Source organism: Cricetulus griseus, chromosome 2 (assembly GCF_003668045.3).
Source record: "Cricetulus griseus strain 17A/GY chromosome 2, alternate assembly CriGri-PICRH-1.0, whole genome shotgun sequence".
NCBI classification, from domain to species: Eukaryota; Metazoa; Chordata; class Mammalia; order Rodentia; family Cricetidae; genus Cricetulus; species Cricetulus griseus.
The window spans coordinates 455456379-455528467 of NC_048595.1; the positions used below are offsets into that span (position 1 = coordinate 455456379).

Below are 72089 nucleotides of genomic sequence, written 5' to 3' on the forward strand. Positions count from 1 at the left end.
AGGCTTATTCTGACTTATGAATGCCTGGCCTTAGCTTGGCTTGTTTCTAGCCAGCTTTCCTAACTTAAATTATCCCGTTTCTCTTTGCCTCTGGTCCTTTTACCTTTCTTTATTCTATATAATTTTCTTTCCTTCTTTACCCGTGACTTGCTGTGTGGCTGAGTGGCTGGCTCCTGGTGTCCTGCTCTGCTGATCCTTTTCTCATTCCTCACTCTTTTCTAGGTTTCTCCTCCTATTTATTCTCTCTACATGCCAGCTCCACCTTTCCTGCCTAGCTATTGGCCATTCAGCTCTTTTTAGACCAATCAGGTGTTTTAGGTAGTAGGCAAAGTAACACAGCTTTACATAGTTAAACAAAGGTAACATAAAAGAATGGGACACATCTTAGCACCATTAAACAAATATTCCACAGCATAAACGAATGTAACACATCTTAAGCTAATATTCCACAACAAGACAAGGCTTGCGTGTGAGCGTTTAACTACATTTTCAGCCAAAGGGAGAGATATTTATGTAGGATTCTGTTGCATGAGTGGTGCCAGCCACAGTTTGGTAGGAGGCAACTGTGTGTGCCATGCCAGCCAAGACAGTAGAACTTGATGAGTCTTGGGTGAGTTTATTGTATTGTTATTTTCAAAATTTTAAGTAAAAATACAAATAAAATAAGAAAAAGTTTGATTAAAAACAGTAAACAAACAAAAATACAGTTTTCTTTAAAATTTCAAAGACCATTAATACTGGAAAAGGTTTTGCTTAGTGAAGTAAATGACCAAGGTACCCTGAAATAAAAGAAAGTGAGGAGAATGTACTAGACAAATCATTTCACATAAGAAATGTAAAAGCTGGATAGGCGATTAGCAGTTAAGAGCACTTGCTGCTCTAAGGACCCAAGTTTGGTCTCTGGCACCCATGTGGCAGCACAGAATACTTATAACTCTAATTCTAGAGGATCAGATGCCCTCTTCTGGCCTCTGTGGGTAACTACACACACACACACACACACACACACACACACACACACACACGTACATGCCTTTAAAAATATTCTTATTACACAGTATATTTTGATCGTGTTTTTCCCATCCCCAAACTCCTCTCAGATCCTCCCTGACATGTATTGAGTGGGAATGGCTCCCACAGGCTCATGTATTTGAGTGCTTGGTCCCAGTGAATGGAACTATTTGGGAAGGATTAGGAGGTGTGGCCTTGGGGGAGGTGTGTCATTGGGCAAGGGGAAGTTTGAGTTTTCGAAAGACTTGTGTTATTCCTAGTTGACTCTCTCATTGTGGATCTGATGTGAGCACTCAGTGACTGTTCAGTGCCGTGCCTACCTGCTTGCTGCCATGTTTCCTGCCAAGTTCGTGATTGCACCAAGTTCACCCTCTGCACCTATAAGCAAACCTCCAATTAAATGCTTTCTTCTGTGGGTTTCCTTGGTTCTGGTGTTCCTTCACAGCCACAGAAAAGTAACACTCCCCCTTCATGACATACCCAACTTTATGTTCTCTCCCTCTTTGAAATAAACAACAAACCACAAAACGTAAACCTAAATAGGCAAGCAAAAGACCAATAAGACAAATAAATGTCCCCTCTTCCCACAACAATAAGTCCACAAAACCAAAAACCAAAAGCAAAAAACCAACACCACAGAGTTTAGAATGTATTAACCAATTATCCCTGTGCACGAGGCCTGCCGGGCAGTGTGATGGATAATGCTCACCGGAGAAAAGAGATTTTTACTTTTGCCAGTGGGTTGCAATTGCAGACAGCTTCTTTGTTAGAGGTGGGGCCTGGTGTCCCCTCTCCCCTCTCAGTGCTGGGACCCCGTTTGGTTTGAACCTGTGCAGATCTTACATGCATTGCCACAGGCTCTGTGAGTTTGTATGTGTGTCAGGCCCCTTGTGTTGTGTCTGGAAGACACTGTTTCCTCAGAGTCGCCCATCACTCCTGGTTCTTCCAGTCTATCTGCCTCCCCTGTGGAGCCCGAGGGGAGGGGTTTGATGAAGTCACTCCACTTACGATCCCATGCTCACTCTCTGTCACCGATCAGTGAATCTTACAAAGTCTTTAAAAAGGGAAACAGGAAGCACTCTTCAGAATGTTTTCTCAACGACAGCTGGCTTTTCCCAGTCTTCATCTTCCTTTTCTCTTCAGAGATAGGGTCTCACCATGTAGCCCTGGCTGTCCCAGAACTCACTCTGTAGACCAGGCTGGCCTCGAACTCACAGAGATCCACCTGCTTCTGCCTCTCAAGTGCTGGGATCAAAGGTGTGTGCCAATACACCCAACTAGTCTTCCTAATTCCGATGGCCAGACACCAGAACCCACTAGAATACTGTTCTGAGGGCAGGAAGCTGGGCCATCTGGATCTTTCCACAGTCCAGACCAAATCAGAGCCTTATCTTGAGAAAATTCTTTCTTTCTTCCTTTCTTCCTTTCTTTTTTTTTGTTTTTGTTTGTTTTTTGTTTGTTTTTTGTTTTTTGAGGCAGGGTTTCTCTGTGGCTTTGGAGGCTGTCCTGGAAGTAGCTCTTGTAGACCAGGCTGGTCTGCCTTACCCTCCCGATGCTGGGACTAAGAGTGTTTGCTTTTGCACTCAATTGGCATGTGTGATTTTCAGAGGACACTGGATGTAATTTTATCCATGCCACCTCCAACTGGGTACCATCTACTTCCCCAATCCATTAGGGATGTCTTAACTCTTACTTCAACATTCAAGTTCTCTAATGAGAAAATAATTCAGGATCTTCTTTGAAATTAAAAAATGGCAACTGAAATTATAGCCCTTCTCCACACACACACACACACACACACACACACACACACACACACACACGCACGCACGCACGCGCGCGTGTGTGTGTGTGTGTGTGTGTGTGTCTGTCTGTCTGTCTGTCTCTGTGTGTGTGTGCAAATGTATCTGTGTATATATGTATGTATGTGTGACCCTCGCCTAAATGGCTTCCCAGAGGTCCCTGCTGAGTTGGGCTTGTGGCCCACAGCAGGATCTGCTCACTAGGTGTCTTGCATTGCTTTCTCCCTTCCCTGGCTTGTTCACTTACATCTCAGGGTCTCCTTCTAAGCCCTTGTCTCCAAAGCCTTCCAGACCCCTGCTCTGTTCTTAGAGCTCTCACCAGACTGGCAAACTGGGTTTTCTGTTTCCCTTTCTGCCAAAAGGAGCAGGACGTGGATATTTAAAGCAGGGCAGCCCCAGCAGTCACACAGCACTAGCGTAGCTCCTGGCCCTCCACACACTGACAGAACCACCGTATCTATCCAGTGTCCAAGCTCTTGACTTGCATCCCACCTCCATTAAGATGCTTCAGTGAAGGAGGCTGGGACTTTGTGTCACTGAACGAGGAGGGAGGGTGTGTGTGTCAGTTACTTTTCTGTTGTGATAAAATGCCACGACCAGAAGCAGTTTGTGGAGGAAAGAGTTTATCTTGGCTTATGGCTCCAGAGGGATGAGAGTCCATTCTGGCGGGGAAGCATGTCAGTGAGTGGCAGGCAGGAGCGCAAAGCTGAGAGGTGACGTCTAATCCTGCAGGCATGAAACATAGAAAGCCAACTGGAAGCAGGAGAGGCTGTGAACGCTCAAAGTCTCCCCAGTGACATATTTCCTCTGGCACTTCCCAGAGGTTCCAAAACCTCTCCAAACAATGCCACAAGCTACAGGCCATGCCTTCAAATGCTTGAGCCTGTGGAAGGCATTTCTCGTCTCAATCACCGCAGAGAAGCCATGGGGACACACTCGCCGAGCACCTGTCTAGTGGCCTCCCACTTACGCTCCAGGTCTTGTGGCGTGCACTTTTGTATCATCCCCTTCGATTCTACAATGATGAGTGGATGGGACTCAGTGTCATCTAGTTTGCAGGGTGGACACAAAGCTCCAGAGAGGACAGACGAGCCGCCACTGCGAGGGTGTAGTCTCTGGTTATCTAACTGCAGTACTGTGCGTTCTTATCGGCTGAGCTATGATTGTGAAGCAGCAGAGCTGGCACTAAGCTGGTCTTGAAGCTCAGAGGACTCTCTTGGAGGGAATCAGTGTCTGCAGTGAACTGACAAATGAGCAGAAGTTATGCCTGGGAAAGTAGAGGGGAGCAGGCAAGATCATAGTGTGATCATCGGTTCAAGCCATACCAGAGAAATCCAGAGTTGGTCTCATCTGGAGTCACTTAGAGTGATGGAGACACAGGCTGGGGGTCAAGGTGAGAGGCGAAGACGTTCATGAACATCCCTTGAGAGGTCTAGAGAGCTGAGCTTTGTGCTAGGGCAACAGAGATTCTCCAGGGCTCCGGGGGCTTTTTGTCATTATGTTTTGGTCTGAAGGCACCTCTCTGCTGAGGATGGAGAATCGACAGGAAGGGGTGGGACTTGATAGAAGAATAACAGTGAAAAGAGGAACACGTGGATCCTGACAGGGGTCAGAGATGGGACTGGGCAAAGGTGAAAGGTGAGAGAATGATAGGAATTTTAGGAATTGGTAGGACGTGGGTAAAGGCAAGTTTTCCAGGTGTCTGCCTTGAGCAACTGGGGGCAAAGAGGCAGACTCATTACTCACGTAGGTGCCAAAGGACCGGTGTGCACTTGACAGTGAACAGAATCGAACATGAGATATGGTTATTAAGTGGTATTTATTAAGAGGGAATACTCACACGAGAAGCGCATAACCAGATTGTCATCCGAGAAGCCCAGTCTCAGACGCCTCCAACACCTGGCCTGAACCCGGAGAGAGAGCAAGAGCCTCTCCTCCTCACTCTTTATCCTACCCCTCTACGTACCTGTGACCACACCCAAATGTGCGTGGTCAGCGGTACAGGTAACCAGGGTCTCTCCCTACATGTGCCCAACTATCTGTCCAACAAGGTTTTTTTGGAGTGTGTGCTCCATGCCAGGCACTGTTACAGTTGAGGCAAGAGGAGGAAGTGATTCCAAACCTGGGGCTGTAGGCAGAATCATGTTTGATGACAAATACATGTTCCTGCTGAATAAATAGAATTTCACTTTATTTGAAAGACAGCACTGTGCCCATACCACAATATCAGAACCCTACCTGCCATGCACATCAAGGGAAAGACCTGTCTCCCAGACAGCTGCGATGGTTTCAATGGGTGTGCCACGAAGGCTAGTGTGTTAAAGGCTTCCTCTCCAGTTAGAGGTGCTATTCGGAGAAGATAGAACTGTGAGGAGGAGGAGCCTTGGTGAAGGGAGTTAGGTCATTGGGGGCGTGCAGAAACGGACATGGGAAAGCTGGGCATTGGTGGCACACGCCTTTAATCCCAGCACTCGAGAGGCAGAGGCAGGCGGATCTCTGTGAGTTCGAGACCAGCCTGGTCTACAAGAGTGAGTTCCAGGACAGCCTCCAAAGCCACAGAGAAACCCTGTCTCGAAAAATTAAAAAAAAAAAAAAAGGGACATTGTTATGATAAATCTTTCTGCCAAAAGCTGAGGAGCCCCACTGCCACATGTGCGCTTTATGCCAGCCTCCTGCCTGAGTTAGGGCCCAAATGAATACACAGAAACTTGTATTAGGTTCAAAGCTGCTTGGCCAATGACTAGGATTCTCATCTGTTAGCTCAGTCTTAACTATCATACATCTATATATTTTATAAGACTTATCTTATCGGATGCCTTATTGGCGTCCCTCCTTGCCGGTGGGTCACATTGTGCCGCTGGAGGAGCAAGGGGAAAAGAGACATGCTTCCTATGTCTCCTTCGCTTAAATATGAGTCTCCTTGCTACGTCACTTCCTGCCTGGATCACCACTTCTCTACTACATTTCCCAGAATCCTCTTTGACTCCTAGTCCCATCTACTTGCTGTCTCATTGGCCAAACAGTATTTTATTTAACAATCAATAAGATAAACATACACAGTACATTCCCCATCAGGACATGGGAGCCTTTCTGCTTCCCACCTGTCACGAGGTGGGCAGCTTCTATTCACTATGTATTCCCTCTGTGGTGCTCTGCCACGCCACAGGCCTAAGGGCAGTGGGGCCATGTGACCATGGACTGAACTCTTTGGAACTGTGAGCCCAGATGGACCTTGTTTCCTCACGGATTGGTTGTCTCGTCACAGTAACAGAATGCTAACACAACCTATAGCAGATGCACAAGAGAGATGAAAATAATACGCCGTGGCAACACCCCCGACTCCAGTTCTAGTGAACCCCAAATACTCAGTTTCAGAGTGTGCGGATGCTGCGTCCTGTAAACAAAGCCACACTTCCTGTTTTAAGACAAACTTCTGGGCTTTGGAAGGGGTGGCGGTGGACAGGGAATAACCGCACAATTACTGAAGGCCAGCAATTCCTCCTCGGTGATCTCCTGGACGCTCTGGAGAGACTCGCATCTCTCTTTCCCGACATCAGCCATCCACGAGCGCTCTTCTAGCACCACCACCTCGCAGTTGGACTTCTCAACCGGGATTTCAAATGTGGTTTCTGGCCACTCCCTGTATATGTCTACGGAAGCGTCCACGTCCTCCAGGAACGCTTCATCTTTGGCTACGAGGCATTGCTCCACGACGATATTTTCAATTCTCAGCTCCTCGGTTCCATGGAGAGGGTCTCTGGCCATGGAGCGGTCTGGGCTGAGCACTCTGATGTGGCATGGCAGTTTTGTGACCTGGCACAGCTCCCACAGGGTCCCCGGCCCGGCATCAGCAAACAGCTCCCGGAAGTCTCCTTCTGCGAACAAGGGCAGTTTGACTTGGGCCTTGGTGGCGATGTTCAGGCACTTGAGGACCTCCACCCTGTGCAGCTCGCCGTGCATCTCCGCAGACACCACGCTCTTCTTCAGAGCCAGGAAGCTCTCATTGGCCGTGAAAGACGCCAGGGGCTCCAGGCAGGAGCTGTAGTCCCTGCAGGACTGGAAGCAAAGCTGGCCTTGTTGCATGGCTGCAGCGACATCAGAGACAGCATAAAAATATCGACCCCTCCTAAGTACCAGGCCCTGGTAGGTGTATGGGATGAGAAAACGCCTGCCTTTCCTTCCTTGGGAAATCTCCGTGGCCACGAACTTTTTCACATCTTCCGCCCTGAGGATGGTTAAGCGCTGCCCACACTTGAGAGGCTTTGTGAGTGCCTTGTTCTCCGACAGGGTCACACTCATTACTTTAATTCTCACTGGGAATCTGTTTGGTTCCATGCTGTATATTTGTCTCATTGTCGTCAGCGTAAAGGGCTTATGATCCAAGCAGGCAATCTCGGTAATGTGGATGTCCAGGTCGGAGGGGATGCTGACCTGGATGGCACCTGGGGAAGTCAAAGGGAAACTGTGTGAGGCTTTGGAGAAGGAGTGGGTTTGGAAGGAAGCGTGGCTAATGGGGTCTAAGCTTTAAAACCCTCTCCCCTTGGCTGCAACGTGTCGCCTGATAGATTTGCGTGCAGTGTTCAAGTGACTCTAGTGGCCGGATGGCTCAAGCCTTCTTTTGCTGTGTGACCTGTCCGTGTATCTGGTGCTGTCGGAGTAGATGCAAGAGAGAAATTGCATTCATTATAAAGGACACGAGGGGTCCGTCTAGAAAGCACGAACACAGCTGAGTGTGTTGCAGCCCCGAGTGCTGCTCCCCCCACAATCCTCATCAAGAGCCCAGGCAGCAATGGAAGCTCTTTCTGTCTGTCCTTGTCTGTGGTTAAGACTTGTAGATCTGAAAGCTCTTGGAAGAATCAAGTGGCTTCCAAACTAGATTATTTGAGAAGAATTTAATGCAGGATTGAAAAAAAAAAAAAAAGTCTCTGGACAGAGCATGTGTGACAGCCCCAGAAAACAGTTAACCTCCCCTGTGCACTTACAGAGTCCAGCACAGTCTGGTTGGAGCCCTGGGCAGCAATGTAGTTGGGAGTCGTGTTCTTCCCTCACTTCCCTGAGTTCTCTGAGAACTTCTGTTTCTTGGCTGACTATCTTGGGAAGGAAGGTGGGTGTGTTGACTCCGCCTTCCCAGGCCAGCCCCAGCCTCTGGGCTGGATGAAGGGGGCACTGAAGGCTAGAGCAGAATGATGGTGTCTAGAGTGGGGAGGGGTATGGGGCTAGGTGCAGAAATACATATTTCTATATCACTGTATTTAAAAAAATATGAGCACAAGACCATCAGAGTGTGGCTGTGGCCTTGAATCCAGCATCCGTCCGCCTCAGGCTTCCTGAGATTTCTTTTGCTTAAATTAAAAAAATATTTCATTTTTATTTATGTGTAAGAGTGTTTGGTTGCATTTATGCATGTGCTCCATGTATGGAGGCCAGAAGAGGGCATGGAAACCCCCAGAATTAGAGTTACAAACAGTTGTACACCATTGTGTAGTGCTGGATCCTGAACCCAGGTCTTCTGCAAAAGCAACAAGTGCTCTTAACTGCTGAGCCATGTCTCCAGTTCCACAAAGAACATCCTTTCGAAGTAGAATCTTATGTTTCCCAGGCTATCCCCAAACTCCTGTGCTCAACTGACCCTGTTGTCTACGTCTCCCAAGCAGTCAGGATGACAGGGACACACCACTGCGCTGGGTATAGAGTCACACTTAAATTTTAAGGAGTTTCAATTTCTTCATCTCTTTGAAATCAGTACCATGTTACTTATTTTTATTTAAAAATTTAAACAAAATTTTATGTATATGGGTGTTTTGCCTACATGACTCACATGCATGCAGTGCCCACAGGAGCCAGAAGAGGGCGTAGGATCTCTTGGAACTGTGAGCTGCCAAGTATGCTGGGAATTGAACCCAGGCCCATTGGATGAGCACCCAGTGCTCTTACCTCAGAGCCATCTCTCTAAGCCCTCCCCACCCTTTCAGTACTAGGGACTGGACAGGGCTTCTCACCTGCTAAGCATACGATCTACTATTGAACCACAGCCTCAGCCCTACCTCGTATTTTATCAATAAACACTATTCATTCATCTTAGTAGAAGCCGTGCGCTATAAACCTCAGAAGCCAGAGTGAGGCAGAGGGAGGAAGGGCTCAGCAAGAATGGGCTAGGAAGAAGCCTGGATTTTAGGTGACTAAGAGAGCCGCTTCTGGAGTTGGCCACACAACTGCACACAGGTGTGAGAGAGACCTTACCCCCAGGTCCCCTTGGGACCCATAGACCAACCACTTCTGTCACACACAGGGCTGTTCTCGTCATTACCCAAAGACCAAGTAGACCGAGAATAAGAGACATGAGCTATGGAGACGTCATGGAGTGAGGGCTGGGGGAACACGCTGTAGTCAGTCTACACACAGCCAATAAACAAAGCTGTAGCATGAGAGACCAAGGCAAAGCATCTACTGGAAACTGGACAACGGAAGCCATGAATTCTCAGCGAGCCAAATTAGCCTTTTGCAAACACAGCCTACTTAAAGGAATCTTCCAGCAAGCAAAATTTTAAGGCTGTTGTAAATTCACACTTAATGTAACGCAGCATTTCTTTCCTGCAAAGGACAATAAAGTGTTGTGGCCTATGAGAAGATGGAGTCTGGCTTTGCCATGGACTATAAACAAAACCATAAAATTAATGGACGGTGAGGGACTAGCTTTTATGGTAACATGGAAAAAAATGCATCAATAATAAATTCGCTCAAAGGGAAGACTTCTTTTTTTATTATCTGCTCACAGCCCAACTGGCTGTCACCCCGGTATGGATATTTATGAAGGGAATCACACTGACGCATCTTAAGTCCCCTGCAGGAAATGTGTTTAGTAGATGTGAAGATGAGAATGCAATAATGGGTGTGGGATGAGTGGATGTGTGATAGGATAGCCCACCCCAAGGGGGAGTGTGTCTCCAGCATCCAATAGTTCCTCACAAATCAACACGTGAAGCCAGTGAGGGCAGATGTGACCACTTTCTGAAAATGGAATCTTCACATCTGTTTCTGGGGTTCCTCAACCCACCAATCTGCAAATCTTTGGCCTTGGCAAGTTGCCTGCCCAGCCAGCAGCTACTGCTGTTTATTCCATCCCACGTTCTTGAAGCAAACACTCTTCCACACCTGTAGGGGGCAGCATTCTTGCTTTTATTGCCTGTGGCATGGGTGTTTGCCCTGCGAGAGTTTCTGTTCTGGAAACCTGGTCCCTGGAGACATTAGACATGGTAGAATCAAGGTGATTAGTGCTCCTGAGTTGAACTCCTGGAATTCAGTTGTAGAGACGGAGGAGTGATGAGCAAAGGGGTCAAGACCATGCTGGGGAAACCCACAGAAACAGCTGACCTGAGCAAATGGGAGCTCACAGACTCCAGACTGACAGCTGGGAAACCAACACAAGACCAAACCAGGCCCCCCGAATGTGGAGGGGCTGGGCAGTCTATGGGGCCTCTGACCGTGGACCCAGTATTTATCCCTAGTGCACAAATGGACTTTGGGAGCCCATTGCCTATGGAGGGACACTCTCTTAGCCTAGATACATCAGGGGAGGTCTTGGTCCTGCCCCAAATGATGTGACAGACTTTGATGATCCCCCATGGAAGGCCTCATCCTCCCTGGGGAGTGGATGGGGGTGGGATTGGAGGGTCAGTGGGGGCATTGGAGGATGGGAGGTAGAGGGAACTGGGATTGATATGTAAAATAAGGTTGTTTCTGAATTAAATAAAAATATCAAAAAAAGATAATTAGTGCTCAAGAGAGGGGTATAGAACAATAATATTGCCTCCTCACTGCTGCTTCTTGTCTTGCAAAAACGCTGCCTGTTGGGCCCTTCCCCCATTGGGGTCTGCTGACCATATTGTGACTAGGAGCTTAATTCTTGTTTCCCTCCTTCTGATAAGGCCTGAATGCAAGAATAAAAAATATCCAGCCATCCTTATTGCTGGAGGGATCTGGGGACATGAACTTCTGACCTGGGTAGTTTTCCACCATGCCTGCTGTCTGGTATATAAGCCTTCTCTCCTTTGTAATAAATGGCATTCTCCTTGCAGGAATGGCTCACTGTCTTGTCTTTATTTGACTCCTCAGGTCCCTCGCCTGAATCAGTAAGAAGTGTGGTAGCGCTGGTGCTACAGCTGCCATGATGCCACCTGCCATGAAGTCCCTGCCAGAGCTGGTGCCATGCTATTTGGACTTTCAGTCTCCAAAGCCAGGAGTTATGAAACCTCATTTCTTTGTAGTTGTCCCAGCCTCAAGTTTTCTTGTTCTAGCAACAGAAAACAGACTAATGCATGCTCCCAACTATTTTGCCTCACTCACCTGGCAGATGTGCCACCACTGAGAAATGGGGGTGCAAAACTAGATGGCCATTAAAGCGCTCTGGAACCAGGGGGTTAAGAAGCCTCAGGCGATGTCCTGCCTCCATCCGAACTCTGCGTTGTCTCCCTGCGAGCAGCTTCCACCTCACGATGGTGTCAATGGAGTAGAGCTGGTGGTCCTGGCACTCCTGGAAGCGGCCCCTGCAGTCCATGGGCAGGAGCAGCCTCAGGGGAGGGTCCTTCCTCAGCACCTCACATTGAAGCAGCCTCCTCCCCTGACTCTCTGCAAAGCCCACTAAGGACAGCGTTTCTCCACTCCTGAGCTTCGTGGGCCCGTCATCCATGGAGATGGGGACTAAGTTCTGGAAGTGGGGAGGACATCTGTGGGTCATGGGACTTTGGGGAAGGCGGACAGACCTGACTAAGTCAGCCACAGTTTCAAAAGCCACGGGATCTGCAATCAGTTGGAAGTTCCCTGCAGAGAAGTCAACAGAAAAGCATGTTCAGGGTTTCATGCACAGGGATAGTGGAGCCTGCCTCCAACCCCACACCGTTTGGAGGCACAGTGTTGGCTTTTACCATTTTACCTCTCACCTGCTGGGTTCCAAGGACACAGAGGACAGCAGAATCGGCCCTTCTCGATCCTGCAGCCTCTGTCGCAAACCAGAAGAGAGCATCTCTGTCTTTGGAGAAGGCTGCTGTGCGTCTGTCTAGTCTCTCACCTTCCCAAAGACCACCACATCTCCAGCTGCCATTCTAGTGCTCAAGACCCCCAGGTATCTCTTGTCATCACTCAGACCACACCTGTCCCTAGCTCTTTGTTCCTTGCATCCTGTTTCCCTTCACGGTCTCAAATACAGACATACCTGGCAGTTACTCCCAAACACGCAAAATTCTCGGCAACACTCAGACCTTTCTGGACTTCGTACAGTTTATCTCAATTTTTGTTCTTACATCATTGAGATGATTAGAATTTCTGGGGTCACAGTTTTGGAACCTAGTACCCCTCTGTCCTTGCCCTGTCTGAAGACTGACTTTGCAGAGATGAGGAGAAAAGCCAACGCTTGCTGATTGTGTGGCCATCTGCCTCATGACGGATCCCACAGGCATTGCAGCCTGGATCAATTCCCCCCCACCTCTCTCTGAGTGAGTCTCATTGTGTAGCCCAGGCTGGCCTCAAACCTACAGAAATCTGCCTGCCTCTGCCACCCAAGTGACAGTTCACTACCATTTTTATATCTTGTTGCTTTCTGAAAGATTAGTCATGAGCACTCATTTTATTATTTTTGCATGCTATTCTTTTTTAATAAAATTGTATTTACTTAGAAGCATTCAGAATGTCAACAAAACAGCTGTATTTTTTTTTTTTTTGCAATTACAGAGTGGTATTCAGTTAACAGAACAATTATCTTCATATAAGCTGCATCAGAGACAACTAAAGATGTAAAAAAACCCCCAAACAAAAAAAAAAAAAACCATACTATCCCCATATATAACTAATTTGTGCTGTACACCAACAAGGACCTGCATTAAATTTCCATGCCAATTTACAGCCCCCAGACTGTACCAGGCAAGGTTAGTGGCTATTGAAAATACCACCAGGACAGGGTTATCTAAAGACACATTCGGTAGTGTGTTAACTATACAAAAAAAAGACACTGTACAGTTTAAAAATCTTACACAGCCTTACATTTCAATTTTTTTCTTTAAAAGGTGTGAGTTGTGTCGGGCGTTGGTGGCGCACGCCTTTAATCCCAGCACTTGGGAGGCAGAGGCAGGCGGATCTCTGTGAGTTCGAGGCCAGCCTGGTCTCCAGAGCGAGTGCCAGGATAGGCTCCAAAGCTACACAGAGAAAACCTGTCTCGAAAAAACAAAAACAAAAAAAGGAGTGAGCTGTGTACATGGGTTAAATGCTTAATAGAAAAAACTGCACTAGAACCAAATTATTCATCATCCTCTTCTTCGTCTTCCTCTTCTTCCTCCTCTTCCTCATCCTCTTCCTCCTCCTCCTCTTCCTTTTTCTTGCTCTTTTCTGCCTTGACCCCCCCCCCCTTCTTTTCACAGGGCTGCCTGTCCTCTGCAGCAGTGCTGCTCCACAGCTCTCCCAGTGTCTCTGCAACACCACCAATGGACAAGCCTGGGTGTCTCCTTTGATTTTTGGATGATACTCAGAACAGAACAAAAAGAAGGCTGAAGGAGGCCTCTGGGTGCATTGGGGTCCTTGAACTTCTTTTTGGTTTCCCCTTTTTGTGGGGGGGTGTAGGTTTTCATTTCTCTTTTATAACGAGCCTTGCCAGCCTTTGCCATGTCTTCAAATTTTCCCTTTTCTTTAGCAAACATGGTCTTCCACCTTTCTGAGCACTTCTTTGAGAATTCTGAGAAGCTGACAGACGTATCTGGGTGCTTCTTGTGTTCCTCCCGGCAGGTTTGCACAAAGGACGAATATTAGGTTGTTTTGCCTCTTTGCTTCTTAGGATCTCCTTTGCCTGTGTTTAGTTGATTTTCGTGTGTGAGGCACAGAGTCACCCAGTGTCCGCCTGGCTTGTGCTTGCCCCGGCGATGTCTTTATGGAGTCCCCTTTGCATGCTATTTTTGTCTTTCTGTGTGCACACACAAACCTTCTTCCCCCTATAAAGTTACCATCCCCCAATGTCAAAATCTTGTCATTGTTTTTTCTATTGGAAATTTCCATGGGTCAAAAAAATCTTTATAAGAGTATAATGTTTTCATTTATATTAAAAAAAATCCTTAACTAATGAGAAACATCCTAACAAACTTAACAGAGAATGATGTCACCAAAGGAAACCAGGCACATGTTCAGTCATGTGCTCACAGTGTTTAGGGCGTGTTCTGTGTGTATATGTGGATTCGTTGCACAGAAGCAATCCCCCAAGTTAATGACCCATCAGTTAAGAATGGTCCATTTTTCCCTGACCATGGAGACTTATTTAGAGATGGGCATGTGTTCCAAAAAGACCTTAACAGCATTCACCGGGACTTGGACAATATAGTAAGATAAGTTCTGTAACAACATCTCATGGCCCTCCCCCCACCATACCCGCGCCCCCCCCCAACACAAAGGAAGCTACACACAATACTCAGGAATGGGGCCAATAGGTAAAGGGAAGTCTAAACCAAAGCCAGGATACTTAGAGAATGAGAGACATCGAGAATTTTCACTGTCCACACTGTTATAAACTGGGCTGTTCATAAACACACAATACAAGACTCTATTTCTAGTGCCAAGGTCTGAGAAGTCTGAAATTGCCAACAGACATGCTGTCTAATGAGAGACTGCTTCCTGGCTCATGGGTGGTCATCTTCCCTGATAACATCACATGAAAGGTGAGGGTGGCTCTCTTTTATAAGGAAACAAATTACTATCATCAGGACTTGAGCTAAACACAGCCTGAAGGCACCGCCTCCCACCACGGTGAGGGCTGGGGTTCAGCATATAAAGTAGGGGTGGGGGATGAACATTCAGGTTGCAGTCCAGAGAGGAAAACAAGGAGGAAAGAAAAGACTCAAGTAATTGAGAGACAGTGGCTCTAGTTAAAGCCACCCTTCTTCGCCTCAGCATTTTGGTCGCATGAGCCAGTAATTTCCCTTTGCTATCTAAGCTGTTTTAAATTGCTTTTCTGTCACTTGGAACTGAAAAGACTTTTCTAATAAATATGCCTCTCAGCTCACTCAGGACACTGAGCTCTGGAACCAGCAAGTGCTTGAATCTCAGTCTTCACAAACACTCAGCAGTGGCAACAACGAACATTTAACCCTTACCAAGACATGTGATAGAAAGAACTGAGTATTTGGAGAAAGTAATTATAGAGAAACAATTACAGTTCTCATTGTGGCATCAGGTAATTCTGTTTTCTTCATTTTCATAAGTTGACTAATTTCCTTTGGTAATATTTATTTATTTGTTAGTTTGTGAGACAAAGTCTTCCTACATAGCCCTGTCTGTCCTGGAACTCACTACATAGACCAGGCTGGCCTCAAACTCAGATTTGCCTGCCTCTGCCTCCTAGGTGCTGGGACTAAAGATGAGGATCACCACACTGGGCATCTATGGTTTTTTTTTTTTTTTTTTTTTTTTTTTTTTTTTTTTAGTAAAAAAGCAGTGTTTCCCCACTAAATGCTAAGGCATCAGTGTCAAAAAAAGGACTAATAAATTGGACTTCAAAAATATTAAAATATTTTCTACATCAAAGAACTCTATCAAGAAACCAAGAGACAAGCTAGGTGTAGGGACACATGCTTTTAATCCCAGCACTCTGGAGGCAGAGCCAGGTAAATCTCTGTGAGTTCGAGGCTAGCCTGGTCTAAAGCATGAGTTCCAGGACAGCCAGGACTATGTAGAGAGATCCTGTCTCAAAAAAAAAGTGAAAATACAATCCATAGGATGGGTTGAAAATGCTGCCAAGTCATATAGAAAGAACACCCGTGACGCAACATCAGAGCAGCGATCTGATTAAAAAAGAGTTAAAAAGTTTGAATAGATAGTTTCCAGAGGGGACAGATGACCAATAAATGACATAAAAATGTGATCAAGTAGTTAGAGATGACCACTGCACACCAGCTAGACTGTGTCTGGAGAGATGGCACCGCGTTTAAGAGCATGTGCTGTTTCTTGCAGGGGGCCTGTGTTCTCTTCCCAGCATCTTTATTGGGTGGTTCACAACAGCCATAGCTCCAGTGCCAGGGGATCCAAAGCTGCCTTCTAGCCTCTGAGGGTACCTGTACTCACGCAGACCCTCTCTACACATAAACAACTAAAAATATAATAAATCCTAAAGACACACACACACACACACACACACACACACACACACACCACACACACGAAAACGTGCGCACACACGTGCAAACGCACACTCCCTGAGAAGCACGCAGAAGTCTCTGGTGCTGGTGAGGCAGGAAGGGAGTGATAGTCATGTTGCTGGTGGGAATGAAATGTAATATGGCCCCTGTGGAAGTTAAGACGGTGGTGACTCACCACACAATCCAGTGGCTCTCCTCCTAGGTGTAGAAAGGAGGGACTCAGGACGAGAGCTTACGGAGACATGGCTTCATCAGTCTCCATGCTGCATTTTTCATGGCAGCCAAGACAGGAGAAACCTGAGTATGTCTTTCCAGGAGGCGGGGTCAGCAAACTATGGTCATAAATACAGTGGGATGTGTTCCAGACAGAAAAAGGCTTTAAAAATCTTCCCTCCCAGGTAACAGTGTTTCTCAGAGGACATCCGTAGATTGGTGGTTGCTGGGGACAGGGGACAGGAGACAAACAGTTGAGGATCTCAGGCAGTTACCAAAAATGCCCTAAAACTGATTTATACCATGGGCAGTGGTGGCGCATGTCTTTAATCCCAGCACTCGGGAGGCAGAGGCAGGAGGACCTCTGTGAGTTCGAGGCCATCCTGGTCTCCAGAGCGAGTGCCAGGACAGCTAGGGCTACACAGAGAAACCCTGTCTTGAAAAACAAAAAACCAAAAATGAAGAAACAAACAACAACAACAAACCCTGACTTATACCAGTGCCCAGGCAGTTGAGTTCTACACAGGAAATGAGTGAACCGTATGATATGCAAAATATGCTCCTGTAAAACTGAAAACCAAAACAAACAACAGCTCTACTCAAGCAATGTCTCTGGGACTTCTTCTCAGAAGAAACCAGGCACGGAGGAGCATACCAATGGGAGGATGTGGCAAAGCTGCATAGCCTCCCCACCCCCAATGCCTTCCTTGCATTTAAAATGCCCCCTTTCCTCCTCTCCATGGCTGCTGGCTGTCTGCATCCTGCTGAACTCCCTTCAGCAAAGGCTGACTGAAGGCAAGTGGAAACCATAGTGGAAATCACTGTAACCGGCAGGAGGTTGCCGTCTGTCATTTGAACTGCTCCATCTGGGTCCTGGGAGCTGGAAGATGCTGCTGTTCTTGTTACCAGAAGGAGTTACTCACCTAGGCATGTGGGAATGCCTGCCTGCAGAAACGCAACAGCAGGTTCTGTCCACTGCATTAAACTCAGGAGTCTTAGCTGCTGCTCTGTCACCTGCCGGAGTCATCCTGACATGGCAAAGAAGGAACAGAAACACCGCAGCCCCAGGCACTGTCCGGCCTCATCACTCATTTCTCTTTTAGTGCCACAAAGGCTTTTATTATTAAGAAGGGACACTTGTGTCAAGAAAATCATAGTAAGATCTAAACTTTAGCATTCAAAGGATCTTGTAAAAGCTCACCAGGCAGTCAAGAGCATTTATTAAGTACCTACTGAATGCCAGTCACCACCCTAGTGTGGTCCTATGGTTTCTTTTAACCTCTGTCAGCCTGGTGGCTGGTGTTCGCCTCCCTGCTGCAGGTGGGGAATGTAAGGAGCCTCCAGGGTGAAACGGTGTGCTTGTCATCTCGGGTCACACAGACTGAGTTGATATCCAGTTTGGCCTTGGCATAGCGTGTGCTCTTTGCTTGACAGCACGTTGGCAGATTTGGTCGAGTATATGACAGGAAGTCAGAACTCTTGGAAAAGCAAGGTGCCAAAGTTTGTGTCCATAAAGCAAGTGTCAGGTGTAAATAATGCTACTCTTCACACGGTCCACTGCACAATAAGTCTGTGACTAGGGAGACATAGTCAAGGGGAAAGGTAGAGCCTGCAATTGGTGGTCTAAGAGCCAGGGCCACACCTGAACAAGGTGAGCTTGTGACTTAGGGTGGGGTAGCAGGGGAGCCTCAGGTCTGGTCGCAGAAGACTGAGAAGAAGGCCTGGCGGAGATAGTGAGGGCTCATGGCAGCCGCCCAGGCCGACAGCACCTCAGCCACTCTGGGGATGGTGGGCTTACCTCCTCCATCCCATTGGTCATTCCTGGACTCCCACAGTTATTTTGAGGCAGGGGTTGCTAACTGTTATGGTTCAAGTGACTTTGAATAGGTCAATTAATATGTCAAATGACTCCTCCTGTCTCGGCTGGTGGAGGTGGCTGGGGACTCAGTCACTGACTTATGCTTGTGGTTGTATCCCTAAGACACCCCCGGACCATGCTCACCCATGCTTACTCAGAACTACAGTGTCAGCAGCACAACATTCGAGTTGCTTTAGGCAAGTGAACAAAAGCACCCTTGAGGCTGGTGTCCTGGATTCCTATCATGGGAGCCTGGAAGGGACACTGCACAGAGATCCCAGCCTCAGAGCGGTGTGCACAGCTGCCTCCCGCCTCTGTCTGTGCGAAGCCTGGCCTCTGAACTCCTTGCAGGTTAAGGCATGATATGTGCATGAACCTTTTATTACACAGGTGTGGGCATAAGGACCATGTATGGAGATGTCACATTAATGTCCCTCCCATCCAGGCTTCTGCTTCTGTGCTGGCAGGTGCCCCTGTTCCAGGGCTGCTGGCCTTGAGTGAGGTCCAGTCACTCCTAGGTGGCTGTTCATGTCCTGTGGGTGAGGACACTTTTTCAGTCCCCTGCCTGTTCAAGTCCCACTTACCGGGCTTGGTAGATAATGTGATCGCTTCTGGGTATCCTCAGGGGACTGGCTCCAGGATGAGCACATCTGACTCCCATCAATTATTCACAATCACTTCTCCAAATCAAGGCCTTTTTGTTTGTTTGTTTGTTTTCGAGACAGGGTTTCTCTGTGTAGCTTTGGGGCCTATCCTGGCACTCGCTCTGGAGACCAGGCTGGCCTTGAACTCACAGAGATCCACCTGCCTCTACCTCCTGAGTGCTGGGATTAAAGGCGTGCGCCACCAACGCCCGGCTCAAGATCTTTCCTTAATCACATTTGCAAAACCACATTTACAGTTCCTAGGAATTCAGACCTGGGTATGTCAGGTCACTACTCTGCCTTCCTAAGCCACCAAGAAAACCTTTTTTTCCATACTCAGAATGCCTCTCAGGAGCTGGGACGCAGCGCAGTGCAGCAGAGAGCAAGCTTGGCATGCGTGAGGGCCTGGGTTCAGCCCCGACATCACCAAATGCAAGTCCTTACATGTGCTCACCTTTCAGAATTTCTGTCACACTTTCCTATTTATACCTCATTTCATTCTCACCCCTTAGTATTACCCCGGCAGTTCCCTATGTATACAAAGTTAATCAGTTTATCAGTTTCTGCCAAATAATAGATATGCGGTCTACTATCATTTTCCAAAGATTAATGTGTGTTAGAGGTTTCCTCCATGTCACCACACACAGATGCCTTGTTTGTAACAGTGCAGAAGTTTCCGCAGCACGGATGCTCTCACAGCACGGATGCTCTGAGTGCACTATACCTGTCTCTTACTGGCGGGTGTTTATGTTGCCTTTATAACATCATTTCTTCCTTCCTTAACACATCCCAACTCCGTTTCCATTAATTCCCTCTCCTCCTGGCTCCAGAAGAGGGTACCTGTGGACGGAAGTTCCTGTTCCGCCAGATCCCGCAGCCTTTTAGTCCCAAGGAAACACACTGAGGCTTATATTAATTATAAATTGTTTGGCCGATGGCTCAGGCTTTTTCCTGGGCAGCTCTCTCTTAATTATTAACCCATAACTATTAATCTGTGCATTTCCACATGGCCTTATCTTACCGGAGAATGCCCGGGTGTCCTACCTCCCCATGGTGTCTCCCTGGTGTCTCCTCTCTGCATCCCCTCCCCACCTATCCTTCCTGCCTGGTTACTGACCAGTCATTGTTTTATTCATCAACCAATAAGAGAAACATATATACAGAAGGACGTCCCCCATCAGGTACCAGTTAGCCTAAGCCCATCTAACTGGAGATGGTTGCTGATCTAGGAATGGATAGCGGGGTTGACTTAGACTGAAGGTTGGGGCTTAGGGTTCAGGTTTGGGGTGACTGTTAAACACTGCCTTCTATCCACTTCTCTCCACTGGGCAGACTCAAGCAACTGAGAGAGAGTTTAACTAATCCAGAAATGGCAGAGCTCACCAAGGAAAGCTCTGTGCCTCTGATGACATCTGCTAGTGTGCTATACCTCAGCTGGGCTCTTCAACTTTGGAATTGTAAGTGGATGGTTCTCCTACTTTTAAAAGCTGGCTGGAATTGCAGTCTCTGAATTTTCTGTATTTTAACAGGAGGAAGATTTAGTCAGTTTATATCACGAGGTGCTTAACATGGTGTTTATCAGAAACTAACCACGACATTAGCCTCTGTCGAGTTCCTACCTTTCTTCTGTTACACACAGCTCTGCCACACGCCTCTCACATGTACATCTTGGTAGACTTCCACAAGGATAAATATAGGCCATGGCAGAAGAGTTGCTGAGTCAAAGGGCATATATATGTGTTTTGAATAAGAATAGGCAATGACATGCTGTTCTCCCCAGAAGGCTCTGAACTTACCCATCCCTGGCACTGTGGTAGAGAATTTATTTATATTCATCATTATAAGCAATAAGTCACACTGGTTTTATACTTGGGTGGGTTTAAAATGATGTGTTATTGTTTCATGTCTGTGTTTCCTTCGACGTGAAGGAATGCAGATTTATATGTTGTTTATGTCAATTAAATTTAAAAGTCACCATTTAAAAAAAACCTAGCTTCAAATATTCAGAGCCAATTAATTTTCCATGGAGTTGAATCTGTAAGAATTAAAACATCTCATTGTTAAAAGCAGCCAAATTGCTCCCATTAAATACAAGGAGATAAAAGACCCTCTCCGAGCTAGGAGAAATATTTGTGACTTACACCAAAGTGGATGACATAAACAATTCTTGCAAATTGAAAAGTAGGAATACTCAATTTACAAAGGGGCAAAGGCAGCCTAGTGTGGTGACATGCCTCTGCCATCTGAGAGAGGCTGAGGCAAGAGTTTGAGCTACTGCCTCAAACACCAAGATTGTAAACCAAACAGGTGAGGAGACAGAAGGCATGAACTGATGTATAACACTGTCTCATGAGAATGCAGTAAAGAAAATCAAAGTGAGACGTCATCACTCAGAGACAATTCACAATCAAAGTGAGACGTCATCACTCAGAGACAATTCACAATCAAAGTGAGACGTCATCACTCAGAGACAATTCACAATCAATCTCACAATTCAGAGACACAGGCATTTTCACACACCAGCCAAGTACAAATTGTTCCATCTTTGGCGTATTTGACTCACTTTGGGAGTGTGTAAAAGCGTAGATTTTTAGGGCAGCGACGGGCAACCTATCATTATGCATTTGTCCATTGTCAGAATGGTCAGCACCGACTATGACTCCCAGAAAGGCAGACTCTGGGCGCAAATCTGAGTCACTGCGGTGTCCAGCAGCTATTTCCGAGATGTGAGGGCAGGGGGTGGGTGCGCTTTGCTCCATTTTGGGTACAACTGCTCTACAAGTGAAGGGAAACTCAAATGTGTGCAGCGTTTTCCTGACACATCTGCTCTATGTTTAGAAATGCATCCCGAGGACGTCATTGGAGATGAACCCAGGCATACACACTGTCCATGGCACCCTCATTTGTAGCTGGAAAACACACACTTGGCTCAGGTACTGGAGGTCGTTTAGCAAGTATCGATGTGGTGCTAGCTCAGAGTGTTATGTAGATGTTAATGATTGTGAGCGGTAAGATGGCAAAAGCAGCTGCTGGTGATATGTTCAGAGGGAAAGACTTTCAAGGCAGAGTGCACTAGTGACGAGCGTCTGGGATTGAGTTTGCGTGTGGCACTGAGGGCACAGGAAAGAACAAAGAAAAAGACTGTGTGAGCCTGGCAAATGCTAGCCACACTATCTCCAGGCGACACAACCCAACCCTGGTCTTCACTCTTTGGCGTTTCTCCGTATTGCTCCATTTCTTTACACAAGCACGTGACAGATACCTTCCCCAAGTGGATGAAGTTATCCCCAGCGCTTTTACTGCTTTGTATTTCTTGTAGTTTGTCTTACACCAAATGCTATAGAAACACCGTACAACAAAGTTGGAGGCTTTCTTATTTTTGAGAAAAGCATACTTTGAGAAAATTAATATGCAGCTGAGGTTGTTTTTAGGTGGAATTGAGGCACAACGTGGTACAGTCTCTAAAAAAAAAAAAATCTCAGTATTAGAACTTCATTATTTGCCCTCACACAGGACTAGTTAGGACTCACAGTGGAGGACTCTTCTGGCCTCAGACTTCCCCAGGTGCTGGTTTTTAGAAACATGTAATTTGAAAATTAAAACAATCTTGTTCACTTTTTGTTTACGCTGCAATTTTGAAAATTAAATTGTTTAAGATGAAATTGTTTGAGTAAGCAACAGGTCTCCTTTTTAATCCAGTTGTAGTTCCTAAATTTATTTTTAATACGCAAGAAGCTGGAAATTAGCCTGATACCCAGTGGGGCAGAAAACGTACTTATCTCGATGAGAAAAATAAAGAAGCTGAGGAACCCACCCAATCTTATACTAAAAGGTGACAGCAAATTGCTTCCTGTTTGAATGACTTAATTTGGCGGGGGGGGGGCATTCACTGCTGTTTGGGCTCACTGCTCTGATCCCCACTGTACTGTAAATACGAGTGGGCAAACCTGGGAGCTTGCGTTTGACGGCTCCTCAAGAATCACGGAGACAGAGGACTCCTCTTTAACTCCCTCCACACAGTTATGTTTTCCATCACTGTTTCAAGAACATGCTACATGGCAGAATCACCTGTCAACTGCAAACCATTACTTTCCAATGGTTTCTAAATTCCTTTTATTTATTTTCAAGACGGTCTTACTATACAGACCTGGATGGCTTAAAAATCACAGAAATCCCCATGCCTGTGCCTCCTGGGAACTAGGCCTAAAGGTGTGGGCCACCACGTCCAACTGCGTTTTAAATTGTTGACATGTACTGACTGTACATTGCTAGTGGGGTTCAGTGTGACATGTCAGTGTTTTTTCAAAAAACAATTTTAGAAGGTTTTTCATCATGTGTGTGTGTGTGGGTTTGTGCACATGAGTACAGGTCTGCTAAGGCCAGAAGTGGGTTCCTGACCCCTGCCACTGGGGTCACAGGTGGTGCACACCTTTAATCCCAGCACTAGGGAGGCAGAGGCAGGCGGATCTCTGTGAGTTCGAGACCAGCCTGGTCTACAAGAGTTAGTTCCAGGACAACTAACTGGTCTCCAGAATGAGTGCAGAATAGGCTCCAAAGCTACACAGAGAAACCCTGTCTTGAAAAAAACAAACAAAAAAAGCAACACACACACACATACACACACACACACTCACACACACACACACTCACACACACTCACACACACAAATACACACTCACTCACACACACTCACACACACATACACACACACACTCACACACTCACCCCCACACTCACACACACTCTCACACACACATACACACACACTCACCCCCACACACTCACCCCCACACACTCACACACACATACACACACACACTCACACACACATATACACACACACACTCACCCCCACACTCACACACTCACACTCACACACACACTCACACACACATACACACACACACATACACACACACACACCCACACTCACACACACATACACACACTCACCCCCCACACTCACACACACATACACACTCACACATACACTCATAACACATACACACACACACTCACCCCCCACACTCACACACACATACACACACACACTCACACACACACACACACTCACATACACACACACACTCACACACACACACACACTCACCCCCCACTCACACACACACACACACACACACACACACACACACTCACTCTCCATATGATTGTGTGTGGGGGGGGCAGGGATGTCGTGGTTTCTTTTATCAAGACTTGCAGTTTTTTTTCCTGTCAGACACACTTCACCACCAGGGGGCAAGCTTGAGTCAGTTCTCGATTCCCAGGTTTTCTGTCCACTCTGCCTGCCTTTGAAAGAGTCCAGACTGGACTGCTCATGGTGTGCACACCTTTAATCCCAGCACTCAGGAGGCAGAGGCAGGAGGGTATTGATGAATTCCAGGACACCCTGGTCTACATAGCAAGTTCCAGGACAGCCAGGCAGGTCAGGCAGGTCTACACAGAGAAACTTTGTCTCAAAAAACCAAAAAAGGAAAAAAAAAATGCCCAGAGAAGGCAAATGGTTGGGGGCTTTCTTTTCTCCACAGGCACGAAATCTGGTCATTAGCAACATCCCTCAAGGCTCAGGCAGGCTGAAGCCTCCTTTGCAGGCTTTCTCCTCAGGGGTTGCCTGAGTTCCCTTGGCTCTAATATTATTATCCAGCCGTCTCTACCAGGTCTCGCCCCTGAGATTCTGTAGAGACACTACTTAGACCGGGGTGTTGACAGGCAGGTGAAGTGGTGAAGTGGTTGTTTTGTGTGTGTGTGTGTGTGTGTGTGTGTGTGTGTGTGTGTGTGTGTAGCACTGAGATTATTTTACTCAATCTGTTTCACAAATGTGGGATCTGAGACTAAATGGTTGCACCCACTTGGCATCCTCAGCCATCTTTAGTTATTAGTATAACTAACACTGCAAACTGAAAGTCCTGACCTTCCTCCCAGATGTGTTCTTTCCCCTCCATCCCTTCCTTCGGAAGCAAACACAACGAGATTACCCCCCCCCCCACTCTAAAGTCAGAAGCCAGGACTCAGGCTGGAGTCTCAACTTTCATCCAATCCATCACCAGGTTCCAGTGGGTCTCTTAAGCATGTCTTGAGTGTACCTGATTCTCTTTAGGGTGATCATTTCTGCCTCGTCCAGGCCAGCTCTGGGCCACTTCGTCAGCCTCTGCTCACCTTTGCCTCACTCCACTCATTCACCAAAGTCTGCACAGGTGGCTGCTGCAGCTTCAGTGTGTGCCCTGAGATTCCAGGTGTGGGAAACTCACTTCTGGTTCATCTGTTAGTGGTATTTGGAGACGGGGACTTTGGGAGTGGCCAGGAGTAGGTGGTGTAACAAGGGTGGGCTGTCAGTGGTGTCATTGGCAAGGGGATTTTTTTACGTGTCTAAGGCTCAAACTTTGCTCTCCACTCACTCTTTCTAATAAAGCTGCTAGGAGATGTCTCCTCCTCAAATTAGAGGGTGGACCACAAGGAGCATCAGGAATCCACCCAGGGAGAGAAGTGCAGGCATGTGAGGAGGGTGCCAGCAAAGTGGGCAAGGTTGGGAGAGGGCTTAGGTACAAGAAAAGGACATAGGAAAGACACACGGATCATCCTGAGGCCTTTGGACAGACCGGGGAACAGGAATGGCAGAAGATTTGAGGAGAAGTTTGCCACTGATGCAAAAGAGCTATGTCAGCTAGGCATGATGGTGTACACCTGCGATGCAAGTACTCCAGAGGCCAAGACAACAGGACCATGAGTTCAAGGCCAACCTGGACTATACAATGAGTTCTAGGCTAGCTTATGATACATAGTAAGACCTTCCCTCAAAAAAAAAAAAAAAGTTACAAAAGAGGAGTAATTTAGCATCCTACTCTGTGCCTCAGCTGTGAATAATTGTAACTATGTAAATCCTGTGTGTGTTTATGTAGACTAGGGTAGAAAGATAAAGAGGTCCATATTTCTGCCTTCTGAAACAGAAACTATCTAAACGTGAGGCAGGTATCAAGAAGGCCAGTGCTGGTGCTCCTCTACGCCTGCAAGCTCACCTTGGCTGATGACTTGGCTGAGAACTGAAAATCCCTGGGAAAACATTTCATCTGTATTGGACACAGACAGATTTTATTTTTTATTATTCCCTAAACAAGGCAGTGCAACAATGATTCTCATAGTATTTACATTGTATCAGGGAGTGTAAGTCACCTAGATTTAAGAGATACATAATGCAAATCCTGTGGTTTGTGTATAAAGGACTTACTTGGGTATCTGTAGATTTTAGTATTCCCAGGGGATCCTTGAGCAAACCCCAGCGGAAATGAAGGGTGCATTTCACTTAGAAATATGGAGACAAAGCAGAAGAAAGCTAACAGAGTGGCTGCTTTGGAGGAGTTAGAACTTGGGTAGAGAAAGAAGTCTCTCTCTGTGTGTACTTTGTATGTGTGTTTGTGTGTCTGTGTATATGTATGTGTATGTTTTATGTGTACGTGTGTATATGTATGTGTGTATGTGTGTGTATCTGTATATGCATGTGTGTGTCTGTGTGTGTGTATATGTATGTGTGTATGTGTGTGTAAATGTGTGTATATGTATGTGTGTGTTTGTGTGTATATCTGTGTGTTTTGTGTGTATGTGTGTGTTTGTGTGTGCATATGTGTGTATATGTATGTGTGTATATCTGTGTGTTTTGTGTGTATGTGTGTGTTTGTGTGTGTAAATGTGTGTATATGTATGTGTGTATATCTGTGTGTTTTGTGTGTATGTGTGTGTTTGTGTGTGCATATGTGTGTATATGTATGTGTGTATATCTGTGTGTTTTGTGTGTATGTGTGTGTTTGTGTGTGCATATGTGTGTATATGTATGTGTGTATATCTGTGTGTTTTGTGTGTATGTGTGTGTTTGTGTGTGTAAATGTGTGCATATGTATGTGTGTATATCTGTGTGTTTTGTGTGTATGTGTGTGTATGGAACTGCATGGAAAGGGAAAGAAAGAAAACAGGAAGAGTGGGAGGGGAGGAAGGCACAAGGATGCTGTTGAGTTAGTTCATATGAACGTAATTATAACCCACGAAGCGAGGGCAGAGGAAAAGGGGTTAGAGTTCCAACATCGTCCATCAGCGCCATTAATAACCTAACTTCTCCCTTCCACTAAGTGCCACCTCTCAAAGCGCTAAGGGCTGGCACCAAACCTTCACCAAGCCTTTATGGGACATTCTAAACCCAAATAACAGAAACGACTAATAACAACATCAAACAATTATGACAATATACTATAAGAAAAGTCACACAGTGGGAGCTCTTGCTCCCCAGACTGATACCTGAGATACCAGCAAGGGACTGATTCAGACCCCAGGAACATGGGTTTCAGTGAGGAAACCTGGGAAATCTATGGGACCTCCTGTAGTAGTTCAGTACTTATCCCTAGCATAGGTGTGGACTTTGGGAGCCCATTCCACGTAGAGGAATACTCCCTGAGCCAAGACACATGGGATGGGCCTAGGCCCTATCCCAAAGGATATGATAGACTCTGATGACCCCTCATGGAAGGCCTCCCCCTCACTGGGAGCAGAAAGGATGTGTGATAGGTAGGGTGGTAGGGGAGGAGGGGAGGGAGTGGGAACTGGGATTGACATGTAAAACAATCTTGTTTCTAATTCAAATAAAAAAAGGAAAAGTGAAAAGTCACATGGATATGGAGTCCGTCCTCACATATTTTTATATTCACCTCTTATTTAAAAGCAGCACTTTGCAGCTTCTCACTGGCTCCTTAAAGCTGTTCTTGTGCTGTAGACTGATGGGGATGTCCTTCTGCACGCTTTGAATATGTTTCTCTTATTGGTTGATAAATAAAGCTGTTTCAGCCAATGGACAGGCAGAATGGAGCCAGGCAGGAAGTATAGATGGGGCTACCAGACTAGGAGAATTCTGGGAAGAGGAATTCAGAGAGTGAGCTGTGAGGGGGGCACCATGTAGCTGCCAAGGGAACAAGAGGTCGGGACATCACCGGTAAGCCAAGACCTTGTGGAGATACACAGATTAATAGAAATAGGTTAATAATTAAGAGAGAGCTAACCAATAAGAAGCCCTAGCCATCAGCTAAAGAGTTTATAATTAATATAAGCCTCTGTGTGTTTATTTGGGACTAAAGGGCTGCAGGACCAGGCAGGACAGAAATTCCATCTAAATTGGACTAGTAAATTAAAAAAGAAGGCCAGTTAAAACTCATCACTGTGAGACTATGGCATTTTATGAACTAGCCCAAGGAGCTGCTAACCCACTAGCAGCCGGGTGGCATGGACACGCTGGGTTGACAGTGGCTTATACCTGGGCAGGGACAGGACAAGAGATGACCATACTGTCTGGAGCCACATTCAACTCCAAACTTCGGCACACTGCTGGTTTCTGGGATTTTCCACTTAATATTTTTTGGCTCAAAGTGTTTTACATGCAACTGCTAAAACAAAACAAAACCCCACTTAAAAAAAAAAAAGAAACAACACCTGGAAACATTTTGTGAACTACTGCCAGTGATAGGAGTGATTAATATTTTTTTGGCATGTATACTATTCCATCTTTATGTAATGAAGACATGTTGTTTGTGAACAGAAAGTATGCTAAATGCTTGTAAGAGAAACTAGAGCATCATAGATCTGTGCCACTGAAGTAAAGTCACTAACACACAACCTCTTCAAAGACAGCCTGGCATCCTTACACGAGTGGCTAATTTTGTTTCTATGCACTTATATCAAACACTGAATTTTTATCAAGTTAATCAGAAGTCCAATGCCCGTCCTGTCTAGCCACAGGGTTACTGTGCATCTCTTCGTATTCTTCATATTCTCTGCTCATTCGGTGTTTCAAGAAGCTACCATGCCACTCCTTTTTAAGTGGATCAATAAGGCTTTTTATTAGATTTTCTCCCAGGTACACAGCAGTCATAATTAACAAACTCAGCTGTCAGTCAAGCCTGGAGCATATCAAATCTAAAGGCCACCAAGTGTGTTCTCAGACAGCGCTGCGCATGTCTTCCTGAAAACAAGATAATGCCAGGCAAGAGGGAGCCCTATAAATATTGCATTCTGGAACGTGGACATTGACCTCACTCTTTGACAGAAACATTAAAGTAGAGCACTCTGACAGATCTTTCTGAGATTTCTATTCCCAAAGGTAGCCAGACGTCAGGCCTGGGCACGGCTGACGACTCTGAAAGGTCTTATACCTACTGCTACTGTTCTCTTGTCACACAGAAAAGGCTACATGGCTTTCCCTCCTGACCTAGCCGGTAAATTGGCTCTGCAGAGCCCCAGACAGATGAACACGTCCTTCCTTAAGCCAGAGAGATTTCTCCGAGTTGAAGCTCCTTGTTAGTTCTTAACCCTGCTTTCTCCTCTCAACCTGCAGAAGAGCCCTAGACACACTCCTAGGGCACCCCGGGGAGACATGGATTTCTCTGATTGCCAAGGAGGATTCTGGGGACCCCGAGAAAGGCTCAGGGCAGTTTGCTTCCCTAATACTGCACAGAATCACAAGATGGCGCCGTCACCACAGCAAAGGTGCTTGCATCGCGTCCCTGCAGGGGAAGTGTGAAATTCCTGGCCACACCCTCACCTGGCCCATGTGTGGTTCCTGGTGGGAATGATGCCCCATCATGGTTCCATGCCTGGGGACAGATGTATAATTGCAGGATATGCTTTTAGTTTGTTACTAGGCGGCTTTAATGTGTTAATAGTATGCCAACACCATAGGGAAGCCCGTCTCTAAACATAGTTTTTACACAGTCACTCTGGGCAGCATCATTTTTACCCCTTCATAAAGAGTACATAAATGGAGAAAATAAGCTGTACTTAAAACCCTGGAGCAATTTTTGTTCCATAAATTCTCCAACAGACACTCACCATAATTTTCAAAATAGGGATTTTTATTTTTTGCTATTAACGGCACTGTTAATGGTTCCTTATATCCAATTCAAGCCCTTAATTCAAGATCTCAGGGTGTGCTTGTTAGCCTTCCTTCCTTCCTTCCTTCCTTCCTTCCTTCCTTCCTTCCTCCCTCTCTCTCTTTCTCTTTTTTTCTCTCTCTCTCTCTCCTTCCTTCCTTCCTCCCTCCCTCTCTCTCCCTCTCTTTCTTTCTTTCTTTCTTTCTTTCTTTCTTTCTTTCTTTCTTTCTTTCTTTCTTTTTCTTTCTTTCAACTTGACACGAGCTGGAGTCATCTGGGAAGAGGAGACCTCAATTGAGCAAGAGCCTCCATCAGCTTGGCTCACAGGCAAGTCTTGGACATTTTCTTCATTGATGATGTATGTGGGAGGGCCCAGGTCACTGTGGGTTGACTGTGCCACCTCTGGGCTGCAGGCCCTGGTGCTATAAGAAAGCAGACACCACGAGGAGCAAGCCAGTAAAGGGCATGACTCCAACCTCTTCCGTGGCCTCTGCTCCAGTTCCTGTCTCTAGTTCCTGCCCTGGCTTCCCTCAGTGACAGACTATAATTATAAGTGAAATAAACCATTTCTACCCCAGGCTGCTTTTGGTCAGGTGTTCATTGCATCCATAGAAGCCCTAACTAACACACAAGGACAGAAGTGGGGACAGCCGTGATTTTCCAGACAACTTGCTACAGCACAATAATCACATAAGGAGTCATGCCAGGGAGTCCACTTGCTGGGTTGTTCCCAGCGAAGACATGTTTCACTCCCGTCAGAGAAGGAGGTCTAGCACACATTGACATGGATTCTGTTGCTGTGATGAACACGTGACTAAGAGTGAAACCAGCCCTGAGGTGCACGGATGGAGGCAGAAACCAGGCCAGTAGCTGGGCTCCACCCGGTGACTTGTCTTTGTGGTGCATTGTTCAGCCTAACCACCGCTCTGCACAGATATCACCGTTTATTACTGGTGAAGAGTCAGAGTCTCATAGTGATTGCCTTGCTCCGGCATCACGTGGGACGTTAAAAAGCCTGGAAAGGGAAGGAGGCCTGGAAAACTGACCGACAGCAGCCAGCAACTGAGGACAGTGCTGGCCAAGAGCTCCAGCAAGCCTTGTCTCACACCTTTGCTCTGCAGCACCCTCACCCTGCCTCGTGGGTACCACTTGTCACAGTGTAGACTGATTGTCACTTGAGGGGATCTAGAAGCAATGAGCCTCTGGGCATGTCTGTGAGGGAGTTTCAGGACTGGGATACCCAAGGTGGGGAAACCTCCCTAAATGTGGGTGGCAGCATTCTATGTGCTGGAGTCCCAGACCGAATGTGAGGGAAACAGAGCTGAGTGCTCATCACTCTTTGTTTCCCGACGGTGGATACAGTGTGACCGGTTGCCTCAAATCAACACTCTTTCCTTGCTTGGCTCTTGTCAGATATTTTGTGCTGCAAGAAAAGTAAACTATTTACCTGAAATGTTAATAGTGTCCCCGAGGGAATATCTCCTTCCCTCTGTGGGTCTCCAGGATGAGCACACAAGGCCACAGGGCCCCGGGGGCAATGCTGCAAGGCCCACAGCACTGCAGTGCCACAACACGTGAACCCATCCCTTCCTCACTCTACAAAGTCCTGCTCAGAGCATCTGTATCCTTGTCGTTCATTAACCACTCCAACACATCTCCTGAAAGCTGGTGTCCCAGCCTGCCGCCTTCTCTGCCTCGCCAAGCCCCACATCACTGAGTCAGCTCTGCACCACCACAGTCCCCCAGACTCTGAATCTAGCAACTGGATTCCAGCTAGTTGTTCTCACAACATCCTCACGCCAACCGAAACCCCCCCAACTCCATCTCTCAATAACTTATACTTCACAGATTAAGCCAGATGGTCCTCAAACCTTGGGATACGTTGGAGGCTTTCCGAGGGCATGCCCAGGCACACAGTGTTCTGTGTGAGCAGTCTGAGGTGGGCACAGGAAACAACACGTCTACGAAATACTCAGGGATGCTGCCACGGGACCCCACTTGAGAGGAGCAGCTTTGAGCTATGCTCAGCCCCGACTGCTTATTACAATCACCTGGGGAGCCTTAGCGCCAGCCAGGCCCAGCTCCTCCTTAGCCTAATTAAATCAGGCGTTCCAGAGTGAGGCCACCGAAGTTTTTGAGAGCCCACCAGGGATTGTGATACACAACCAAGAACATCTACTGCTCTAAAGATCCTGACTCGGTCTTATTTCTTTGCTCCTCTGCTTCAGGAGACCGTCTGTGTTCTCACCTCGCTTAGCAGAGTCACAGACAGACTTACATAAAGTCAACTTCCTGTTCTTTGCCCTGCGGAACCCCAGCTGCTCAACACACAGAGATGAGGGCCACTGAATGGTATCTCCAGCTGTTGGGGCTGAGTGCTTGAAGCAAGTGCACCCCAAAGCCAACTTCGTCATACCTGGGTGGCAGGTATGCTATAAAACACACAGAGCCATGGCTCACTGCACTGTGGCACGGAGCTGCTGAGCCATGGGGCCACACTTGTTAGTGGGCAACCACCACTCTGCAGCAGCAATTTCTAGGGGTGAGAGGCAATCTTCGCATTGGGCTCGAGGTCAGAGCAGACACACAAGAAACTCATCTTAGTCATTATTATTTGGAGGTCTTTCTGGGGTCAGCACTACTTTTGTTTTTTGAATTGCTGAAGGAAAACTGTGTTAATGCGGTATAACATGGTGTTTTGACATGTGTACACACTGGGGAATGGCCAAATCAAGCTAACCCACACCACCTCACATGTTCACTGTCATGGATGAACTTTTTCAGCATTCTGTTTTTTTCAAGTAGAAGCTATTGACTGGAGTAGGCGTCATTATCTGAGGGTTTGCTTTTGGTGGCTTCATTACCTATATGCAACCATGTCTGAAAACACTAAATGGAAAATTTCAGAAACAAATTATGAATTTCAAATTGTTGAGCATGATGAATAATGAAAGGACCGGGATCGGCTCAGGACCCCAAGATCAAGTTCTCAGCACACAGGAGATTCATCTGCCCCGGATGGAGAGTGGGCAGGGAATGAGAGACAAAGAGGTAGAGAATGAGGGGGAAGGGGAAGGGAACAAGAGAAAGGGGACAGGGGTATTTGTCCTGGAGGGGGGCAGAGGACTGCCTCTGGATAGAGAGGAGACAGACATGACCCAGTTCAGAAAGGTAAAAGGGGAAATCCTGTGTCAGGGTGAGGTGGGCAATTTTGATTGGGTGTGTTAATTAGATTTGATTGGGTGTGTTAATTAGATTTGATTGGGTGTGTTAATTAGATTTGATTGGGTGTGTTAATTAGATGAGCCAAAGGGGGGTTTTGATTGCTGGACTTTAATACTTTGATAGCTGGACCTTGGTAGTCAGCCTTAGAAGGAGGAAGTGGCCAAATGAGGGAATAGATCTTGGTGGCTAGCTTTAGGAAAGTAATCTAATGGGTTTTTAGCAAGACAGAGGGAATGGGGGAAAAGGGCAAGTCTTGCCACGTTTGCCACGCTTCAAGTAGTGTGATGGAATCTCTTGATGTCTCTTCTGTCCCACCCAGGGTGTAAATGATGCCCTGGCCAGTGTATCTGCACTGTCTTTACTACCTGCTTGACAGTCAGCAGGTAGCCATTTCTGCAGGGATCACAGTGTCTGTTTTCAGGACCTGGAGAACAAGAGCAGAAATGCTGTTGTGGCTGTGGAGAAAGGGGCTCTTACACACTGTTGGTGGGAGTGTGGACTAGTGTAACTCTTCTGAAAATCACTAGAGATATCTCAGAAAACTAGGAGTAAGGTACCATACGACCCAGCTAGCTCACAAGTGGGCACATGCCTGAAGAGCTCTATATTTTACTACTGAGCTATTTGTGCATCCACAACCATTACGGCTCTGGTCACACTAGCTGGGAACCGAAATTAGCCTACACATCTACCAGCCAATGGGTAATGAATGACAGCCGTATACTCAATGGAATTTTACCCAACTGTAAAGAAAAAGAAAATCACGGAAATTTCAGGGAAATAGATGAAACTGGAGAAAATATACTGAATGAAGTGACCCAGGCCCAAAAAGTCAATGACTGTTCATTCTCTTACATGTGATAATGGCTTTGAAGTTTTAGTTGTTTTACTTGGAATGTCTGTAGACACTTAGAAGTGGCAAAGAGGTCAATAGAAGAGGTTTTAAGTAGGGTGAGAAGGGTGGAACACACATGCTATGGAAAGAAAAGGAGGACTTCAGGAGTGGCCTCTTCTACCTACCGCCGTAAGCTCCCACCGTGATGCCCGTGTGTGATGCGTGGTGCCACATGGGGCCAGACACCTTTAGAGTGAGAACTGTGAAACTGTGAGCTCTTCTGATTTTCAGTTATTTTCACAGGGTTTTTTTTTTTTTTTTTTTTTTTTTTTGAGACAGGGTTTCTCTATATTGTTTTGGAGGCTGTCCTGGAACACGCTCTGTAGACAAGGCTGGCCTCAAACTCACAGAGATCCGCCTGCCTCTGCCTCCCAAGTGCTGGGATTAAAGACGTGTGCCACCAATGCCCAGCTTTTCACAGGGATTTTTGCCAGAATAATGGAAGCTATTTGACAAGAGACACAGTGAACTTTGGGGAAAATGGATGAATCTGTTATCTGTTCAGTCAACAAAGGCTGACGCTCCCATTTCTTCCTCTCAGTGCACACTGGCTATGTGAGTGAGCTTACACCTCCTCTTCCCAGTGCACACTGGGTATGTGAGTGAGTCTGCGCTCAGCATTTGGTACCAGAACCTTAGCCTGAGCCAGCAAGAGGCTGCTTTCTTGCTACGCATCCCCTTTATATCAAAATGCCCTATTTATAAGTCAGAGATTATTGTGCCTCCTCCCAGACTTAATCTAACTTAATCTCATTCAGAAGGATTAAGCTGTGGTCTTAAAGACTTCTCAAAGTTGTCTGGAAGGCGTTATGAAAGGGTAAATCTTTCATAAATCTTTCATGCATCAGCCTTGTGAGCCTTAAACTGTGTGTCTAAGCTATCTAAGATGCTAGAACAACTCTAACATATTGAGACCCACAAAACCACAAGAATGGAAACTGAGTCAAATACTAAGGCTAACTGAAAGAAGTGACAGATATATTGTCCTGGCTAAGTGGACAAGCTCTACAATATACAACTCCAGTGTCTTTCTCCACAAGAATGGACTGACTACCAATGCCTACCTAATGACCAGTATACCGTAAGAGAGTAACATTGTTTCTAATACCTTAGCACTGTGGGTTCATCAGGACAAGACTGGCGATGTTCTTGGCTTCCATCTCAGGTAATTGTAACCATCGTCAACAATGAGGAAAAAGATGGCAACAGGTGTATACAGCATAGAATGTCTTCAGTAAATGGCACAATGATGCCAGGACAGGAAAATGAAAGTAGAGTTTAAAGGCACTGCCTTGATGTAGGAGCAGGGACTATGCCCTGCGCCAGCTGGTGTGGTTGGTTGCAACATGTTATCTTCATCTGATTAGACCCACCTGAAGGAGGAGTCCTTTGGCTCTGTTACAGTTAGCAACAACCCTCACTGTCTAGCTTCACTGGTCACCTATTTGTTATTCAATCTATCAACATTCCCAAGTTCTATCATGTAGGAAGTTAGCTAGGAAAACAAAACCAACCAACCAACCAACCAACCAACCAATCAACCAACTAACCAGGCAGCCAGCCAGCCAGCCAGCCAGCCAACCAACCAACCAAGCAACCAACCAACCAGCCAGCCAGCCAGCCAGCCAGCCAACCAACCAATCAACCAACCAACAACAACAAAAAACAATCAAACTCACTGTCTTCTGGATTAATCCAGATATGTATTTTTTTTTCTCCTGGGCCTTTGAGGGTGGCTTTTGCTCTCCACACTCAACCTACTTTCTCAAGGCGAGAGCAGCGAGGCTGAAGAGGCCATCTTCGCCGACTAACTTGCAGATTTGAAGGTGTAATAGCGCAGCTTCCTGTCCCTGATTAGTTTAATGAATCTAGCCTTCTGATGACTCTAAAGGAAAATGTATTCCTGAGTGCAGAGAACTGTCAGGTTTTCATTACTGCTGAGGAGCAGGGCGCCTGTGGAGAAAGGCTGAGTGCAGATGAGGGGCTCAGTGGTGAAGAGAAATGGCTAGTGCAACCTGATGACACTTCTGTCCTGTACTTTAGGGAACAATTCAATCCATGGCTTCATCTTCAAAATAACTGTCTTAGAGACTTTCAGCTCTTTCTTGCTGCCCTTCTAGAAAGAGCCCTGAGCAGTTCCTCTCACCTATTCACCCTATTACTGATGCAGACTGTGTGGCCACGCTTGAACAAACCCACAGTACAAATATGCTCTTTTCTAAAATGGGGGCCAGTTCCCTAATTTACTATGGAGAACCTGGTAGCCTTTAGAATTAGGGAGATTCAATTGAGCTAGCTAATGTATCAGTCACCTCACCAACACATTGGTTTTTGTGGTAAGCATGTTTAAAACCTGTCTCAGTGATTTTTGAAATACTCAAGACATCATTATCCCCTATGAGCACCACGTGGTGCCACAGGTCACAAAACAATATCCTCTTTGATCAGTATCTCACCTTTTCCCAACCCGCCCCATTCCCTCTCGCCTCAGGACTCACAGTTCTCCTCTGTTGTTACGCTTGAACTTTTTAGATTCCACTTATCAGTGAGGCTGTACAGTATGTGTCTTTCCGAATCTCACTTATTTATTTCACTTAGCACAATGTATATCAATTCTAGTCATGTTGTTGGAAATGTCAGACCTTGTCTTTATATAAGATATATAATATTCCATCACTCTATGTTCCCACTCATCCATTGATGGGCACTTAGACCTCCGCCATATCTCAACTGTTGTGAATCATAATGACAAAGAAGATACATTTCAATAGAAAAAATGAATAGAAGTTTTTACTGGCTGGTTCTGCGCATCAATTTGACACAAGCTAGAGTCATCAGCCGAGGAAATGCCTCCATGCGATCCAGCTGTAAGACATTTTCTCAACTAGTGATCAATGAAGGAGGGGCCCAGCTCATGGTGGGTGTTCCCATTCCTGGGCTGGTGGTCCTGTATTCTATAAGAAAGCAGGCTGAGCAACACAGGGGAAGTAAGCCAGTAAGCAGCACTCTCCATAGCCTCTGCATCAGCTCCTGCTTCCAGGTTCCTGCCCTTCTTGAGTTCCTCTTCTGACTTCCTCCTGGACTTTGATCTGTAAGTGTAAGTCAAATAGATCCTTTCCTCCCTAACTTGCTTTCTGGTGTTTGGCTGCAGCAATAGAAACCCTAACTAAGACAACATCTTTCTGATAGAATAGACCAATATAAATATACAACTTCAAGAACACACATGATGTACTCTTCTAAGAGTCTTAGAAAACAAGCTCCCAGTTTTGTTCAGCCAGCAGTTCCCAAAAGAACTGATGTTTTCATCTTCAAGGGGAGCTTCACTGAAGCCAACGGGATCGTGGTGGATCTGTGCAGCAATTCTGAAGGGGACATCAGCTGGCCAGAGAACGACTTTCTTCTTCTTCTTCTTCTTCTTCCTTCTTCTTCTTCTTCTTCTTCTTCTTCTTCTTCTTCTTCTTCTTCTTCTTCTTCCTTCTTCTTCTTCTTCTTCTTCTTCTTCTTCTTCTTCTTCTTCTTCTTCTTCTTCTTCTTCTTCTAAAAAATACTTTTAAATAAAAAGGTACGTTGTAGGATTTTCCTGCTGACCATCCAGGCTCCTTGAAGCGACCAAGCTTCATGGGTCCTCAAAGTGGCATGACTCACTGTATCCTTTACTTCTGTTTCCTGGAATCCCAGGCTGACAGCCCCAAACATGGAGTCATCCTTGTGGTTCAAATAGCCATGGGAAGACTGAGTTTGGCTAGAATAGCCAGGATCTTCCTCTTGGGGAAAGATGTATTTGAAAGCCATTTGTTCTAAACCAGTCTTCCTTAGACTATGGGAAAGGGTGTGCCCCTTCCTAGACACAGACTGACAGGCACCCATTTAGGGAGGCATCCTCCTGCCCTGGCCATTGCACTCCGTACTTGAAGTGCATTAGTTCACTTGCGCCTTCTAAGGAACATGGCTAGCTTGCCTTGCTGTCTGTAGAGGTGGACAGATGCGGGTGGGCTTTGAGACAGAAGTGGCCCAGAGATAATAGTGGTAAACAGGAATACAACAAGTAAGAGACAACAAGACAACCCTGAAGCTAAGGGTGTGAGGATTTCCATAACCCCACCCTTCCTTTCTGGTTGGCTACAAGGTGTCATCCCTGGCTCACAAAATCTACCTGCATTTCAGATCTTCTGGGTGTCAGTGCCAGCATCAAGGTGACTTTGCTGGGTCATAAAGGTACTTTCAGTTGTCCCTGGGCTGTCCCAGGGACATCAGTGCATTTGAGTTTCAGGAGGGCAAAGCCAGTATTAAGATCGGTTTCTTGCTGGATGTAGGCGTGAAGGTGTGGAGAATTATTAATTCATACCAAAAACATTTATTCTTTTGTTTTTGCGCGTTCACCTGAGAACTGAAGCTGACAGGATTTTATTTCCTGTGAAAGGATTTTGTGATTCATCTTCTTGCTTCATGGGCAGCATCTTGCAGCCAACAATTCAAACAGTTGCCAAACACCAGGGGGCAGAGGAGGCCACTGGGAGGTCCTCTGTTCCCCAAGCAGGGCTTGCTACCTCCTACCTGGCCATCCGGGTCCCCTTCTGTATTAGCTACTTGTTTTGTTGCTATGAAAAAAATCCTGACAAAAGAAACTTCAGGAAGGAAGGATTTATTTTGGCTCACAGATGGAAGGGACAGTCTGATTCTGGTGGGTGAGTCAAAGCTGCAGGAGCATGGGCAGTTTGATGTCGCAGGGCACCAGCAGTCAGGTGGCAAGGGGCTGTGAATGCCTGAGCTCAGCTTGCTTTTCATTTCTATTCAGTCCATGACCACAGTCCATGGAACAGAGCCAGCCACTCTCTGGGTCTTTCCTCCTTCCTCTGATAACCTGGTCCAGATGAGCCCGCTCAGCCTGGCCCAGAGATGGTTCTCCAAGGTTACTGTAAATTCCATCAAGCTGATCGGCAAGATTAAACATCACACCTTTTCTGCTGTGTCTGACCAATGTCACCAACACCTGGTATCTCTGCTGATCACAGGTCCTTGATGGGACCCAGAGAGGCCCCTCTTAGTACCTTGTATCAAGTACACACCCCCAAACAGTGTACAGTCCCAATAATCATACTTCTAAGATGTTTTTTGTAATGGTCTCGGTTTTCCAGCTAAGATGCATCGTGGAATTGGAAGAGGGCTGAAGCCTACAGGGCCACGAAGAGCCTGGGCAGGGGTGAGTGTATTTGTCTGTGAGTGTCTTGCCCAGGCTGGCTTGGACTTTGCTCTTTCCTGAGAACTATCCAGCATTGCTGTGGCCAGCACCCATCAAAGCACTGCTCACAGAGGAAGCAGAACTCCTGAACTTGGCAGAATGCTGGAACCCGGAGGGGCAGAGCAGAGCTCTCCAGATCCCCTGTCAGGTGCTGGGAGGAGCCTGTGGCTGAGGTGGGAGGCTGTATAACGGTTGTCTGTGGCTGTCCTCCACAGCGCTCATGGCAACCTTTCCTGTTCAGGGAAGTCTGGAAGAAGGGTTGCTGGACTCAACCACAAGGCTCTGTGTGCCTCAGTTTCTCATGAGACCCCAGGGTGGCTGACTTGTTTCACGTCTTGTCTTACACAGAGGACTGTGGTTCTTCTCAAGTTGTCAAGGGCAAGCCTCTGTATTGTGGTTACAGTACGTAGAGCAGAGCCAGAAGTGCTGACCTGGGCACTCAGAAGCCTGGCAGTGAAGTTGGCAAAGCCAAGTGAACCCTGTCACAGAGTCCCAGCACTCCAGATGGGACCGGCTAGACTTTGGTAGTGATTGCCTGACCCCATCTTTCTATTTGTCTTATAGCCCAGCAGACAGAAACATGAGTGAGACATGGGGGGGGGTGCTTCATATTGTGTCCCCAGGGATTCAGTAACGGGAACAGAGCCAAGGAGCGTTGCGGATTCTTTCTCTGGGAAGAGCTGGTGACTCAATCAGAGCAGAGAGGACTTGATGTCTAAATCCCTTTCACTGTATTCAGTATTGACAGCCCACCGTGTTCCAACAGAGAGCTCCTCTGGATGGGAAGACATGCCAAATGAGGCACAAAGGAAAACAGAGCTGTGGTGTAGTCACTTGTCACAAGTAGGACCCTCTGTCAAGGAAGCGGACAGGGTGCGCATGCTTGGAGCTTCCAGTCTTCAGGGGAGACTTTCCACAGTGCTCCAAGCTCTCCTACTCTGCTTTCCCTTTGATCATCACTTAGCTGACTAAATGTTACCATTGGTGACTTCTGATGTATTTTAATCTCTTCCCTTTGAACTTAAATGTCCATGTTCAGTGACGAGCAGGTCACTGGTCCTCTACTCATCTGGATTCACCTTGGTAACTTTAGTGACGGCACAGGTCAGCTGCTATAAGATTCATATTTCTAAGACACAGATCCCGGCTCCTGACATGAGTGCCAGGCCTGAAGCTGCTGCCTCTGAGTCCCCACCCATGGCCTTCCCATCTTGGTTCCATGACTGGGTTCCTGATGTGCACTCCAGGCGGATAAATGCTATCCCAGCAATGATGCTGGTATCTGCTGTGCCGGGAGGAGGGACCGTTTAGCTGCTCCCCTTCACCTGCTGTTCCATTTGACAGTCCACTGGCATCCCATCACCACCAACAGACACGCAAACACGATCTGCTGCAACCAGGCACGTCGGCAATCTGGGAGGTGGGCTCCCAGAGGTCCCAGGCACGGTGCGTTAGGCAGCAGGCCAGCAGGTTCTCATCCCAGAAAGCTCCTCATCTCATTAGTTTCTCCTGGTACAGCAAAATGCGCGGCCATCTAGGTTATAGCAATCAGGGCAGAATTGCTGTGGCTGCGATGGGAGCTGCGTTAGACTGCTGAGGCTTTCGACAATGCTGTTCTGTGAACTGTGGCATTTTAAAGTAGGGCTAACTCGGGTGGCAAGTGCACTTATCCCATGCCTGTTTCCCTGGCTTTGTTCTGAATGGGAAATGCATGCAGGTGTTGGCCTCAGATCCTTGGCAGTCTCCAGGAAGCTCTTCGCTGGGCTTAACAGAAAGCATGGCATGTTCAGGGAGTAAGCAGAAAATGTATTTTGCTCAGCTCCAAATCCTGGCAGGGGCTTTGACAGTCAAATAGGATTTGAGGGTTCAACAACAACAACAACAACAACAACAACAACAACAACAAAATTCTTTTTATCTGTAAAGTTAACAAACTGGATCCAAGACATGGTTGCTGAAGTGACCAGAACAGGAGGGCCCGTGTGGACAGATAAGCAATAAATTACCTCACGGGGCTGTTATTGATCCTACCATTCATTCAGTTTTCAGCAGATCATCCATTTTCCTAATTGGAAGAAAGCTAGGCCATCGAATGGGTAGATGAGGATTGGGTTTCGTGTTCATGGACTCAGCAATTGATTCCTATGAATGCCTGGGTTCAGCTCAACACACAGAGAATCTGCTAACTGACAGCCACTCTGTTAGGTCTGAGATTGGCCCCTGACACCTGGTTTGCAAAGGGTGGAGAAGGACACTTAAACATATCATTTCAGCAAAGATAGAAAGATGAAGGCAGCTTCACAGAGGTCTCAGTCAGTCCAGATCCTGGTCTGCGGGCAAGGTAGAACCTTGAAGGTAAGTGTAGACTCTGGCTGAGTTGGGGTTCTCCTTCTGGAGGTAGTGTCTCTATCTCCAAGTGAGTGTATTTCCAGCTTATGGAATTGGGCAGAGATCTCTGCTATTGGGCTTCAAGGAGCTGCATGGCCTGAGATCTGGGCCAGGGAAATGGACTGCTGGAGAAAACTCAGGCAGCAGAGGGAACAATTAGGAGCCTGGAAACACCAGCGTGTTTGGTTGCTGCATGCAGAGTGTGTCTGTGTGCCTGTCTTCTTCCCTGTCAGATTTCCACCCTTGAGGACACAAACAAACAACGACAAGGGTTAACATTGAAAAGCAGACCTTTCTGATGCTCAGTCCAGGGTTTGAAATTCAATCTTATCACTTCTCCCTTACATCATGTAGATTCCTAATAACTGCCTTGCCCAGCTCTTGGAACAATAAGCGCGAAAGAAGACGCTAATGAAATGGCCGGCCCTCCTTACCTGCAGGTTCTGTACCTTCAGACCCAACCAGTGTGGCCTAAAACATTTGGGGAAAAAATTGGTTCTGGAGGGTGAGGCAGGAGGATGGTGAGGTCAAGGCCAACCCGAGCTACATAATGAGACTGTCCTCAAAACAACAAAACAAAACAAAAAATCAGTACTGAATCTGTCCAACCAACTACTTAGATAACATTTACATTCCACTAGATATTAGAAGTGATCTAGAAACGATTTCAATAGATGTGAGGGTACACGTAGATTATATGTAGATTCACCATTTTCTAGAAAGCACTTCCTCTCCATGAAGGGGAGGGATATTGGCACCAATCTCTCCCTTACACTGTGGGGTTTAGGAAGTCTTATGTTAGATGTTTGAATCTTCCTTCCTCCAAATTAATTTTTTTTTTTACTCAAAATGTGAAGCTTTCTTTCTTTCTTTCTTTCTTTCTTTCTTTCTTTCTTTCTTTCTTCCTTCCTTCCTTCCTTCCTCCCTCTTCCTCCCCCTTCTTCTGTGTATGTGTATGAAATTTCCTGAAGAGGCCACAAAATGGACTCAGAGTCCCTGGAGCTGGGGCTGGAGTTACAAGCGATTGTAAAACACCCAAAGTAGACAATGGGAACTAAACTCCAGTACCCTGGAGTTTAGTTCCCAGTGCTCTTAAGCACTGAGCCATTTCTCCAGCCAAAAAGGTATAAGTCTAGGCTGGCCTTGGACTCCTGATCTTCCTGCCTCTGCCTCTTCCATATATGCTATTGGTGTGCACCATGAGTATAGTGGTTGACTGGATCCATTTCCTGCCATGCTAAGGACGAACGCTACACATTGAAACCGGGAAGAGAACACTATGGCTGCCTCTCAAATGCATACACAGATGCCGTGTAGCTGCATCAAACACAGAGGCCTCCTACCCCACAGCTCCCCTCTACCCAGTAAGCAGAATGGCCACATTGTACTATCAAGTGTTCCTTAACAAAACCCAGAATGCAGTGTGCCTGACAGTGACTCCTGTTACAGGTGGGTTTAACTGAAGACACCAGCTTTTAGCCCCAAGTCATGAACCACACGGTGCTTTATTCAGAAACTGCCTGTTCAATTTTAATACCCTCCCCACAGCCAGCCCTCCCCCATCCCTTCATCACAGAGTGAGAACATATTTCTGCCTTGTAGCATGGGGTGGCTACTGACCCTGTAAGGCCTTGAAAAATTTGTTTGTTCCATTCACCAAAATGCTATAAAATAGTGAGGATAGTGAATGGTGATTGATGAATATCAAAACACAAATAATGCTTGTAATTGCAATTTAAAGAGGAATGTTCTCCACTTTGATTAATCTGACCCTCTGGGCCACCCTTAACAGAGAGGCATGGTAGAATGCTAATCAGGAAATGAATTCAGAGAGAAGGAAGTAACCCCCCAGGTGTCCAGCTCTGCCTGGCTTTCTCCACGGCTGCCCTCTGCTCTCTCCAACCCTTCCATCTTTTGGGCTGAAATCTGAAACAGGCCCTGGTCAAAGCAGCAGTATTAACTATTTTATCCTTAAACTTTACTTCTTGGAGACGTTTTCACTTGAGGAGCCTTCTGAGTGGAACTGGGAACACCGCCCCTGGCAATTTTAAAGCACTGTGGGCCCATCAGTGGCTTGATGAGCTGGCTAAGCAGTCACACATTGCTGGGCAGAGACCTTGAAAGGTCAGCCACATCCCCCACCTGCCAGCAAGCAGAAGGCATAATTGAAGCAAATATGTACCTCCACCCTGCATTCCAGCTGGGTCCCTCAAAGGCCCAACTAGGAGAGCCCCAGGGCAGTCTCTTTGGCTGAGGTTCCTGCTCTTCCTGCTCTCTGGCCATCTTGGGGCTTTCCAGTCCCTGAGTGCATCCTCTCACCTTCTCCTTGTGGAGGGAGAAACCCTGTTTAGAGGTACTGCTGACCATGCCTGCTTGGGCCTGGCCACAGGTACCGCTAACCACATCCGCTTGGACGTGGTCAGAGTGATGTAACAGGGTTTAAGTAGTAGGGAGGCATGCCCGTGGGCCCCTTTTCTCTCTTCTGCCTGGCTGAGCAGACTAGGAGGCATCTTGTGGGTCCTTCCTGCTCCGGTGCAAACCTGGTCACTGGCTCCCTTGAGTGAGTACTATTCCTGTTATCAATCTTGTTCTGACTCCACTTTGTAAACCTCTTTATCCTTGTTCCTGCCAACCTCACACTGAGCCTGCAGAGAGAGCCACCCTGCGGATAAGCCCTTTAGACCCCAGAGGGTTCCACCTCTCTTTTGTACTGCAGCAACAGCAGCAGCAGCAGGTCTTTGAATCTGAGTGGCAAGGACATAGTCCACATGCCTGAGCCAGGAGGCATGTCTTCTGGCTGCTCATATAGAGTCTTGTATGTTAGGACAGTTTCTGTCCCTGTTTCCCCGGGGAGGCCAGGCCACAGTACACAGTAGTGGCAGAGAGGGCAAAGAGGGGCATGGGTTCTGGGCAGACCTGTTGCCAGGGGGCCCTATCACCTGTCAGTTGCAGCGTGCCCACAAGAGCTGTCTTCAGAGGTTCCAGTTGCCAGAGGTACTGAACACCACTACTCAAGCCCCACACGTAAGCTGAGAGACTTACAGCGTTAAATGAGGACGTTCTGGGCCTTAGCTGGGCTCATGGAGAAGAGAAGACAAGGACTCTGCCTTGCATGTCAGAGTAGACTGACAGCTTGGCTGCATCACTGGGCAGGGCCAGGAGATGCGTGTTCTGGGGAATATTCTACAAGATTCCTTCCTTCCAAGCTAGTCCTTGTCCCAGAAATGCTTCCCCAGAACCCTGAATAGCAAAACCGATAGTTCTCATTCCTTCTTTTCCAGGGAATTTGATGTGGTATACCCCTCTGTCTGCTGTGAATATGTTTCATTACCATTGGTTAATAAAAAAGCTGCTTTGCCTGTGGCAGGGCAGAATAGAGCCAGGAGGGAAATCCAAGCAGAGAGACAGGGAGAAAGAGAATGGAGCTGGGGAGAAACTAGCAGCTGCCGGGGAAGCAAGACGTAAGGTAACAAGCCACAAGCCTCATGGCAAAAATACAATCATAGAAATGGGTTAATTTAAGTCATAGAGCTAGTTAATAATAAGCCAAACAGTTTGTAACTAATATTAAGCCTCAGAGCGGTTGTTTGGGAACTGGCAGGTCGGAGAGAAACCTCCAGTTACAAATGACGTGACCATCTGTCACAGATCCACATAAGACCTAAAACAACTTTAAGAAGTTCTAAGCACAAAGAAATGGAGCCACACTGGGCTTCCTAGTTGCTCATGCCGGCCATGGCACAGAGACACATCGCCGAGAACTGCCGGCTGCCAACCGCCATGGGCTGAGCCGTGTGTCAGACTCCTGCAGCCTCTTACACAGGTCACAGTAAAGAGGCTCCCAGGGAATTCATGCTTTAAAGTCTTCCCTTGTGTTCTGGGAGAGCTGGGAAGTGTGTGTCCATATGCAGAGATGGGAGCCTCTGGCCCTGTGACTAGAATGGAGAAGTCACTAACGGCATCTGGCTGTCACTAGTTTCCTTCACATCTGTAGAGCACTGTCGGTGCTGATACATCCATGGTTTAAACGCGCTTACATTGCTTTAGATAAATCTTTTTAAATGATTTATTTGTTTTCATTATTTTTATGTGTATAGGTGTATGGCCTTCATGTATGCCTACACACCATGTGCTGGGTAGCATCCAAGGAAGGCAGAGGAGGGCATGAAATCCCCAGGGACTGGAGTGACAGATGGTTGTGAACTGCATGGTGAGTTCTGGCACCCAAACCGCCGTCCTAAGAGCAGCCGGTGCTCTTAACCACAGAGTCCGCTCTCCAGCATTCCAACGTTTCATTGATCAAGAAGCCATCAACCGTGTCCTTTGGGTCATTTGCTCAAAACTCAGCACCTTCCTTCTGTGGATCCTCTCTTGATTTCAAAGCCAGCGATTATTCATCAAGGGCTTTAGCAGTGGTCCCGTGGTGTCCCCAAAGTGCCTGTAGAATCCTACCTGTCTCAGCGATGGAGGTGAGTCACTGCACCTGCCCTCTGAGCTGTGACGCCCATGCAGAACGGCTCTCTGCTTGTTTGTCTTTTAAACCCTGGCTACCTCTGCTGCTGCGTGCTCTGTCTTCCTCTTCCTCCACCTGCAAGTGCGTGACCCTCCGCACCCTGCTCATCACCTCGCCTGTCTTCTCGTGGTGTTTCCCAGCTGACTCCTGTAGGGGAAGCTGTAGCCACGCCTGCTTAGGGGCTGGCTACAGGTCTGCCTGACCACACCTACAAGGGCGTGGTCAGGGTGATGTAGAGTGAGAGGCGGTCAGTGGCTGGTCAATTTCAGTTTCGGTTTCCCTTTCGGTTTGCCCTGCTAGGTTGCTCTGTAAGTAAGGCTTTTCCCTATTAAATTCCCTTGTATTTCTACCTGACTCCGTATTGGTAATCTCCCACTATATCTGGTGTCAGGAGCGGGATATTGGAAACCTACACCCCATTTGGGACAGGCTGTGGGTTCCACCGGGCCTGTGGCCTTGGCAGGGAAAGGTCCCTCTCTTCACAGGTGCTCCTGGCTCCCAGCTGCTGCTGAGCTGCTCCCAGCTTGGAGACTCACACAGACCTCCTACCGTTTTACCACCATGCGCTCGGGTCCAGCTCAGACTGCGGCCAACCCGAACCCTGAGGCCTCTAGCCCTTGAACCGAGTTGGAGTAGGTCTCGGTTTTCAGCAGGGTCCGTGCAGTGGCCTTAAAGCCACGCCTCATTCAGTGGTTGCGGCTGCAGCAAGGCCATATACTCTCTAAGATAAGTGCGGCTGCTTTTGTGACCTTTCTCCACAGCTGCCACCCACCCACTGCCAAACTCTGCGGACTAACTGAACACCTTTGCCACCCACTGGTCAAAGATAGTTACTGCATCTGGAGTAGAAATCAGGTAAAATTATGGCGGAATATTTATCATTTGCTAAAATTGGTAATATTTTTGCTTATTACATGAATTCACTGTTTGAGGAGGATGCTAATTTGCCAATCACTGGCCTATATGCCGTAATGGCAATTAGCTTGCTGGTACAAATAATACTAGCCCGAGGACTCAGGAATAGGGATAAGGATAACTTCACCACCTACTTACAGGAAATAACAGCATTGTGCAATGAGGTTTTGGAGAACAGATTAGGTCAGACCACAGTTGTGCAACAAGTGCAACAGAAATTGGATGATAAGCTTGGCTCTGTGTCCAATACACTAAAGACAGCTGTCTGATGAGATGCAGCATATTTATGATAAGATAAACACAGAGAGATCCTCCATGTCTGAGGCCTTAGAGGCTAGGCTGTCAGAAGACCATGATGAGCTAAAGAATATTTGTAGCCAGCTAGAAACTCAGATAGGCAATGTTACCCAGCAACTAGATGCAATGGTGCAAAATATCCAGGATAGGGTTGAAGAATTGGACAATGCCATTCAATCAGTCATTAAAGCATCCAAGGTAGCAGATCAGAAGTTTGAGTCTAGATTTGAATGTTTGGAAGATAATTTACAGTATAGGGCTGACAGATTACATAGGTCCATAGGTCCGTAGGTTGATTGCTGAGGACTCAAAATTAGCAAATCATGACCTCGAATCTAGACTCCAATACCTAGAAGGCAGTTTCCATGCCATCCAGATGCTGCCTAAAAATGATCGTATTAAAGACCTAGAAAAACATGTAGATGAGCAGTTAGAGAAATTTACAGAATCTTTTATGATTAAGGAGATTGAAACTTTTCAAAAGGATATCATTACTAGGCTTAAAGATCATTGGGATGCCTCAGAAGCAGAATCACTCCAATCCCAGGCACCTACTCCACCCAGGTATCGTGACTATTCTTCTAAGGTTGTTACTCGTACACCATTAGTGTACCCAGCTACCATGGTAGAAAGCTAGCTTCTAAGAAACACCCTCATGGACGGATGGCTTATGAACCTATACAGCTGAAGGATCATAAGAATATTAAAGAATCAGTTGTCTCATATGGTATCCATAGCCCATATGCAAAACAGCTATTACATTCATGGGCAACCTTTAACAGGGTGACACCCACAGATTGGGAATGATTGGTAGCAGCTGTACTTGAGAATTCATGCCAAATCCAGTGGAAGGCATTGGTGAGAGAAGAGGCAAAGCTCCTTGAGCGTCAGGGCATAAAGGAAGGTTTTGAAGGCCCTCTAGATAAGCTTCTTGGTCAGGTATTTATGCAGACCCACAGGTTCAGGCTGAATATGATGACGATATACTATCTCTATGCAGGAAAGCAGCATTAAATGCCTGGGATAAGGTTCATGAGCCAGGAGAATGCCTAGAAGCTTATACCAGAATAGAACAGGGACCTACAGAACAGTTCCAGGACTTCTTACAAAGGTTAACTGGGGCAGTAGAATTACAGGTAACAGATCCAGAAACAAGACAATCAATTATATATACAATAGCTTATGAAAATGCAAACCCAATATGCAAAAGAATACTTTTGCCTTTAAAGATCAGATCAGCTCTGCTAGAAGAATGGGTTTTGTATGCAGCCAACATTGACTATAATGTGAAAGATACTGGAGCTTGGGTAGGAGAAGCCATCTCCAAAGGTTTAAAAAGGCAACAGGAAATTAAAAGTTCTAGATGTGAAAATGCAAGGGCTTGGGAAGGAGAAGCACCTTACAGAGGTCAACATAGGTACCAAGAGGCTAGAGGTTACTACTACTATGAACCAGAAACTTGGGTAGGAAGAGCCTTCCCCTGGAGACCACAAAGGCACCAGGAACCTAGATGTTTCAACTGTGGTAAAATGGGACATACTGAGAGAAATTGTAGACAAATAAATTCTAACAATGCCTCATACGGAAGGCCACTGCCTTCTGGATTGTGTAGAAGATGTGGTAAGGGCAGACACTGGACCAATGAATGTAGATCGACCAGGGACATACAAGGAAACCCGTTAAGGTCAGGAAACCCCAGGAGAGCCTCAAGAAGGCCCCCACTACGAGAAAGGTCAGGTCATTCCCAGTAGCAGTGGGAGACAATCTCTCACAGGACCAATAGACAGTTCTTTGTCTGTTGTGAAAAATGATACTGCTCTAGAGGGTAGTTTGAATAGTGATGAAGAATCAAGTGTGAATGGACAAAATGAGAAACGCATATTTTGGCAAGCTTTTTTAATGATAAAAGGCCTCAGTTGAAAGTGAAAATTAATAAAGTTATTTCTGGCTTAGTAGACACTGGGGCGGATGTAACTATTATTACCCAAAAATCTTGGCCTTAGAAATGGCCTCTTAGAGAGGCAAATGTGCAATTTTTAGGAATTGGAACTCTATAGAGTTCGACAGAGTGTTAACTCGGTGGTCTGCATTGGACCGGAAGGACAGAAAGGGATACTGAAACCATACGTGGCAGATATAGCTAGAAATCTCTGGGGTCGTGATCTCTTACAGCAATGGAATACTCAGATTAATATTCCTCCAATGTCAGATACAAATTATGTACAATCTTTAGATAGTAGGAAAGATCTGGTAAGACGCTATGGAAAACAGTTACCAACCATCCATGCTGTACAGAAACTAGGTACAAATGATGGACCTTCAGAGGAGCCAAAGGCCCTGCCATTGAAGTGGCTTACAGATGAACCAGTTTGGGTAGGACAATGGCCTATGACATCTGAGGAGCTAGAGGCTTTAGAAAAGTTAGTACAGGAACAGCTAGACGCTGGACGTATAGAGGAATCTACCAGTCCTTGGAATTCTCCTGTATTTGTCATCAAAAAGAAGTCAGTTAAGTGGAGAATGCTGACAGACCTGAGAGCCATAAATAAGGTAATTCAACCAATGGGCTCTCTGCAACCTGGAATGCCATTACCTTCCTTAATACCTAAAGGATGGCCTATCATAGTCATTGATCTAAAAGACTGTTTTTTCACAATACCATTACAGGAAAATGATAGAGAAAAATTTGCATTTACTGTACCAACTCTTAATAATTTACAGCCAGTTAGGAGATATCAGTGGAGAGTTTTGCCACAAGGAATGCTAAATAGTCCTACTTTATGTCAGCACTTTGTACAGCAACCTTTGGAAATAATTCGTAAGAAATCTTCACAATCTCTTCTTTATCATTACATGGATGACATTCTCTTATCAGATTCTAATAAGGAAACTTTGGAACGTATGTTTGAAATGGTGATGGAAGTTCTGCCTCATTGGGCATTACAGATTGCCCCAGAAAAGATACAAAGAGGAGATTCTATTAACTATTTAGGTTACAAGATAGACTTACAAAGAATCACACCTCAAAAGGTATAAATTAGGAGAGATCGTTACCAAATTCTTAATTCTCTTCAGAAATTATTATGGGAAATTTCTCAATTACAGACGATTATTGGTGTAGAAGGACATGACTTAAAGCATTTAAAAATGGCCCTTAAAGGTGATAAGGACCTAAACAGTCCGAGAATATTATCTGCTGAGGCAGAAAAAGAGTTACAATGGGTAGAAAACAGAATATTGGATACAAACGTAGATCGGATAAACCTTGATTTAGACTGTATTCTGGTTATCTTGCCATCCAGAGAATACCCTTCTGGGATTCTGATGCAGAGGGAAGACACTATATTGGAATGGATATTTCTGCCACATAAACAGAATAAAAAGTTAAAGACATATATAGAAAAGATTTCTGATTTGATTTTAAAGGGTAAATTAAGACTTTGTCAGCTGACTGGAAAAGATCCAGCAGAAATTATAGTACCTTTAACTAATGAAGAAATTTCCTCCTTATGGAAGGATAATGAATATTGGCAAATAGCTCTTACTGACTTTTTGGGGACAATTAGCAACAACTATCCCAAAACTGACAGAATTAAATTCATAAAAAAGACAGTTTGGATTCTTCCACGTATTATAAGACAAACTCCCATTTCTGGAGTTCTTACTTTCTACACTGATGCCAACAAATCAGGTAAGTCAGGTTATAAAGCAGGTGATGTAAGTAAAGTAGTTCAAAGTCCATATACATCTGTACAGAAGGCAGAATTACATGCAATTCTCATGGTACTTATGGATTTTACAGAACCTCTTAATATAGTTACTGATTCTCAATATGCAGAGAGAGTCGTGTTACACATTGAGACTGCAGAATTTGTTCCTGATAATACAGAATTAACTTCTTTGTTTTTACAATTACAGGAAACAATAAGAAACAGAAGTAATCCTATATATATATTACACATATCAGATCCCATACGGGTCTGCCTGGCCCACTAGCACAAGGCAATGATGAGATTGATCGTTTATTAATTGGAAGTGTGCTAGAAGCCTCAGAATTTCATAAGAAACATCATGTAAATAGCAAAGGTTTGAAAAAGGACTTCTCCATTACTTGGCAACAAGCCAAGGAGATAGTGAGAAACTGTCCTACTTGTTCCTTTTATAACCAAACTCCATTGCCAGCAGGTTGTAATCCTAAGGGCATTCGGAGAAACAAGGTTTGGCAGATGGATGTCTTTCACTTTGCAGAGTTTGGAAATTTGAAATATGTGCATCATACTATAGACACATTCTCAGGGTTCCAATGGGCTACTGCTCTTAACTCTGAAAAAGCTGATTCTGTTATTACACACCTGCTAGAGGTGATGGCAGTTATGGGTATACCTGCACAAATAAAAACTGACAATGCTCCAGCATATGTCTCCACAAAATTGGAACAATTTTTCAAATATTATAACATAAAACATGTTACTGGTATACCACACAATCCTACAGGACAAGCAGTGGTTGAGAGATCTAATAGAACACTTAAGGAGATGCTCAACAAGCAAGCATTGAAGACTAAACCCCCCAAACATAGGTTGCATAATGCTTTTTTAACATTAAACTTTCTTAATGCCAATGAAAAAGGACAAACAGCTGCAGAAAGACACTGGACTATGGAAAAAACTGCTGAACTCAATCAGCAGGTATACTTCAAAGATGTACTAACCTCTGTATGGAAACCAGGACATGTGTTACGTTGGGGTAGGGGTTTTGCATTGGTTTCCACAGGAGAAGAAAAACTTTGGATACCATCAAAGTTGATCAAGATTCGAGTTGAAAAGGAAAAACCTCTCGACGAGGAGAAATGACAGGTATTCTACTAAGGTATATATTATAAAATAAATAGAAACCTCCCAAAGGAAATGGAAGTGTTTTGCTCTTATCTTCACAGGAAAACTCATCTCCAGAAGGCAAAGGACACTGCATGGGTAGATGCTTAAGAAGAAAAGGTAACTATAACCATCAAACAAAAGGAACGTGCCATATGGTAAACTTTACAGCTGTCTTTCAGAGAACTCTATTTCTCTTTATTTCCTAATCCCTATTCAATTAAAGCAATGCTGGGTTTAGAGGTGGATTTGGCTTTCCTCCTCTAAAATCCAAGCACATTGTTTAACTAAACTTTAGTGTTTCTGTATTGTATCAAGAAGCCAATTGATGTAATACAGAATAAAAGAAGAATTTAGGGACTGTCTGTCTTTTCTTGGATCTTTCTCTCAAGGTGTACACCCTCTCATAATTGTTATGCTCTCATGGCTGCATTCCCCAGCATGTGTACACACACAAGCAAACATTTCTCTGCTGTTTATGTTTGAATCCTACACAGCCAATGAAGACCTGCCTGACAGCAATCCCTGGACACCCTGGAAAGAAAATGGGCCACACCTCCTCGACTGCACTGGATCCAACTTGCTCTATTTCAACGACACTCCGGTCAAAGCTTAGGGTACTGACTTCAATCAAGTTGGGGAGTTCAAGGGAGATCTTCAATCAAGCAAATCCCATCTAACATGGACTGGATACAATCCATTCAAGACTTTTACTACACTAACATTTTCTTCCTACAGGACCCCACATGACTATCATCGTCCCATTTCAGCAGGAAGTAACTTGGAGAATGCTATGCCCCCTTTCCCCATTGTTGTCACTTAGGATAGTGTATATACCTAGTTAGGGATAGCTTCCTATTGTTTATGGTTGGGACTGGAAGGAGGTGTTCAGGCTTGGACACCTCTTTCAGATGACTTTAGTGTTTAGTTAAAATAGATAGTTAGGATGTGACATAAGCAGATTGTTGTGTCTTCATATATTTCACCTTTATGATTGTTAATTTTGGATACTTTACACTGTTAAGTTTTAATCCTCTTTTAGACTAAAAGGGGAATTGTAGGGGAAGCTGTAGCCACGCCTGCTTAGGGGCTGGCTACAGGTCTGCCTGCGAGGTGTGGTCAGGGTGACGTAGAGTGAGAGGTGGTCAGTGGCTGGTCAATTTCAGTTTCAGTTTCCCTTTTGGCTTGCATACAGACCGCTGCCACGCCAGCTGGTTAGGTGGCTCTGTAAGTAAGGCTTTTCCCTATTAAATACCTTTGTATTTCTACCTGACTCTGTATTGGTAATTTCCCACTATAGACTCTGCTGTAGATAATTCAAACCGTGGTTTGCTTATTTCATATGCTCTCCTTTAGCTATAAGAGGTGAATATTTTTATGTCTCTTTCTGTCTCAGAAGCAAAGCCAAACAACCCCACAATTGGGCTATACTGCTCATATCTGTGGCCAACCCCACAACTGGGCTATACTGTTCTTATCTGTGGCCAACCCCACAACTGGGCTATACTGTTCATATCATCTGTGGCCTGCAGTTTCTAATACTGGCTTCACTCCTGCACAGGAACCCTTAACCGCCAGATCCAGCACAAGGGGGAAAAGCTAAGGGGTTTCCTCACCCCTTGTCTCCAACAGGCATGGAGCTGATGCCATAGCACCAGTGTCAGTAAAGAGCTTTGCAGGCTGATGTCAACACCATCATGAGAGCCCTGCTCCAGGGGCAGGGTTGTGCAGGGTGTCTGGAGAACACCCTCTTCCTGTTACTTTCCTGCTCACCGAGGTCCAGCTGATAACCTGGCTTCCTTTCACGACATCACTGGGAGAAACTAGACAAAAATGACCCTCCTTCCCTCCTATACCGTGTTCTACCAGGGTTCTCAAGATAAAGAAGGAAACATTTTGTGCACTGTACCTTTGTATCCAAGAGGAATGTTGACCATACCCAGAACCTGCTCCCCATCCTTCACTTCTGCTCTAACGTGGATCGGCTTGAGGTCAACCACGGTTATGATATCCCCTCTGGAGAATGACATGTTGTTTAGTGATCCTGAAAGACAGTATTTGCCACGAAAACAAAAGGAAAAACAACTCTTAGAGGTTGAAGTTACATCCAGAGGTTTGTGTTTCCCCAGGTAAATGAAAGCTTTAAGTAAAATGTGCAAACATTTAAGTAAAATTTGTTAAATGTGACAGAGAAGACAAATGGAGGCCTCTGAATGAATACAGGAGAAAGATGACTGGGTAAATCAGCATCTTTTAACAGAGGCAGACTCTTCACTCCGTCAGAATATGTAATTCACGTTGAAGTTAAAAATGTTCCAAGTAATTTTCCCCCCCGGAAGTAGCCATCATGATTTGCCTTGCCCAGTGGGCAGCATGGCCACCCCTGCCATGTCCAGCAGCAAGCCCTATTTTCCCTGTTCTCACAATGCAGAGGAAGTGCTAGGCGGCTCTCTGATGCAGAGGCAGAGTGCTTGCTAACCACAGGAAAACGCCAAGAACATTGACATGATTTTTTTTTTTTTTTTGGTTATCACCAAGCCAACAAAAGACAATTTTTCAAGCTCACGCTTATCTATGCCTTAGATTTCATGTGTCAAATTGCAGTAATTTCTCAGCAGAGTGAAAAATATTCACTGCTCAAAAATAACATTTTTCCCCCCTTCCTAGGCAATATCGGTGAATTTCTCCCTCCTTTCCCAGCCTCCTGTCAAGTTAAAAAAATAAATAAAACAACCCTTCAAACAGCAGAAATATGACAACCCATCGCAAGGAGCATTGCTAAGCTGTATATTTCATTCTGCCCAGGGCTAAGGAAAATGCTTTAGCAAGTAAATGTATGTCTTCCATAAACAGAACGTTTTCTTGCTCTTTTCCAATACTCTACCTTCTTGGGAAAGAGTTTCTTTCCCCTTTATGGTATGTTAAGAAGAAATAAGTGCAGGTTTTTCCCCCCAGGCAGGTGAATCTGGCAGAATACTGATTGGTTTTCCTTACCCGAGCCCTAGTATCTCCCGACGTTATCTGGACAGAACATGACTCCCACGCCCACTACCATTCCTGATGGCTTGCAACCAGGACTGATAAGAAGACCTACATCTTTGGAACTTGCCAGCTTATGCTCCCCCTGATCCCAGAATATTCTCTCTCTCTCTCTCTCTCTCTCTCTCTCTCTCTCTCTCTCTCTCTCTCTCTCTCTCTCTCCTACCTGAAAAATACTTTCCATCGGTTACCTCCACTTGTCTGGGCAAGGAGTTCTGATTTAATGAATTGATGTAAGAACCCCAGGTTTGCTCCATGACGATGGGCTTGTTTCTCTCCTACAGGACATGGCCGGCACTGCTGGAAGCAGTGAGCAGACAGCAAAGCTGTCTCTTGTGAGCAGGTAACCAGTCACCTGATCATGACCTGGCCTGTGAGGCAAGTGTCATAGGGCAAAGGAGAAAGTAAGTAACTTGCCAGGAAGAGTTTGTTGGTTCAACGTCCAGGGCTGGGAGGGGCAGGTACCTGATTGTTTGGGATGAAGGATTTTCTGGAAAGGCTGGTAGGCTTGTTGGGAGTATCTTCTGGATTGAAGTATCCCGTGCAGCAGCATGTAGAACGTCACCCAAGAATCTCATCACTGCACTGATTCTGTGGTGGGGTCTAGTCATCTGCACGTCTGGCAAGCCTCCAGATGATGCCTCTGGTCCTTCAGCTACCTTCTGAGAAACAGGGTGCTAAGGGAGAGCATTGTTGCTTAGATTATATGCATTCGTGATTAATTCCGAATCACCAGGAATGCATAGGTGTCCCATTAGGGAAAGAAAGAAAAGCACTTCCCCTTGGAGTCATTTAACCAAGAGAGGGAACAGATTTGAATTCTCTGCTTCCCACTCCCTGTGTCTTCCATCCTCTGTCTGTTGTGTGAGCCTGAATCTGTGTCTGTCTGAAGAAGAGGCTTCTTGTGACTCTGTCCCTGTGCCCGGTGTCTTCCATCAGTGCGTGTCTGTCCCTAACGCCAGGCTTCTGCTCTCTGTTTATGGAACAGCACAGGAATACATCACACAGAGAAGGAATGGGACACTTTACAGACATCTTTAACAGAGTTTTACTGGGGACTGAGTCACTGACTCCAACTGATTCCAGCTGACCCAGACAACAGTCACCATTGATTAGCAACCAATATCCATAAATGGCAACTTTCAAATTCTATGGTGGATTTGAGGAAGTTGCTTTCAAGTTCTGTATTAGCTGCCGTCAGTAGATGATACACATGCCTTAGTCTGGTCAGGGGCACGGAGGAGCACATAATTTAAGGTTACAGCCATGCATTAGCTTAGGCTGTAAAAGCTGATTGCATGGGAAATCCAGGCGTAAGGCTGATTTTTACATTGTTTTCTTAAACGCAGGTTAAACAAACAGCTGGAGTACCCAATTGGGCAGGAGTTTTAAGTGGCCCCAAGGAGTGTTGTTAACTCTGGCTGTGAGGCCCAGCACAAGTTCCAATCTCTTAGAATGTGAGGTCTGTAGATCAGCACCACCAACATGGCCTGAGAGACCAATACAGGTCAACAAGCTACTCCCAACCTATCAAACTTGACTGTCCAGGAGTGGGGTCCAGTAAGCTGTGACCCTGCTTGGACAGCACCTCTGCCGTCTGCCAGTGTGCTGAGGGTGCAGACTCAGTCTCCATTCCAGGTCTCTTGGGCCAGAGTCCCATTCCCTTATCACTGACAGAAGGGTAAGGGGCTGTCTGTGGTGCCTGTTAGCATACCATAGCAGCCACTGGCCCCCAGGCCCCTTCAGTACCAAGAGTGCTTGCTACACATTTCCAAGTCCGTGTTGGCATCCTGGCTCTTGTCAGCTCTTCTCTCCTCTTCTTCTCTAAACTTCTCCAGCTCATGGACTTTCCTTCCTGCAGCTACTCAATCTCATAACTGTGCCATTCCCGCTCTGCTCTTTCTCTTTTGCCTGCTCATTTTGTCTTCATTTCCCACTCTTCTCACCTCTCTCTCCTTTGCTCTCTCTTCTGCGTCTCTCATAGCCAGGGCCAGTTGATATTATTTTAGGCTTTAAAAGGACTCTATTGGCACAATTTTAATTCCTATAAATACCTAAGTAGTAGCCACTAATAAACTTTTTTTTGTGCTAATGTTAGACAATAGGCCACTTAAAATCTTCTTTCTATATGTGCAAAGATCTTTATATTCATCTCACTGCTTTTGGAGCAAGTCCTATAAGTGTTAATTATAGTAATTACTGAGCTAAATGGTTTTTTAATATTTCTCAGGCTTTTGTTATCTATTGCCAAGCTGCTTTGCAGAAAGTTTGAAAAGTTGAAACTCTGGCTGGTAGATCAGGGTATCCATCTTCCTCCCCAGCTTTGAGAATTGCTTCTTTCGGAGTATTTGCTAATGTGGGATGCTGTCTTCTGGTTTCCTCAGTGGTGATGCACCTCCATTCACTGTGTAGCCATGACACCACGGGAGAACAGTTAGTGGGATTCAGGCATCTGAAGGCCATTTAGCTTTCCCCATGCCTGTTCCTGGAGCTCTCCCCATGCCCTGGGATATTCATGGCCATTAACCTTTCTCAGTCAATCTAAACTGTTCCCAGAACAGCTCTCATCTGATTTAGGGCAACATATGGACTTAACTCTGCTCATAGGCAACTGTTGTCAAGCCTACCCGCACTGCTCCCGGTACCCACTTCTTCCCTGGGTGTTTTATAGTTCAGGTATCACATGGCCCTCTAGTAATCCTGTAAATTGTGTGTATGTGTGTGCATGCATGTGTGTGTGCATGTGTGTGTGCCTCTGTGTGTATGTGTGTGCATGCGTGTGTGTGTGTGTGTGTGTGTGTGTGTGTGTGTGTGTGTGTGTGTCCAATAGTACCATAGCCAGGTGGACAAGCTTCAGTGAGGAAAGGGGCCTTAGTTTAGCTCTACTTCCCTACTGGTCAGATGTTGTCACCCTTCAATAACTGTTCAGTTCTACCATTAACCCTAGACTCAGCTCCCTCTGCAGTTTCTTTATGGACCTTTCACAAGATTTAAGAGGACACCATTGTAATGTCCTCATTTAAACTTGCAGCTGTATGTGTTTATTGCCTAGTTGCTTATTTCTCTCTAGAGCTAGGTTTCCTAGACGGCACAGGCTCCAAATGTCAGTGTCTCCTATCTCCTCTCAGATGTTGTTTGTGGCTTGGGCTGGCCTTTTGCAGTCCACATACATATCTCCTGAAAGAGCAGCTGTCACGCCAAGGCTTATGAGGGTCTCTGCTTTGAGCCTGACAGAAAGGACAAGGTGAAGGGATAGGGTGCTGGTTTGGGGGAGAATGATGAAGAGAATCTGCTCTTTTCAGATTAACTATTAGAGAGATGGGAAGTCACAGCCATTGGGTCTAAATGGTGGTCACGAAGGCAAGGACCTCAATAGCATGGCAACCCCACACTGCCTACGGGTCAGGGTTCTTCCCATCTTACATCACCACTAATATTGTCAAGGAGCCTCATCACCATGGCCTCTTCTAATTAATTGCCTCCTGCCTTAGAGTTTCCATTGCTCTGAAGAGACACCACGGCCATAGCAATTCTTGTAAAGAGAACATTTAATTAGGGCTAGCTTACAGTTCAGAGGTTTTACTCCATTATTGTAATGGTGGGAGGCATTGCTGGCAGACAGGGTGCTGAAGAAGGGGCTGAGAGTTCTACATCTCGATCCACAGGCAACAGGAAGAGAACTTAGTGCCATGCTGTGTGTGGCTCAAAGCCGCCTCCACAGTGACACATCTCCAACAAGGCCACACTTCCTCTAACAAGGCCACACCTCCTAATAGTGCCACTCCCTATGAGGGTCACTGACTTTCAAACCAACACACTTCCCCATGGCCTCACCATAACTTTGGGTATTAAGCTTCCTTAATGTATATATAAATTACCAAAGATTCATCTTTTAGCAAAGTAGCAAAAATTCATCTAAGCAATGAATGACTGTTTTTTTTTTTTTAAAGCCATTTTCCTTGTAGATACTGACATCTCTTTGAAACTTTCGACCAAGTCCAGGGAGGAGTGTTTTAACAGAACACTTGACTTCAACCCACTTTGAGTTTGCCGTGTCTCAGTTCCCTCCCATTCTCCACAAGTGACATCATATCTAAGGGTTCTTGGAGAAAATGTTTCTCCAGAAACTTCCTTAACATCAAACATAGCAGTCCCCTTGGGGGACTTGAGCATGAAATAGAAACTCAAGTTGAAAAAATCAGCCCATTCATAGACAGTCTAAAAGTAAAACAAGACCACAAAACTCAATGGGAGGAAGGTCTGGTCATTGGTAAGTTGTCTGGGTCACGGTATACAAAACTATTTCTTTATAGGAGGCAGCTTTTAATCAAAAGATTTAACAAACTAATAAAAAGTGAACTTTGAGCTCCCTTAGCTGACTGAGTCACTCGTGGACAGAGCTTTTGTGGGTGTGGATTTCCTGAAGAAACAAACTTCAGTACAAAGAAAACATTTGGAGCAGTGACTTCCTTTTCTAGTGGCTTTTAAATGAAAGGACTTTGCCTTGTAGATAGTTTCTTTTCAAAGCTCTCAACAGAGTCCAAGGAACAGTGTCTTAATGTCTTCCCTATGTTTTATACATTGTAGGATCTGTGGTTGATAACTATTTGGGGTACCTGTGTAAATTCTTCTTTACCAAAGTTATATTCATGCAGCACAGAGCGGAGCAAGATAACAAAGGTAAAAAGACAAGCAGACCACAAAGTCACTGAATCCAACACCATAAACTATGCCCTTCATAGAGGTGTTGGGTGACCATGTATCCAACAGTCACGTTCGGGAGATCAGGCAACATCTGCGCCATCCTAAGCACGAAAATTCAAGTTCATCTATATCAAGTCAAGAAAGTTTTGATTTGGAGACCATGGTAAATGGGGATTGAGAAAGGGAACTGGAGCCAAAGCCTAACAATGTATGTAGCACTCTATGGAATGGCTGCAACTCTGTCCACACATGGCACCCATCTGACCAAACAATTTCGACCTGTTCATGGTAAGAAGTCCCTCCCAGCAAAGAAAGACCAGAGCTAGGAAGACATCAAGTGGATCAGGTGCCACTCCAAGTCCAGGGCAATTAGCACAAAATGACATTGGATTTCTTGGGCACTGAAGGAAAGGCAGAAGTCCCCACTGGCTCACACAGTCTCCCTGAGACCCAGAGGAAAAGCTGCTCTTTAGGGCCTTAAGCCAACTTCACCCTCAGAGAGAGAATTTCTGCACTTCATTCTTATTTTTAAATTCCATTTTGAACATCCTGGTTTATTATTCTGGCAGAAACCATGGTAACCCAACACTTTGGCAATTTGTTTTTCCATTTCTCTATGCATCTTTACTTGGTGGAAGCAGAAACTGCCAGTACTTAACTGTGTCAGGTACTTTCTGTGGCTGGGAGTGGTCACATGATCCAGCCCAGGTCAGTGAGACAAAGGAGAATCTGCAATGGGGAAGTTGATTTCTTGCTAAAAGTTCACCGTGTCCTCCCAATTTTGTATGTATCCAAGCCGTACTGACCACCTAATGAACCATCCAAGTGAAGACAATGGGAAACCCAAGGATGAAGGCAACAGGCAGAAACAGCCGTAGGACTGGAGAAGACGAGTGAGCAGTAGGACCACACCAACTTGCTTGCTTCAGAGGTGTTGGGAGCCGAATCTCAGGGATTGGCATGAGATCCTAGGCCATGCTTGGCAGGCCACATAGTTAACCTTTACATAGCAGCTCCTTAGAACCTCAGCTCAAGAAAAGAATCAACTTGACCCAGTCCTCCACCCACAGGCTCAGTCACCTAGGTAACCCTTCCTGGACCTCTTACTCATGAACTCTTTACCCTGCCAAACATCCTCTTTGTAGCTTCCTAATATCCTGCCTATACCAACACCTGGTACACGAACAATTCATTCTGCCCCTCCCCATATCCTTACTACATAAGCTAGCCTGAGAAAAGTAAAGTTTGGCACTTGATCAGAATCCTGTCTTGTGGTCGTTCTTTCTGAGACCCCATTCCCTATCCCTGACTCTCTTGCCCCAGGTTGACGTGGTGCCCAGCGTGGGGCTGGATAGAGTTGGGGAACTGGGAACTTCAGTGCTCATTAGAGGGACAGGCCCGTCTATGCAGTGAGGTGTCCACAACAAGGTTGACTGTGAGCCTCCGTTGGAGGAAGACCTAGCAGCCTGCCCAGCGCTTGGGACTTTTGGTTCATGAGCACCACATACGTGGAAAAGATGAGTAATGGGACAAGCATTTAGCAAGGAAGATTTACATCTTTCTGGGATCAAAGAATCCCTCAAGGCTCGAGAAACTCAGGTTAAAAAGAAAGAAAGAAACAAAAAGTTCTTCCTCTTTATCAGGGGTCTTTGTCCATGGTTCCCCCAGGAAGGAACCATTAAAGAAAAGAAATGGGCTAGCGTTGGCAACTGCCTCCAAGAGTTGATCGTCTGACAACATGGCAGACCAGATGCGTTCATAAGACACGGAGTGCAGCAGTACAGTGCAGGACGGGGCCAGGCTAGGGAAGGTCACTAGTGAGAAGCCCATGGCAGGTTGGTTTAAAAAGTAAAAGAAAAAAAAAGCTTCACCCAATCTTTTTAATGCCATTGTGTTTCTTTGTTTCTGCACCTGGCTTGTGAGTTCCTCCACAATTACAGTGGCCAATGGTGGGGGATAGTTCAACATTCTCCTGTCAATTCCTGGGGAATGCTGGGAAGTTGCAAGTGAGGTCATGGAGTTAGAGAGTTAAGGTTGACAGTGATGCTAAGCTGGCTCTGCAGTGCAGGAGGGGAAGGAGATGTGGATCTCAGGAGGGGTTCCTATTATGAGACTTTGGGGCCTGAAAAAAATCCCTGTCCAAATCACCGCTCTTGGCGTTTCCACTTTCACTTTTTGCATGAGTCAGAAATGGTTTCAGTAGTTTCTTTTCTCCTCTTTTTCTGAAAGGAATGGTGATGTAAATCTAATATAGTGCTTAGGAATAGAGTACACATGGGGGTTGTAAGTGAGACCACACAAAGAATTGAGCTGTGTAGCTAACACCTCTGGATCTGCAGTTATGCGCAGAGGCCTTTCTGAAAGCTGTCTGAAGGTTTTCCTGTCTTCTCATTCTTCTCACTTAACCATTCATTGACCAAGTGCTTCTTTGTTTGGGGTACTTTGTGGGACATTTATTAAGTGCTGGAATTTCCACTTCAGTAATTATTTCTGCTGCTGCAGTTTTGGTTTCTGGTTCTACAGCAAGTACAGTGTTTTCAATATCGTTCTGTTGTGACGTAACTTCAGTGTCAGGAGAAGATGGCTGTATGTCTGAACCATGCTGACAGTCCTGTGTCTGTCTAATGTCCTGATCAACCCATTCTACACGCCCCCCCTCCCCCGAAAATGACCTTGATGACACCGACTCAACATTTGGCTTGGCTGGCTTCCCTCGTATGGGAAAATAACCTCCTGTTACTGCTTTTTGCTTCCTTCTGCCCATTCCTACTGCTTCCCCATGGCTCACCACCCTCCTCCCTTCCCTCCTTGGACCTTTGATAGGGCTCCTCTTGCTAATCTCCTTTGGCCCTTGGGCCTTTAATCAACCTGTGGCCTTTGTCAAGCAACAAGTGGACTCTGCCACTCAGCCTGTCCTGGCCCAATACCAACCCACTTACCCACGCCAGCTTCAGAGGTGCAGACCTGGAAGGTACTGCAAGGAGACCTCGTCTTCTGAGGAATGTGCCTGCGCACAATGGGGACATTGTCCTAAAGCTTCCCCACCCCCACAAAAGGCATCTGGATGGTCCTGCCTTTCAGATGGCTCTGAGAAGCTGTCCCCGAGGTCAGAGAAAAATGTCCTTTATAAAATCTCTGTAGATTCTCCAATTAGGGGCCAGGTCTCTATCCCCCTCTGCTGAAAAATTTGGCCACTTCTTTTTATACAAGGAAAGGGGAATATCTCAGGGCTTGGCATGAGATCCTAGGCCATGCTTGGCTGGCCACATAGTTAACCTTTACATAGCAGCTCCTTAGAACCTCAGCTCAAGAAAAGAAACAACTTGACCCAGTCCTCCACCCACAGGCTCAGTCACCTAGGCAACCCCTTCCTTGACTCATGAACTCTTTACCCTGCCAAACATCCTCTTTGTGGCTTCCTAATATCCTGCCTATACCAACACCTGGTGCACGAACAATTCATTTTGCCCCTCCCCATATCCTGACTATATAAGCTAGCCTGAGAAAAGTAAAGTTTGCCACTTGATCAGAATCCTGTCTTGTGGTCGTTCTTTCTGTGTCTCTTGTCCCCATTCTCTATCCCTGACTCTCTTGCCCCAGGTCGACGTCCTGCAGGTCGAGACACAGGTTTTCTGTGGTTCTGGGCTAAACACTCTAAGCTCAGCTATTGACCCTCTTCAAGGTAGTTCTGCTAAAGAGATACAGCAATACAGTAATTCCTGATAACATTTTGCTATTCCCATAGACCAGTGCCTTGCACAGCCATCATCAGAGAAGCATTCCCTCCTGCAGTCGATGGGAACTGATACCTGGACCCACACTGGACAGTGTGCAGAGAGTGAGGATGTGGGGACACTCAGTCCTAAATGTGACCTCTCCATCAAACCCCGCCCCTCAGGCCTCAGGGAGCTATGCAGAAGAGGAGAGATTATAAGAGCCAGAGGGGATGGAAGTCACCAAGGCCTTCCAGATGAAGCAGGGCCAACACACGCATGCACTCACAGAGACTGTGGCAGTGTGTGAGAACCTGCAAAAGACAAGGCCAGATGGGGCCCCAGCCCTAAGAGCTATCAGAAGTCCAGAGCACAAAGATAACTATCAGAAAGGTACTAAAAGAGCATTGAAGCAAACATCCTAAATGATAATCTTGGTTATAATATTGTGGGCTATTTTCTCCCATAGTTGATTATTTACTCTAGTGTCATATTGCTTTTATTATATTGGTAACTTCAGGGAGGGGATCTAAGATGACTCCTGCAGGGGAAAGCCTGGTTTTCTAGTAGGATCTCAGCTGTGAGGCCCAGACGAGAGTCAGCTGGCAAGGGTCTCGTGGGACGCTTTTGTTCGGGACTCTTCGAGACCCTCTTGTCTTCAGGAGCTGCCTGTCAGGGGTAATGAGTGGGTAAATCAGATTTTCACTTTTCCTGGTCAGCTTTATCAGTTCTTTAGAGATAGGCCAGAATAAACTTTAAAGGACTCTCCCATGGCTTCCTTATCCTTGCAGCTGGGGCTGCAAAATCAAGCGTGACAGGTCTTAACATTCTGTTTTTACTATCTGAGCATCAGAGGCTAAATTTAAACGGGAAGCAAGCCTGAAGGGTTAAACGACCTAACAGCTCCAGGTGGGTTGAGAAACTTCAGGTGGGAAAGTTGACTGAAAACACCTATGGGCTGTGAGGCTCCGCCCCCATCTCCAAGCTTCTGATAGGAGATCCTGCATCCCAGCCTCCATTGCTGTCTGCCCCCTGAGACCCCAGGGGAGCTGGTCCGCAGATGGAATCTCCATTCCCCAAGTCCCTTTTCCGCCCTGTGAAACCCCTGCCCTCGAGCCACGTGCACGGTCTCCACTCCCCAGGTGACACTGGCGTCCTTCGACGTTCTGGTTAAGGGAAAATCTGCTTTTGTTGAGGTAGGTTTATTTATATTTCCACACCGCCTCCATCAGAGCTGAACTAACAAAGACAACTTGTAACAAGATTTGGTCTCTAAACTCTGTGTATTCTTCCCCTAGTGGGAGGAAATGATTTCGAAATTTAAGTTTTCATGTAAGATTTTCAGCACAGGTTGTAAAAAAAAAAACCAAAAAACCTTTTTATGGAGTTGATCCTTCCTTGGGAAAGTCTGTTGAATGAAATTTCATGTCAATTTGTTTTAGCTGAAGTAGTCTCCCCCCATTCTGTTGGGTTTCACTCAGTGCCTAACTGTCCTTTCCCCGTCTATTTCAAAACACGATTTAAAAATACAGACGTAATAACTCTCCCCTAAGATGCTGTTTCAAGTGAGAACCCGAGATGGCCCTTCCCCCACCCAGCATTTAATCTGTAATTTTGTAGGTTACTCTCATTTGCAGATTTTAGAAGGTGCCTTTTATTCTCCTGGAAGTGTTAAAGCAATTTAGATTAATTGGTCTTGGAGTCTTTGATACCCATTTTAAAGACATTTTAGAATCTGTTGAAGACGATACCCTTTCATATGTGATAAGTAAAATTCTTGGCAGATGAAAGCCCTCTCTCTCTCTTTGTTTTTGCACAAAAGAAAAATTTCGGAGCTGTAGAGAAACTGCAGAGGTGAGAGAGAAGAGGGTGCTTCCCTGCTGAAGACCATCTCCTGTCTCCCTCCCTTCAGAGCTGCCTGGAGAGGACAGGCGTGGGATTCAGGACAAAGGGTGACTGGCAGGCACTCCACATGGTCCCCTCCATGCTTTGCATTTGATGGCCGCCATCCAAACATGATTACCAGGCCAAATATTCCACCACAAACAGCATGTCCACAAACTAGTGCCACTCCCTAAGGACAAAGGTTCAGTAATAAAGCTAGCCATGTGGCCTCCCAAGGGTAGGGTGATTCCTCAGAATCCCTGCATGCTACTGAGACGGTAGGGTGGAGCCTTGCTGGCCTTGACTCTGACTCTTAATTCCTCCATTAGGTTGCCAGTCCTGTGTCTAGTGGTTGAAAGGTAGATGCAATACAGCCTCTCTCTCCCATTGATTGTTAGAGACAAAGTCTGTGTGGAGAAGACTAGCCTCAGGTTGGAGACCCTCCTGCCCAAGGCTTGGACTCTCAGAATTCACCAATGTCCCTGAACTTGAAGGAAGGTGTAGACATGATACAGGCATCACTTGAGCTTGGTGTACATTTCTTTGTGTATTTGGGGCCATTGGCCAGTCGGGTAGAAAGCTTGGTTAGTGAGTGCTAGAAATGCTTGGGAGTAATGCTAAACACCCATAATCCCATTGCCTGGGAGGCTAAGGCAGGAGGATGGTGAATGCCAGGGTAGCCTGGACTATACAGTGAAAAGACAAGAAACAAGGCCAACAGGAAAGCACTTTTTGACACTTCCTCGTGGACTCTTTTTTTTTTTTCTCTCCCTTTGTTTAAGTTATAATGTGCTGCCTTAGTGATGGGGAGATAAGACTTTACTAAAAGTCAACAAAGCAAACTGAGCCTGTTGGTGCAAGCCTGTAATCCCAGTGACTCTGGAGCCTAGGCCAGGGGATAGCAAATTCAAGGTTGGCCTGGGAAACGTAGCCAGATCCTGTCTGCAATAGAAGGTACAGAGAGCTGAAGATGTAGCTTAGTGATACAACACTTGCCTAGGATGAGGATTCAAGCCCTGAGACTTTCAAACAAACAATCAACGCAAAAACAGGAACAACTGTAGTGAGAGATCTAACCAGCCTCACCTGTGGCGCTGACCATGCCCATTTGGGTGTGGTCACAAGTATGTATGTGAGCATGTAGGATTTGGTCTGGGGTCTGGGACAGGCTTGCTCTCTCTTGGTTCCCGTCCGGTCACAGAGAGCAGCTGGGTGTGGATCCTCGGAGCAGGAACTTTCGGGTCACTGGTTTCTTATGCAAATGACTTCTCCCTGAATAAATTTAACCTATATTTAGCCAAGTCCCATGCATCTTAATCTGTGCATCTACAAACAACCCACGAAGTAAGAGATATAAGTGCCAAAGAGCTAGTGGTATTCAGAAGTTGAGAGCAGGAAGATAAGTACCAGAAAGGAACTAAAAGAGCATTTAAGTAAACATTACTGAAGGAAAGAAATGTTCTACTATTAACACATTGCAGCAATCCTCATGGATTGGAAGCAGAAAGAGTTGAGGCCAAGCTCAGATTTCCAGCCCACAACACTTCGTAGGAAAGGATTTCTGCTTCACATAGCTTACATTCGATACTTTGTTGTGGGAGCTCTAATAAACACAGTGTTAACAATTAATAATTATTATCTCTATTTTAAAGATAACAAAATAGACTACTAACCTAGAGAAAAGAAACTTACAGAAAATATATGAACTTATAAATGGGGATGGGGGTAACTGGGCACCGAGGAAATTTAAATACTTCACTGGGTACCCTGAAAGTATATTTAAAAACTTAGCTGCTCAAATTGATGGTATTAAAAACAGGAGACATATTATTAATCCCACTGGTCAAGAATAAGACCACTACCACAATTTAAAGCCAAATTAAACAGTTTAAAGCCAAATTTGAAGCAAACTTTAACTAAATACTGTCCACGTGAATGGGCTCTGGCCAGGTTCCCAGGAAATGGTCTGGAATCAAGTTTTTTTGGTTTTTCGAGGCAGGGTTTCTCTGTGTAGCTTTGTAGCTTATCCTGGCACTTGTTCTGTAGACCAGGCTGGCCTCAAACTCACAGAGACCCACCTACTTCTGCCTCCCCCAGTGCTGGGATTAAAGGCGTGTGCCACCACCACCTGGTGGTGGTCTTGCAAGGGCATTTCCCATCAGGTGCAATCAGGGGCAAGCACACATCCTCATGTATTTCCTGCCTGCGAATCTCCCACCCAACAAACTTGTTTAGGGGAATGAAAACATTGTGACTGTTATCACCCATGAACAACAACTTCCAGCATTTCAGGAACTCTCTGTCCTTGGGCAAGGAGCTTGCAGATCAGAAGCATTTTTGTTTCACGGATTTCTTGGGCACAGTAATTAAAACTCAAAATGTAACTTTGACAAAGGGAAAGTTGTGAAAGATACTCATAGGATGGGTTTCTTGGGATAATTTCACCAAACATTCAAACTCCCTGAAGGGCAGAATGTTAAGGAATAGCCACCCTCCTCCATATTGCCATCTAACTCAGACTTGAGCCAAAAAAGAAAAACAAACAAACAAAAAAATAAACAAGGCATGAATGATGCTGTAAAAAACACATGTGATGAGTACTGTTGTAAATTTCCCGATGAAATACATGAACTATATGAATACATGAATGCAGAAGCCGCAGTTTCTTGAAGTGAAGAAGGGATAGTTTATCGTGATCATGGCCTGGGAACACAGATACAGGTCACCCCACATCCCACGTTCCAATGCGGAAATAGTTTCATGAAGTTTTATAGTTTTACAGAACAAAGAAAATTATTAATCAAGACAAAAATACATGGAGAGTACAGGGAGATGGGAAAAGCTTTTCTTTAGGCCTAAGATGGTCTCTGAGCTTTGGAGTGGATGGAAATAGAGGTTTTCTAAGTTAATAAATTCCAGAAGGTTTCTGTTAGTCACAGGATTTCAGTTCTGACACAGAGATGGGCAAGGAATGGCCGCTCTGAGGCTAGATCTAGCCTCAAGTAAGGGAACTAGGCTCTGGATCTGTAACATTCCAGCCTCCCCACAGTACTGGAATCTAAATCATTCAGACTCCGCAGACACAGCTTCCTTCCAGGAGTTCTCACTCACAAACGGTTGCACACACAATTAAGTTTATTTCAGTAATACAAATGTGGCCAATTAGACAATCAATTAATGTAATCTATATTAAAGTATTACAGAGATAATAATAACCTCTATGTAAATGTCTAAGAGTCAGGGGATTATTAACATTAAGACATAAATTCACTCTAGTCTAATTCTCAGGGAGCCAAAAGACCCATCATTGTAATTGACAAGCAGGCTATAATATTCATAGAAAGGCCTAGATTAACTTTTAAAATATTAATTTTACTTAATTTTTACAGTTGAGTCATGGATGAGGTATCTTCTGTGATATGGGCGAGGCCCATAAATTTTATAATTTTACAAAGGTCAACACAAGTCAAGGAGGTTGTTCAGTGTGCTTTCAGCTTCTGAGTTACAGAGAAGTAGAGTTCACTCCAGGAAATTCTGCTTTGTTTTGTTTTTGTTTCTTTGGCTTGGCTATAACGTTGGGAAAGGGAGAAAAGAAAATGATAGTTTGACCTTTACACTGTTGATTTTCCCATCACCCTTGTCCCAGCACAACTTAATTTGTTACCAGTCCCTTTAGGTTGTGGCCTTTCCGGTAGATAAGCCCTGGGCCTTGATAAGGTCTTTTTCTTTTTTTCTTTTTTTCTTTTTTTTCTTTTCTTTTTTTTTTTTTGAGTGGATTTCTGATTTTCGAAGTTCTCAGGTGTAAGACTATATTCATACAGTTAACTGCCAAAGTCAAACATTTCAGAGATTGAGGGATTTTCCCACATTTAATGTTGACTTTAACCCCTCAACCTAGTTACAGAGAGCTTATCCTGAACATGCTTTCGGTTTATTACACATATTGAAATGGTCCAGAAGTCAGGCTTCCCTAACCCCATAACGCCTCCATGCTTGGCGGGACAAATGGTCTCTGACTCCATCACAGACCCCACACACTCTGCCTGAGAGGACGAAGGGCCCCTCCTTTCTTGGAAGTGGACAATGCTTGTAAAATCCCTCCACTTTTTTTTCCTTTATAAACTTTCTATCATATGTTGAAGCCAGAGTTCTTTGTATGCAGGGATGTATGCAACTTTCTGTGTGTGTGCACATGTGTACACGTGTGTGCACATGTATGTAACTTCCTCTGTGTGTGCACATGTGTACACGTGTATGCACATGGATGTAACTTCCTGTGTGTATGCACATGTATGCAACTTTCTCTGTGTGTACACATGTGTACACGTGTGTGCACATGTATGTAACTTCCTGTGTGTGTGCACATGTGTACACGTGTGTGCACATGTATGTAACTTCCTGTGTGTGTGCACATGTGTACACGTGTGTGCACATGTATGTAACTTCCTGTGTGTGTGCACATGTGTACATGGGTATGCACATGCATGCAACTTCCCACTTTCCCTCTGGCTCAAACAAAAGACCTTCTATTTGTGGTGGCCTGTAAATCACTGGACATAGGTGCAGTATGGTTAGGAGCTGCGTTTCTTGCCGTGTGTCTGGGTGACGGTATTATGGAAATACCATGGCTCCGCCTGAGACGTCACTCTGCACACTGCAGCTGAAGGGAAGGCTCTTTATCAACTCTTGTCCAGCTGGGGCTGATGCCCAAGGAAGAACTGGCCTCAGACATAAGTGAAACATCCCGTCTCAAGGCAACAAGGCGGAGCAGGACACCTGCTGTCATCCTTTGGCCTCTTACACGTGTGCACACATGTGCATACATGTGCACCCACACACAGGAAGTTACATGCATGTGCACACACGTGTACACATGCACACACAGGAAGTCACATGCATGTGCACACACGTGTACACATGCACACACAGGAAGTCACATGCATGTGCACACACGTGTACACGTGCACACACAGGAAGTCACATGCATGTGCACACACGTGTACACGTGCACACACAGGAAGTCACATGCATGTGCACACACGTGTACACGTGCACACACAGGAAGTCACATGCATGTGCACACACGTGTACACGTGCACACACAGGAAGTCACATGCATGTGCACACACGTGTACACGTGCACACACAGGAAGTCACATGCATGTGCACACACGTGTACACGTGCACACACAGGAAGTCACATGCATGTGCACACACGTGTACACGTGCACACACAGGAAGTTACATGCATGTGCATACACGTGTACACGTGCACACACAGGAAGTTACATGCATGTGCATACATGTGCACATGTGCACACACACAGGAAGCTGCATACATGTGCACACACAGGAAGTTGTATATATGTGTATACCCATGTACACATGTGCACGCACACAGGAAGTTACATACATGTGCACACACGTGTACACATGTGCACACACAGAGGAAGTTACATACATGTGCACACACGTGTACACATGTGCACACACACAGAAAGTTGCATACATCCCTACATACATTCACGCATACCGCATGCATACATATAAAGAGTTAAACACCAGAATGCAACAGTGTGTGTGACACCCACTGGCAGCCACGGGTCTGAGTCCTTACCCTTCCTAACTCACTGAACTCCCCTCACAGCCTAAGCAGTGAGCACCGAGCACTCTCACCCCACAGAGAAAGACACAGACACAGGTCAACCAGAAAGCAGCAGACCACGTCCTGGTGCCACAGCACTTCCTCCTGACACGGCCAGTGCTGCTTTTACAAACATACCAGCAGTTAATTTATTTCATGCCACCATCAGCTGCTGCTATCCCGTGGCCAGGGGGACAGTGTTTCTGTGCCTGTCACTTAGGATGGTTACTTTCTCAATTAAGATTTAATGAGTAGAAATAGAAGAGTGTTTCCAGGGTATAGACATTTGCAGGTAATATATATTCAAAACAGGCTCGTCACAACTCAAGTGTCTGTTGGGCACATTACTTTTTGTGGCAGCATGTTGTCTCATTCTGATATAAATTTGCTAGAAAAAGATGTCTCGAGACTTACAAATTGGCTTTGATGTTCTGGGCAGCAATCGCCCCTCTGAATTGATGAACGTGTTCAGTGGAATCAGTGGGCTGAAATGTCATTAGCCACAAGGAAGATAAGAACTGCAGCCGAGTCCTGATAAAGTCATCGGCACCGTTGCTGTTTTTGATGGAGGGATTTATGTTGCCCTGCCAGCCTTTGCAAGTGCTCCAGTCAGCCCGGCTCCTGCTTTGCCAGCTGAGGGCACCCAGCCTCTACTCCAGTGATCCAGTTGCTCGGCCATCTTGAAAAACTGGATTTCAAACCACAGCAATGACATTGTGACAACTGGGTTTGCGAGGCCTGTGATGCTGTGCTGTGAGCTCACAGAGACTGAGGTGACATGCACGGGGCACGCATGGGTCTGTACCAGACTGGGTCCTAGAGCTGAAAGGAGCAGTAGATACAAGTACCCATCTCTAACTAATCCAGAAGCCACCTCCAACTGATAACCACTGGCCAATGAAAATTTAGTTTTCTCCAAGCATGTTTTCTTGGGCTCTTTTCTTTCTGTTTGTTTTATCCTATTCGGATGTGTTAGTTTTTGTTTTATATATTATATTATCTTGCTATCACTTAAAGGCCTGCTTGTTTTCTAATGAGATACAGACAGGGTGTGGATGCAGATGTCAGGGAAAGTGGTGAATAACTGGGAGAAGTAGAGACAGGGAAAATTGTAATCAGGATACATTTTATAGAAAGAAATTCATTTT

General features: G+C 45.8%; 1 protein-coding gene across 1 annotated transcript; it reads right to left on the bottom strand.

Moving 5' to 3' along the window:
- Positions 1-6233: 6233 nt before the first annotated feature.
- On the bottom strand, positions 6234-55253 carry LOC100763208 (protein THEMIS3). Its single transcript, XM_035438859.1, has 4 exons — positions 55163-55253; positions 53867-54001; positions 11157-11630; positions 6234-7255 (listed from the first exon to the last, which is right to left on the bottom strand). The coding sequence occupies exons 1-4, from the start codon at positions 55251-55253 to the stop codon at positions 6234-6236; spliced, it is 1722 nt and encodes a 573-aa protein (XP_035294750.1).
- Between the last annotated feature and the right edge of the window lie 16836 nt (positions 55254-72089).

Excerpts from the sequence above, each read along its gene's own strand:
- LOC100763208 (XM_035438859.1), bottom strand. The coding sequence starts at position 55,253 with ATGGAGCAAACCTGGGGTTCTTACATCAATTCATTAAATCAGAACTCC. Across the intron at positions 54,002-55,162 it reads CGATGGAAAGTATTTTTCAG|GATCACTAAACAACATGTCA; the intron begins GTAGGAGAGAGA and ends ACTGTCTTTCAG. Across the intron at positions 11,631-53,866 it reads CATTCCTCTTGGATACAAAG|GGAACTTCCAACTGATTGCA; the intron begins GTACAGTGCACA and ends ACTTCTCTGCAG.